This window comes from Dermochelys coriacea, chromosome 2 (assembly GCF_009764565.3).
Source record: "Dermochelys coriacea isolate rDerCor1 chromosome 2, rDerCor1.pri.v4, whole genome shotgun sequence".
In the NCBI taxonomy this organism is placed as follows: domain Eukaryota; kingdom Metazoa; phylum Chordata; order Testudines; family Dermochelyidae; genus Dermochelys; species Dermochelys coriacea.
The window spans coordinates 135,654,403-135,726,491 of NC_050069.1; the positions used below are offsets into that span (position 1 = coordinate 135,654,403).

A 72,089-nucleotide genomic window follows, 5' to 3' on the forward strand; every position below is an offset into this window, starting at 1 on the left:
TAAGAAGTGTGGTGCCTTTTTATCCTGACAAACCTGCTTACTTAGCATTATAAATACATCCCCTCAAGTGATAATATTTAGAGCTAAATTGTGGCATTTAATCACTGGCCTGAATGAGGGGAGAATTGGTGCTACTTTAGCCAAATGAAGAGCTTGGGGAAGGATTCTCTCCAGGGAGGATATGAACCATCCTCTCTCCCCATCAGTCCCTGCCCCCTCACACACACATATGTTGTCCCTCCCTGCATTCCCCTTAGAACAGTGAGTTCAACTGTGAGAGGGCCATGTGCGGGAAGTACAAAAGAGGGAAGCTTCCTTGCATGCTATCTTCCCTCTCGGCACCATGTTATGGCCAGGCATGAAGAAGCCCTTGGTTCAGTAAAGATATGTTTAATTTTTCTCTCTTTTTCTCTGGTGGTATACAAACACTCTTCTCTCTATTCTTTGTGAATATAGAAGGACTTACTGGCAAGATCAGGTCTAGAGTTTCTGGTAAGTCATGGAGAAAGCTGGATAATGGTTTAAAAATACTCTGAAAACTCCTAATAAGAGAGAGCATAAGAATGGTCATACTGGGTTGGAACAATGGTCCATCTAGTGCAGTAGCATACTTTAGAGGGAATGACCAGAACAGGGCAATTATCTGAGTGATCCATTCCCTGTCATCCAGTCCTAGCATCTGGTAAGTAGAAAAGAGAAACATTAGTGATTTGTTTTATTTTTTTTTTACTGGCTGTAATTCAAAGAGTTGCACAATACAAGAAGCCAGTAGGTAGGTAGTACCAAAATGAGCACTTTAGGAGCTGCAGATGCTATTTCTCTTGGGTTAAAAATGCCAAATGCCAGAAGACAGTATGCTGGGAAAGAACCCTATAAAAAGATATGAACATAGACCTTATAAGTAAACTGTAATCAGCAAGCCAGAGAAAAAGAGAATGCTAGTGACACACAATAAGGGGCCAGATTTTCAAAGGGTCTAGCTCCTATTTAGGAATATCAGTGAAATGGCCAGGATTTCAAGGGTGCTGAGACCACTTCATTTAGATGCCTAAATGGGAGCTGAGCTCTTGAAAATCTGGCTCTAATTTTCTAATCCCAGTCTAAGAGGATTTAAGACACTTGGTCTGAAATATTAAAGGATTATTAATAGCAAAATAATTGCTTTTGCTGGTCAAAGTTGCTTATGTCTCTTTTTTTGCTTATTTTATGTTTGAAAATCAAGGTGGGAGAACAGCAGGTGAATATGCACATTGGGAGAAACTGGAAGGGTATGAGGTCTAAAGTTTAGAACAGAGGGGGCTAAGAGTCAGGACTCCTGGATTATATTCCTGGCTCTGACAGGGATGTGGGTTCTACTCATTTGAGATGGGGCTGTGGGATTTTGGATTGCTTTGTTCTATACTAGCTTTGAAAAGGAAATGAGGGCTAGTGGGCTAAACATAGGGAGCTGATAGAACCCAGGATTCCTGGGTTCTATTTCCAGTTCTCAGAGGGAAATGGGGTCTAGTGGATGAAAACGAAGGGGGTGAGGGCGAGTACAGGGTATGAGTGGGAAGTACAGGATATGTGGGGGTCTGTGTGGAAGGGTAGGTGTTGAGGGCAGGGTGTGTGCAGGGGTAGTGAAGGAGTACAGGGTTTATAGAAGGGAGTTGGAGAGTGCAGGGTGTGCCATCTGAAGAGGCAGGGGGTGAATATGGTGGCATGAGTGCAGGGTGGAAGTACAGTGGGGTAGGAAAGGGGAACAAGGATTAGTGTGGGCGGCTATGAGGGAGGATGAGTACAAGGGGATTGGGGCAGTGTGCAGGCATGTGAGGGAATGGGTGTTTGGGGTATGTGTGAGGGGAGATGGAGGGGCAAATGTGAGGGGAGATAAAGGGTGGGTACAACATGTGTTAGGGTGTGGAGGTGGTGAATGGTTCAGATGGGGAAGAAGCTGCACAAGCTGCAGGTTGCCCACCAGTCCTGCAGGGACTGAGTGCATGGAGTCATTTTGCAGGTGTCTGGGGTGTGAGTGCCAGGGGTCAGTGTGCTGGGGTGGGTGCAGGGTATGAATGGGGTTAGGGATCTCTGTAGGGTATGTGAGGAGGAGGTGTGAGTGGGCAATAAGTGTGGAGCGGTTGGGGTCAAGTGTAAGGCTGAGTGGTGGAGTGGGGTCCAAGGAGTTAGCATGATGGGGGATGAGTATACGGAGGGGAACGGGAATAAGGGTGACTGTGGTGTGGGTGGGATTGCAGAGTGTGAGGGCATGAGTGCAAGTAAAGGGTGCGTAGGGGTGAATGTGAGGGGCATTTGTGTAGGTGCAGGGTGTGAAGGGGGCAGAGGATGAACTAGAGGTTGAGTGGGAGGGTTAGGAAGATGAGTGAAGTGTGTGAGACAGGGCAGATTTTCATAGATCTCAGCACCCACTAATTTCCATTGGTCTAATTTCCCCATTAGGAGCTGTTCTGTGCTGAATCAATGTCACAAATTTCCCAGCACTCTGAGTTCTCAATCATTTATTTTCTCAGAATTTACCCCTAAAGATGAAACTTTTTTGCAAAACACAAGTCCGCCATCCATTAAGAAAAGCCATTCTCCAGTCTGACAAAGGGACACACAGTAAAATTAAAAGGTGGAAAATTCAAAACCAGTAAAAGGAAATATCTTTTCATGCAATGCACAATTAGCCTGTGGAATTCACTGCCAGAGAATGGAATGAACACCAAGAACTAAACAAGATTAAAAAGAGATTGAACATTTTTATGGATATACAGAATGATGATAGCTAATGATAGTGATAACAAAAATGCTGTGGAAGGATTATCAAACCACCTGCTTCAGGGTTTAAATCAATCTCTAGATATCAGAGATCAGGATAAAAACTAAATTGCGGGGGAAGGAAGGCGCAGATTATCTCACATTAATCCTGCCTACTATGGTCTGAGATATCTGGTACTGGCTACTGTAGGGAGATGGGATACTAAACTAGATAGACTCAGATCTTTTCCAATCTGGCAATTTCTATGATCCTAAATAAACACAGAGCTTTAACTCCTACTTCCTATGTTTAATTGAACATTACATTATAGAGGTGTTGGTCGTGACTCTGTAGATGAGGTTGAGTTACATTGTCCACTTACAGCAAGGATTTAACCTCATTGTCATGTCTGAAAAATAGTGTATTCTCCCCAAAACTACATCCCTTTGAGAATTTACAAGCAAATCTTAATGAGTTTAGGAGCCACAATTATTTTTAAAGGGGTCTATTAAAAATATCATTTTTCTTTGCTCTGAATTATCTTAATGGAATAATGCAGACACTATAGACTTTCCATATAGTCAAAGTTAATTAAAATCTTGCATAGACTATGTTTAAAGAAATTCAGTTATAATTAATCTGAAAGTATTGATTGTTGAATTTAATTATTATTATAAATGTTACGGAAAGTTCAGATCAGCAGCTCAGGTAAAGTTTGAGTTTTGCTCTTACATCACCAATATTAATTGCCCCCAAACTTCATTAATGTGGAGTTAAGGTTGTCCTGTGCAGCCTCATGTCCTTCCAGAATGTGAAGAAGGGCTAATCTTAAACCTCAAAGTCAGGAAATACAAATTTAAAGTACATACCACCTTCACAATGCAACCTGTACACTGCCCCAGTCCCCCTGTACTCATCCTCCCTCATAGCCACCCACACTAATCCTTGTTCCCCTTTCCTACCCCACTGTCTCCTGGAGCTCACATGGGAATGATTCAATAAGGGGGCTACTATAATAAGAACCAGGAATGTGTTGCTGTTTGTTGTGTTCCACAGATTTGAATCCCAGCATTTATCTGTGTGCACTCCATACTATACTAGGTACACTAGGTATGGCTGTACCAAATGGAGGAGAGATGAGTTGGTTCACAGAGCTGTCACTGTGCTATGATGAGATGTGCATGTGTACCGTGAAAGATCAAGTATGCCTGATTTCAGCACTGAGCTCTGTAGACTGTGTCAGCAGAGGTGCACAAAGGTGTCTTCTTCTCATGGGGATTGTCAGCTGTCTGGTGTCTAGGGTTTAGCAAAGAATAATGTGCTGAGTATGCAAATGCATATAAACAGGAAGGGTCAACAAACCCAGGAAGCAGTAGTCAGACATTTTGCAGAGATGAAGAGTAAGACAGGACCAGCACACAGTGCAGGATCAACAACACAGCTACCACTAACAGTAAAGTTATAATTGTTTAATAAAATCCTTTGTATAAAACTGTGTATACCTCATGAGTGGCAAAACAACACATGGTACCAGGAGTTGCCAGATGGGAGAGTGTTGTCTGGTGAACATTTAAAGGCAGCATGTAACGAAGAGTGGGACAGTTTCAAGCAGCCATTACACCAGAGAGCAGACCAGAGGAGCTTCCCTCCCTGCTCCAGAAACACATACAGTTAAAAAAAAAGGATAGCATAAAGCCACCACTGGAACTGAAGTTAGTGGGGAATGTAGAGGAATCCTGGAAGAGGTTTAAACAGTAGTGTTTTTGGTATACATGGTGACAACAGATGAAGGCACCTTGAGGAGAGACTACAAAGTAGCCTTTACTGCTGTCTGTAGCTGGTGGGAAGCTCAAGATATTTTAAGAGCTTCCAGCTCTCCCCAACAACAGTGAAGATTTTGATAAAATCTTAGCACAGTTTGAGACTCATGCATCCCTAGAAAGAAAGAAACTTATGAAAGATTTCTTTTCCACACAAGAGTGGAAAAGGACCACAGAGGTGTTGAGGATTACATCACAGATTTGAAGCACAGGACCCACTCTCGCAACTTTGTGCCCATAAGATATTTCTTGATTAGAGAAAGACTGGTGGTAGGCTGTAATGATGAAAAGGTAAAGGAGCATCTACTGAGGGACTGACTTAACTTTGGGAAAGGCCATAAACATCTGAAAATCAGCAAAATAGGCAAAACTGCAAATGCAGGCTTTAAGCAAAGAGGATGACAGGGACACTGCGCAGGAAGTCACTGCACAGCAAGACAAGAAGGAAATACACAAAAGAAAGCAATACATGGACAACAGTCTATATAAGGAAGGGGAAAAATTATAGAAAGCCAAGCCCAGACAACTGTGGGAAGTGTGAACCCAAACTTGCTTGCAGACAATGCCCAGCATTTGGACAAAAGTACAGAGTGTGTCACAAGTACAACCATTTTGCTAACCAATGCAGACAACAGAACCAGACAACAGAACCGTGGATGCAATCCAGAAATATGGTGATAGCTTCAATGAGGAGGCGGTATATATTGATGACACAGAGCAACTGCTGCCAGTAGACAAGCACTGTTCATTACTCTGCACACTAATGGCTCACAAATCACATAACAAAGATATATGTTCTGACTTCAATATAATTATCAGCATGAGTGTGGCAAAGATTAAAATACAAGCCCCCGGTGGAGAAACAGGCAAGTGTCCTGACAGCTTACAATGGACTCTCTATTTCTGTGGTGAGCAGATGCCAGGTCAGACTGACACATAAGAAAAGACTAAGCTTTGTTATTGTTATAGGAGAGAGAACATCTATATTGGACCCGAAATCAAGTCAACAATTGGGACTGACATGGAAGCTGTTTAACATAGAAAACAACTTGTTGCAAGTATCAAAACTTTAGTAGTGAAACATACAAACTTCAGAAAAATAATCTGACATAGGTATTCACATCATCATGGTAAAATATTCAGGACCCATTTCACCTTGCATGTGGGCACAGTTAAAAAGAGCTACAGTGAAGGATGAGATGCTGTAGTCCATGATTTTTGCTTTATATTCGGGATGGAAAAATAATTCATGACTAAACAGTATCTTTCTTTCAGTGTCTATGGTTGATGGTGTCCTTCACAAGCATAAGCACATAATGATCCAGCTGAACTCAGAAACAAACATGCTAAAGGCCATTCATGAAGGGCACATGGGTATAGAGAAGTTCTAAAGAAGGGCACAGAAAACAATCTATTTGCCAGGCATGAACAAATGTTGATATGTTAAATTCCTGTACCACATGCCAAATCTATAGGCCAACCATACCCAAAGAATCACGAATAAATAAGGATGTGATAGCTGAAATTTGGGACACACTGGGAGAAGATATTTTTACCATAGAAGACAGAGATTATTTGTATATGTTTGCATATATCAAACTACTCAGAGGTAGAAATATTGACAGAGGCCACATGAAACTAGGTCATCAGGAAACTCAAAGCTAATTTTTGGTAGATTTGGGATTCCAGAAGTAGTGAGGACCAAGAATGGACTTCACTTTGCTAGTAGAGACTTCAAGACTTTTGCAGATGAATATGGATTTAAATATATTACTTCTAGACCTAGGTATCTAGAGGGTAATGGGCTTGCAGATTGTGGTGTAAAACTGTTGAGACTTTAAAAAACAACAACAATATATGTGATGGAGAATTCTGTTACTGCATTGCTGAATATAGAGAATCACCATTAGAAGGTGGGAAGTCACCTCTGGAATTTCTTCTAGGGCATCAGATATGAACTAAACATCATCAGTTGGAGATCAGACAGGGTGTAGCTCAGGCTCAAATGGGCTCAGAAGGAAAGGGAAAGATATAAAGACAAAGTCCCACTATGCAAAACTCCAGTGCATTTGAGGGAACCACGCACTGGAGAATCTGTTAAAATTTGGAATAATGGTTCTCGAGGAAGTAAGACCGAGGTGATTCATCTGGGTGCTCCAAAATCATATGAGATCAAAACAAAATTAGAATTTTTGTTGAGACGGAACTGTAAACATCTCTTACTGGTACCAATAAAAAATGTCCCAAATGAGCTACCTCCACAGGTAGTGCAGTAAGACCACCTACACATCAAATTAGGGACATTCCAGTAATAACACGAGCACATACTGATATGATACAGCCTGTTGAGACTACAAGGGATGTGGATCTATCAGACACCAGATCATCAGATACCCAGGTTGATTATCTGGGAATCACACCACCCCAACCATAAGAAACTGATGTGGTCTCAAAACGTCCAGTCGAGGAGACTGTCTCAATGGAGATGAGAACATGCTGTGGCAGAATCATCAAAAACCAAAGAGACTAACTGAAAGCTACTGAGCAGCAGCGGAATCATGTTTCATCTCTTCATGATTGAATAGGTTTTTGTTTTGTTCTTTGGTTGTTAAAAGAAGGATGTGGTGAGTATGCTAATATACTAATTCATATGAATAAGAAGGGTTATGAACCCAAGAAGCAGTAGTCAGACATGCCATTGTCTACACCTGACTTAAATCCAAGTTTTGCCTTGGAAAAGAGTAGTAGTGAGACTTTCTTCAGCTATGCTCATGTGTTCTGTTCCTGAAGCGTTCTGTAGTATCTGTAAGGATAGAATGCTAGTATGTACGTTATTGATATATTGGGCATCACTGAAAGACGGCAGCATCTCTTGAAATTGACTTTACAATTTCAAACAAAATTCAGACTGGGGAATCTTGTAATAGGACTAGAGACACAAGCATCTTTAGCCTGATATCCATTTTGGCAGAGGAATCACATGTGAGGAGCTGATTCTCTCTTCAGCAGCCTGGTGTAACTTTCTGCTATGGATATCATCAAGCTGTTACCTAGGCTTTAGAAACCACCAAGAAGCAGGCATGATAACCTAAACTACCCTGACACATGAAATGTTAAAGTCCACTAAAAAGGCAGTGAGGCATAAACTCCAGATTTTTCAACTTTTAATTCATTCTTTTTTCTTGGAAAGGAAGGAGCAAAAGGAGATTAAATTGAGATGGGGAAGAGGAAGGACACATCTTTGCTTGATTATAAATCAAGCTCTCAGGAAGTTCATAATGTTAAGATTCCTCCCACACCATTATCTTGGCCACACTGCATAGCATCTTATACATTCTATTCCTGTTTCCTTGTTAAATTTAAAATATAATGCACTGAATTATTGTTTGTTATTAATGAGTACCATAAGACAGAGATGATATGGAATGTGGTTGAGCTGGTTTTGCAGGAGAAATTCTAATGTTTATAATTTCCTGAGTTCTCAATATTAATGATGCATTAGTGCTATGGTATTTTTGTTCTCTTTTTGCACTTGAAATAATATATTGTAGTGAATGTACCTGCAATCCAAGAGCTAGATAGCATAAGCAGTATTGTGTAATAGCTAAAATAGGGGACTGGGAATCAGACGTCCTGTATTCTAGTTCTGGACTTGCCACTGACTCATTTTATAACTCTTGGCCGCTTGCTTATTCTCTCTGTGCCTAAGGTTCCTTGTATTCAAAATGGGGATAATACCCACCTTAATAAAAAGCAGTGAGCCCCTGATATAAGGTTTAATATAGTATGGTGATATACTGATTGGTTGAAAGACATCTTGACTGGGGTCAGAACAGAGACAAGGGAATTCAAACAAACCACTCCAGACATGATTCACCAGAGCCCTGCACTTTGTATATAAAATGCTACCATTCTGAATGTATAGCCTTTCACAGGATGCAGGCTAACTGGACCATCAGTGCCTAGGTAACCACCAGGAAGAGAAGATATTAAACCTCAGGTGGAAAATATCAAGGCCTTACAAATTACTTTTTCCAATTTATTTGTAATCCCAGAGTGAAAAAGTGTTACCTATTTGATTCACATGTAATAAGATGTCTACCATGGGTGACGATTTTATTAAGTGGTCACCTAGATATAGGTACACATACATCCCTGCCTTCTTAGGTATGCTGCCACTACAGACAGGCATTTTGTAAACACCCTGAATGCTATAGACAACCCAAAAGGTAAGACCTTGTACTGAAAGTGGTTCTCTCCTACCATGAAATACAGATACACAGAGAGGGAAGTTCCTCGTGTGGATCAGTAACTGGTTGAAAGACAGAAAACAAAGGGTAGGAAAAAAATGGTCAGTTTTCAGAAAGGAGAGAGGTGTAAATAGTGATGTCCCCCAGGGTTCTGAACTGGGACCAGTGCTGTTCAAAATGTTCATAAATGATCTGGAAAAAGGGGTAAGCAGTGAGGTGGCAAAATTTGCAGATGATAAAGAATTACTCAAGATATGATAGGAACCATTAGGAAGGGATAGATAGATAGATAATAAGACTGTAAATATAATAATGTCTCTATAAATCCATGGTATGCCCACACCTTGAATACTGCATACAGTTTGAGTCACACCATTTCAAAAAAGATATATTAGAATTGGAACAGATACAGAGAAGGGCAACAAAAATGAATGGGGTATGGAACAGCTTCTGTATGAAGAGAGATTTAAAAGATTGGGATTTTTCATCTTGGGAAAGAGACTATTAAGAAAGGTTATGATAGAGGTCTATAAAATCTTGACTGGTGTGGAGAAAGTCCATAAGGAAGCGTTCTTTACTCTTTCACATAACACGAGAACCAAGGGCCACCCAATGAAATTAATAGGCAGAAGGTTTAAAACAAACAAAAGGAAGCATTTCTTCATACAATGTATTGTCAACCTGTGCAACACATTGCCAAAGGATGATGTGAAGACCAAAACTAAAATAGGATTAAAAAAAGAACTAGCTAAATTCATGGAGGATAGGTCCACCAATGGCTGTTAGCCAAGATGGTCAGGGATTCAAACCCATGCTCTGAGTGTCCTTAGGTTCTCTTAGCCAGAAACTGAGAGTGGACAACAGGGGATGGATCACTTGAGTGCCTGTTCTGTTCATTCCCTCTAAAGCAACTGGCATTGGGCTCTGTTGGAAGACAGGATACTGGGCTAAATGGACCTTTAGTCTGACCCAGTATGGTCATTCTTATATCCATCTGATCATCCACTGCTCAGAAGTGTCTGGCTCAGTTATCGAAGGAACATAATAAAAGTTGAGCAAATAGAACATTTAGAGGGAGAATGCCCCTCCCCTAAACATCTAACATCCTATAACTATAACTGAACTAAATAACACTATGCAAACACTAGTAACTAAAGCCTACCTAAACTCTCTAACTAACATGTATCCAGTGGGATCTTGAAGTAAATTGGCTAACCATTCAGCTGGTGACATTTGAAGGAACATGCTAGGTTACTGAACCATTCTTAATCAGTCCTCAAATCAACATCATTTAATACAATGTGAATATCATTTCCCCCTTGCTATGCTTCCCTCTGTGTGTGTGTGGGTGTGTGTGTGTGTGTGTGAGAGAGAGAGAGACATGTTGAGAATCAGCATTGTTTGGAGATGACACAAATTGGTACACAAAGAAGACAGACAGCTGCAAAAGAATCTGGGATCTGAACAGACCCAAGGTTTGAGGAGATTTGGATTCATATTCTGATCCACATTTTTGTCTCCTTTCTATATGACGGACTAAACTGAAACCCCAGAAACTTTGGGAATGTTCAATTCCTTTTCTATTATAATTATAATAGCTTGACCAGCTCAGTGATATCTGACTCACATTTCAAACCATCAAATCTGAGTCTCAGAGTCTTTTTATTTTATGCTATAAACATATTGCATTTTAAAATTATGTCTGAGCTTCTTCCTTACATTTAGCAAGGTACGCGCTAATGTTAGTGTGGAGCTGCTAAAAAGGAATGATGCACCTCTCTATCAATAAAACAGTCACTCCTCCACATTCACTCCTCATTGTTTGTCACAGCATTACAGCTTGTTTTGCATGAATGATTTCTGTAATATTGACTCAATTTGTGTCAATCTGCATTTTGACACATCCTTGAACAGCTTGTACATTTTTTCCTAAATACTGTCAGTCTCATTTACTTTCCACAGAAAGCACTAGTTCTGCACATAAACTTCAGAGACAATAGCATAGAAGCTTATTTAAAATGTTTTTGTGAAAATTACCAAAGAAGTATATTTGTTTGAAGTTTTGAATGATCAATCATGAGCAATATAATAGACAATCTCTTCCCAAATGACAGGAGTTTTAGTCACTTTTGGGAAAGCAACTGCGCATAACACAGTGGAGTGATATTGCCCTCACAGTAAATATTTTCTGTCACAAGACGTGCAGAGGTGAGGTGCTCATTAATTCATTCTGTTGCTCTTAAAAATTCCATTACCTTCTTCAAAGATTAAAGCAATTGGATACTCGGGGCTAAATTTTTCTAAGTATCTAAATTGGTTCTCAAAGGCAGCACTTCTGCTGGGAAGGGGGCAAGTGGTGGTGCAGGAAATTGGCATCAAGTTCCCCAACAATGGCAGGTCAAACCACATAAGTGGCCAGTGTAAGCTTGGAAGGGGCTCAGTGCATGCCCTTAGCATTCTCCCCAATAAAAGCTCCTATGGGACTCCAGGCACCTCCCCAAGGAGAAATCTCAAAGGGAGAGCAGTAGTGGAAATACCTTCTTTCCCTTAAGTGAAGCTCACCAAAGCACAGGGGGCCTAACTGGTGAAGATGTAACATATACTTCCATGCACCACATTTAGTGAATCAGGCCCTAGAAGTTTAAGACCTTGAAAAAGCCTCAGACATATCTCCAGCACAGATATGATTTATTTCTTCCATCATTCCACATTCTTTATTAAAGATTAAAACTATGAAAGTAGGTTTCTGGACCTTTAGAACGATGTTTGCAACAACAAAAGCTGTGCAGCTAATCAAAGACACATAATCTCTAAATCTTTGACGTAAGAGGATGTTTATGGCTAGGAGATTACAAAATGATTTAATAATGAGAGTCAGGGAGGCAAGATGGTTACCACTCAGAGGCAATAAAGTTAATTATGGCTTCCAAAAAATACACAAATTGCTGAGACTGGGAGCCAGTTAAGAGTTGCTTGGTCTCAGCTAGGTTTCAAACACAATACATGAAAATAACAATTATACAATGTTAAGTACCAACAGACAACTACAATGTGGAGATCAAAGATCAGTTCTACAGTTGCCTATAAACGCTGACAAAATTCCCAAGCATGGCATCTGTGCAATAGTGGGGGACTTCAACGCCAAGATTGGGGATGACAACAACAGAGTGGAGAAAGGAATGGGCAAATACGGCCTTTGTTCCCACAATCAGAATAGTAAAAGACTGATAGAACTGTGCCTGGTTTTCCCACACAAACTTATTTATAAAATAATTGGGAATTCTCCAGATGGAGTCACCAGGAACCAGACTGACTAAGTATTGGAAGGAAATGTAGGTCAACTGTTCAGGAAGTCACAGTACACAGAGTTGCTGATGTTGGAAGTGACCATAATTTATAAGTGGCAAGGCTGGAGGTCAGACTCAAGAAAAATAACCCCTCCACCCAAAAGATGGGGGAGAGAGCCATGAACAGAGGCAGCTAACAGGAGAGCTTCAGAGGGTGTAGTTGCAGACTTTGTGCTTGGAGATAGCTGGACTTGATGAGTGGCGTGTTTGGTCCATCTGTGGGTTGTTAGACTGTTTGTTTGGTCTCCATGTATGGGCTGTATTGCTGGACCATGGTCCCCTGAGTAAGCATCTGAGGCAGAAAGAAAAGGAGTACTTGTGGCACCTTAGAGACTAACAAATTTATTAGAGCATAAGCTTTCGTGAGCTACAGCTCACTTCATCGGATGCATTTGGTGGAAAAAACAGAGGAGAGATTTATATACACACACACGGCCATTGTTTCATGTTCTCTGTGTGTGTGTATATAAATCTCTCCTCTGTTTTTTCCACCAAATGCATCCGATGAAGTGAGCTGTAGCTCACGAAAGCTTATGCTCTAATAAATTTGTTAGTCTCTAAGGTGCCACAAGTACTCCTTTTCTTTTTGCGAATACAGACTAACACGGCTGCTACTCTGACATCTGAGGCAGGTCTGTTTATTGGTGCCTTGGAAAAGTCCACAAAGATCTGGTCCTTGGAGCTTTGATCTACCCTACCTTTTGAAGTCTGAGTGGTTAATCACTCCCTGGTTCCGAGGGGCAGAGCTGAGCTGAGCTAAGCTGAGCACAGAGATTTGGTATAAAAATCAGTTGTTAGGTGAACTTGAGAGCTGTGAACAGAGGCAGCTAACAGGAAAGTTATGGAGGGAACAGAGAGGGAGTGTGAGAGGCTTTTCTTTCTGGGTCAGCTCTACATGTAATTTCAAGGTGGCCAGCAATGGAACAATGGTGGTGATCTGCAACGGATGATGCCATGGTCTCCTTTCCAGCCTGAAGCCAGAATGCATTTCCTGTGCATGAATTTTGTTGTGTGTACCAATATTGAGGTAACATGTGGATGTGTGCCACTAGTAGAAACAAAAATAACCCTAGATAAAAATTTTTTAAAAACTACCAGAGGAATAATTGCCCCAGCAAGGATTGGTTAGGCATTTTAGAACTCACTACTCAAAGAATTAAATTTCAGCATAAGAAAAAAATGAATTTATGAAATGCATAGACCAGTCAAAAACTGAAATAAGAGCACTTTGACAGAATAAAATTACAGAGAATATATGTGCATTGCAGGAAGTACCAAGAAGTAACAATAAGAATAATACAAGTTTGTGTTGGGAGGTGAGTGTGAGAGAGAGAGAGAGAGAGAGAGAGAGACAGAGTGAGTGAGAGAGAGAGAGAGTGTGTGTGTGTGTGCTGGGGGAGTGTATGAGAGACAGGTGCTGCCCCTTTAAGTAGATCAGCACTCACCAGTCTGAAGGCTCCTTGTTCAGACACAGCAGCAGCCGCCAGCAGCAGCTCAGTCCCACGTCCCACTCCTGAACCCTCTCATGTTCCTACCTCTGCTCTGTAAAGATGGGGTACATGGGCAGGAAGGGGTGTAAGGATGGGAACACCCTGACATTACCCCCCACCCCACACACACACACATCACAACCACACACATACACTCTGCACAGCAAGCAGGAGGCTCCCGGGAGCAGCTGGCCAGGGTCTCCAAGGTAGAGAACAGGAACAGCACAGCAGTGAAGGGAGAGGCACCTGAATTGCCTGGCACTTGACTGACTGCTGAGTGGCCACGCAGGCGCAGCTTAGAGGGAACATTGATCAGTACCCCAGGTTCAAGGAAGAAAGGAGCTGGCCACCATGGAGTTGTAGACAAAGGAAGTCAGAGAGGAGGCCTGGCATTCTGTAACCATCAGAGTCAGGAGATCATGGTAGAATTCTGCAAGTCTGCAGACAAACAGGGATGGGTAGGCTGTGGCCACTAGAGAGGAAAGGACAAGGAGGAATTCCACACAAATAGAACTTTCCAACAAATATCACCTCCTCAACATTGAAACCGTGCAAGTTAACACTCAAGATCCATCTAGTTGAACGGAATGGAGAAATGTATGGGGCACACCTGTAGATGGCAGCTTGGCCTAACATGTAAGAAAATCAAGCTGACCCACAAAGTGTTCTCCAGCTGTCCAAGGAAGACAGGCTATCCTTGCTGGGGATTCAATAGTTGGAAGAATTGAAAGAACAATATTCAAGGGACAGGCAGACAACAGGACAGTATTTTGCCTTCCCAGAGCCAAGACATGAGACAAGATTGGATATTTTTCTGAAGCTGACAAGCAAGGATGCATTGGTGATGATTAGGGCCCTACCAAATTCATGGCCATGAAAAACACATCATGGACGGTGAAATCTGGTCTCCCCCCATGAAAATTTGTCTTTTGTATGCTTTTACCCTATACTATACAGATTTCATTGGCGACACCAATGTTTCTCAAATTGGAAGTCCTGACCCAAAGGGGAGCTGCAGAGGGGTCGTGGTATTGCCACCCTCACTTCTGCACTGCCTTCTGAGTTGGGTGACCAGAAAGCAGCAGATGTTGGCCAGGTGCCCAGGTCTGAAGGCAGCACTCAGCAAGAAGCAGCAAAAAGTAAGGGTAGCAATACCATTCCATGCCACCCTTACTTCTTCTCTGCTGCCTTCAGAGCTGGGTGGCCAGACAATGGCAGCTTCTGACTGAGGGCCCAGCTCTGCAGGCAGCAGCACAGAAGTAAGGGTGGCAATACCATACCATGCCATCCTTACTTCTGCGCTGCTGCCAGCAGCAGCTCTGCCTTCAGAGCTGGGCTCCTGGCCAGCAGCCACCACTCTCCAGCTGCCCATCTCTGAATTCAGCACCACTACTACCAGCAGCACAGAAGTAAGGGTAGCAGTACCACACAACCACTACAATAATCTTGCGACCCCCCCCCCAACTCCTTTTGGGTCGGGACCCCTACAGTTACAACACCATGAAATTTCAGATTTAAATAGCTGAAATAATGAAATTTACAATATTTAAAATCCTATGACTGTGAATTTGACCAAAATGGACCATGAATTTGGTAGGTCCCTAGTGATGATTCATATCGGCACTAATGATACTGCATTCACTGATCATTGAGGGATATGTCACAGATAATAGATGACTTCAAGGAAAGTGGAAGCATGCTGAACAAGAAGAATATTCAAACAATGTTTCCTGAGATCCTCCCTTAGCCACAAGCAAAGGAAGACAGAAGGCAGAAGATACTGGAAGTGAATTGCTAGTTAGGTAAGTGGAGTAGGGTTTTGGTTTTGTGGAGCATTGGTCCACTTTCTATGGGGAGAAGGAGCTGTATATTTTGGATGGCCTCTAACTCAGGAGATGGTGGATCAGTCTCCTCAAGGACAGTTGCTTTGAGTAGTCTAAAGGGCTTCAAACTGACAAAAAGGGGAGGGTAAAAAGAAGGAGATATGAGCACTCATTTAGCACAAAATTCAGATGTTGAGAACAAAATTAATCAAGGAACAAAGGACAGAAAGAGAAGAAATTACTCAATTGTCTATACACCAATGCTAGGAGTCAAGGTAACAAACGAGGAATTGGAATTGTTCATTTATGAGCTTTGTCATAAATATAAAGGGAAGGGTAAACACCTTTAAAATCCCTCCTGGCCAGAAAAAAAAATCCTTTCACCTGTAAAGGGTTAAGAAACTAGGATAACCTCGCTGGCACCTGACTACAATGACCAATGAGGAGACAAGATACTTTCAAAGCTGGAGGGAGGGAGAAACAAGGGGTCTGTCTGTGTGATGCTTTTCCTGGGGACAGATCAGGATTGGAGTCTTAGAACTCATTAAGTAATCTAGTTAGATATGCGTTAGGTTATGATTTCTTCAAATGGCTGAAAAAATAGACTGTGCTGAATAAAATGAATATTCTTGTTTTTGTGTCTTTCTTGTAACTTAAGGTTTTGCCTAGAGGGATTCTCTATGTTTTGAATCTAATTACCCTGTAAGGTATTTACCATTCTGATTTTACAGAGGTGATTCTTTTTACCTTTTCTTATATTAAAATTCTTCTTGTAAGAAATTGAATGCTTTTTTCATTGTTCTTAAGATCCAAGGGTTTGGGTCTGTGGTCACCTATGCAAATTGGTGAGGATTTTTATCAAGCCTTCCCCAGGCAGGGGGGTGCAAGGTTTTGGTGAGGATTTTGGAGGGAAAGATGTTTCCAAACAACTCTTTCTCAAAAAATAAACCCAGATGTTTGGTGGTGGCAGTGGAAGTCCAAGGGCAAAGGGCAAAATAGTTTGTACCTTGGGGAAGTTTTAACCCAAGCTGGTAAAAGTAAGCTTAGGAGGTTTTCATGCAGGTCCCCACATCTGTACCCTAGTGTTCAGAGTGGGGAAGGAACCTTGACAAGCTTAAATTCAATCTAGTTGGCATTACTGATACCTGGTGGGATGATTCACATGACAGGAATGTTAAAAGTCAATGGTATAACCTCTTTAGGAAGGATCAAGTGAGAAAAAGGGGTCAGGGAGTGGCACTCTATATAAAAATGTCATTAGCAGTTTCTGAGTCACTAATCATTCAGAAGAAGAGGATCTTGAGTGCTTATGGATCAATGTCCTAACAGATAAAGCACAAGATGAGATATTAGATGTGGTATGCTACAAACTACCAATTCACCATAGAGAACGTTCCTTTCGCTCCTATCTATAATGTGTAAGGGAAAAAAATTGTGAGATCCTGGGAGACTTCAATCTGAGTGACATATATTGGAGGTCTAATGCTGCGAGTACTAAATCATCCTTGAAATGTCTAAGTATTATAAACAATTTCCTAATTTAAAAAGTGTTGCATCCAACATGAGGAATTATATATTAGACTTTGTCTTGACAGATAAAGAGGAATTGAATACAGAACTAGAAAAATAGTGGTAACTTAGGTATAAGTGTTCTTGATGTGAGGACATTTGTAATGTGCAAACAGAATAAAGTCCAAACCAGTAATAAATATACTTGCTGCTTTTAAAGGGCCAATTTCAAAAAGCTGAAAACAATTATGAGACAAATCAGCTCAGATGAATTTAATCAGAAAAATGTGATTATTTAAGAACATTTTACTTGGTTTCCCAAAAGCCACAATACAGGAACAGGACTATTGGTATTGGAGTATTGGTTAAAAAAATGACACACACAAAAACAAATGGAAGAAAGGGGAAGTGATAGTAATACATGCAGATCAGAAACTAGGAACTGCAGAAAATTGGTAAGGGGAACAAAGAAGCTCAAGGAGAAATCTATGGTAAGAAAAGTTAAGGACAATGAGGAGGAGGTTTTTTAAGCAACAAAAAGAATCCTAATCATGGTATTGGTCCATTACTGGATGGAAATGTTGGCATTATCATTAAGAAGGTAGAAAAGGCAGAAGTGTTCAATAAATATATCTGTTTTGTCTTTGGGAAAAAGCAGATGATGTAGTCATCACATCATCATATAATACTCTTTCAATTTGACAAGTATCTCAGGAGGATGTTAAACAGCAGCTACTAAAGTTAGACATTTTTAAATCAGCAGTTCAGAGAACTTGTATCCAAGAGTTTTAAAAGAGTTGGCTAAGGAACTCACTGGACTGTTAATGCTGATTTTCAATAAGTCTTGGAACATTAGAGAAGTCCCAAGAGTCTTAAAAAAACTAATGGGAAATATACAAAAAGGATAAATGGGATGTCTTGGGTATTATAAGTCACTCTGACATCTATTGGCACAAAATAATGGAGCAGGCTGACAAGGAACTCAATTAATAAAGAATTAAGTGAGGGTAATATAGTTAATGACACTCAAAATTGGTTTATGGAAAATAGATCCTGTCAAACTAATTTGATATCTTTTTTTATGAGCTTACAAATTTGGTTGATAAAGGTAATAGTGCTGATGAAATATGCTTAGACTTCTGTAAGGCACTTGCCTTAGTACCACATGACATTTTGATTAAAAAAATAGAATTATACAAAATTAACATGGCACACAAATGGATTAAAAGCTGCCTAGCTGATAGGTCTCAAAATATAATTGTAAATGGGGAAGCATCATCAAATGCATTTCTAGTGCGTCCTACAGGAATCAGTTCCTGGCCATGCACGATTTAATATTTTTATCAGTGACCTGGAAAAGAACTTAAATAATCATTCATAAAGTTTGCAGGTGACATAAAAATTGGGGGAATGGTAAATAATGAAGAGGACAGGTCATTGATACAGAGTGATCTGGATTGCTTGGTAATCTGGGCGAATAAACAAACAATATCTGTTTTAATACAGATAAATGTAACTGGATACATCTAGGAACACAGAATGTAGGCCACAGATACAAGATGGGGAACTCTATCATGCAAATCTGGAACTCTGGAGAAGATTTGGGGTGATGGTGGATAATCAGCTCAACATGAACTCCCAGTGCAACACTATGCGCAGAAGAGTTGATGTGATCATGAGATGCATAAACAGGGGAATCTTGAGTAGAAAAAGTGAGGTTATTTTACTTCTATATTTGGCCTGGGTGCAACCATTGCTGGAATACTGTGTCCAGTTCTGGTGCCCACAATTCAAGGAGGATGTTGATAAATTGGAAAGAGTTTAGAGAAGAGTCATGAAAATAAATAAATGATTAAAAAAACATGCCTTATACTGATAGACTCAAGGTATTCAAACTATTCAGCTTTAAAAAGAAAAGTTTAAGGGGTAATTTGATTGCAATCTGTAAATACCTACATGGGGAATATTTGATAATGGACTCTTCAGTCTAGCAGAGAAAGATAAGACATGATCCAAAGGCTGTAAATTGAAGCTAGAAAATTCAGACTGGAAATAAGGCATGCATTTTAATAGTGATGGTAATTAACTATTGGAATAAATTACCAAGGGTTAGGATTTGGGTTTTAAATCAACAATGGATTAATTCATGCACACTTTAGATCATCTCTTTCCAGAAAGGAAATGCCAATCTCCTGCCAGTGTTGCAACCTACTCTATATTAAGGGTGAAGTGTACAACGTTGGAAGCCACATCATCTCTCCAGCATGTGCAGGGACATCTGCATGGTGTTCTCCATCCAGCTTTTGTTGGATCAAACTGATAAAGTTGGCATGCTGGTATAGACCCGAACATACAGAGCAGATGGCCAAGTCACCAGAGCCTGCACTGAGTCACTTGGGAAGACACCAGAGGCCAGCTGGTCCAAAGCATGACCTTCTCATTCATAACATGATGAAATCACCATGTGCCTTCAAAAAGTCATTACTGTTTCCTGCTGAAAGTGTCCAGCTGGCACAGTTGCATCTCTATGCTGGCCAAGGTTTAATAGCCATATAAAGGGACAGAAGCCACTGCTTCCATTGGAATGTTTCCACTCCAATTCTGTTCCAAGCAAACTCTTCATGCTGGTGTTTCTTGAGCTTATTAAGACCACCACAAGGAATTTACGCTGCCTATAGCAAGCTGGATTTTTTTCTTGACTTTGAACCAGATTTTTAGCATTAGACAAATTATTGAAAAAGCCAAGAGTTTGGGTGCATGAAAGATGAAGTCTATGTAGCCTTTACTGATTTAAAAGCTGCCTTAGACTCTGTTGATCACTGTTCCTTTTGGTTCTGCCTGCAAGCTTCTGGCATGCCTGGCAAGCTCCTGAACATTTACAGAGAAATGCATTGCCAAAGTGAGAGCTGTGTCTTCTTAGGTACTAGGATGTCCAATGGGTTGTGTACAACTGTGGCATCTGTCACAGGTGCATGGCTGCCCCTGATCTGTTCAACACCATTATTGACCAAATGATGGAAGCCATGACAAGCCACATACCAGGGGTGCTACTGCATGACTTCTGCATAACAGACATGGAATATGTGGATGACACAGCTATATCTGTATCCTCACAAACTAATCTCATCAATGGACTGAATATATTTAAGGAAGAAGTAAGCTAGCTTAGTCTTTAAGTCAACTGGAAGAAGACCAAACTGATGAAAGTGGCTGATGGATATTTACCCCTACCCATTGTAACTAATGGACAAGAAGTTGGATTAGTCATCTCGTTGTCCCCAAGAAAAGATATTACCTTGCTGACATGAAACACAATCATCAAGGCTACAGGTGTTATGCATGTTATTTGGAAATCTCTTTGGCATCAATGCCACATATCAATTCAGACTAACGTGTATTTATCAAAATTGAATTGTTTTTTTTAAAATATATGTTCTAGAAATTAATTTGGGGAAGTTATATGGCCTGTGTTATACAGCTGGTCAGGCTAGAGATCACAATTGGCCCTTCTGGCCTTGGAATCTATAAAAATGTTTTAAGAAAATGGACAGTAAAAGGCTAATAAGCAAGATGTTACAACAGCAATTTCAAACTGAAGAACAGACTTCAGATGCTATAAGACTTAGACACAGTACAAGAAGTTATATTGATATATCATGGTCTTTTCTGCTTGACAATATCACATAACTGTAGCTGGTTTCCAGACAAGTGAACCTAAAGCCTGGATAAGTGAGGATACATGGAAATATGTGAAACAAGGAAACAAGTCAAAGCAAACAACTCCTCTTCAAAAACAAGAAAACTGAAAAACGGAAAAAGAAACAGCAAAACAATCTGTATAAAACAGACATCGGAACAATAAAAAGCAGTGTGTGAAGAGACAAGAGGAAGTACTTGGATTCCATTGCCAAAGAAACTGAAGCAACTGCTAAAAGATGCAACAGTGAAACACCATCAGTTCATCAAGCTCCTATCTGGAACATTTACACCAGGTACAGGTCCTGTCAGGGATAAACTAGGACAAACTTATCAACAGAAAAACAACAAAGAGTGATGTCCATAGCACTTCCAAAAAGTGCTACACGGATTAACACCAGAAGAAAATATTGACTTTTGACAAAGAAATTAAAGACCCAAAATTAGACATCTTATTGTGTTACATAAAATCACCCAAAAGTGAAAAAGGCAATAAAAACTTGGGAAATCTGCAGGTAAAGAGCTACTCAGTGGGGAAATGCTGAAAGTTTGTGATGAGACTTTTGATAAAATCACAGAACTCTTCAACAAACTATGGGAGCAGGAAAAGCTTCCAGAAGAATGGAAAATGGTATTATATTCAAAACACAACAAAAAAAGATCTAAATGATTGCAACAATTGGAAAGGTGTTGCATTCCTTTCAGTGATAAGTAAAGTCTTGTGCAGTATCATCTTAAGGGACGCAGTCAAGGTGTACCTAACTGACTAGCAGGATGGATTTTGACCCAGAGAATCATATGTCTACCAAATTTTCACTGTAAGAGTAAACACTGACGAGAGTATTGAATGGTAAAACCCACTCATTATAATCTTCATAGATTTCAAGAATGCATTTGACAGCCTCCATTGTAATTCACTTGGGATAATCTTGAAGTGTTATGGTGTGCCTACAAAAATGATTAACATAATGCAGGCTTTATATCGAAGTGCAGCATACACAGTTAAAATAAATGAAGGTTAGACTGAGTGGTTCAACATAGATTCCAGCGTCAAACAAGAATGCATTCTGTTTTTTATCAGAGAAAACACAGATGGTACAATGCAGGCATTGCCTGGCTCAAACAAGAAAGTAGAAAATCTTAATTTTATTGACAACATATTCTTAAGTGACAGCCCAACCAACATTCAAAGAAAGACAAAATAAAAAAAAGAAACTCCAACCGCATCCAGCATTTAAAAAAAAAATAGGGTCAATAAGCATTTATGGAAAAACAAATCTGATGAGAATCCCAGCAACTCCCAACTCAAACATTACTTTAGAAGGCAAAGGAATAGAGAAAGTCAGTCAATTCATATAATTTGGCAGTAACATGCAAGCCAATGGGGAAGCCCAGGAGAAAATAATATCACAAATTGGCAAAGCAGCAGCTGCATTTATCACCTTAAACAAGGCTTGGTCATAGAAAATCTACAATTTAAAGATCAAACTGCAAATCTTCAACTCAAATGTTATTTCTATCTTAACATATGGATGTGAAAGTTGGAAATCCATGAAAAGTATAAAGAGATGTTTAAATGTCTTTGAAAACAAATGCCTCAGGAAAAATACTAGGTATTAAATGGAATGAATTTATAAAATAATAAGATTTGTCAGAGAATTCAACAACCTCTTATCTCTAAAGATATCCAGAAAAGGAGATTGAACTATTTGGGACATGCACTAATAATGAAGCCAGAGCATGTGCCATTGGGCAGCTAGAGGAAAATGCAAAGGGGAAAAACAAAAGAATTCCTCCATCAAATACCACTTAGAGAGGGTAAACTTGTGGGACTTAACCACATAACTGACATGCAAAGAGTGGCCCAGGCGGGAGAGGATGGTGAGCCTTGTTCATGCCTTAAGCAACGTTTGATGGCACGAAAACAATTCAAATGTGATGTAATATAGCCAGCAGGAAGAAGTTATATTCATGGTTCTCCTAAAAGGCCAATCCCTCTAATGGTAAGATCATTACACCCTGAGACAAATAAGGTATCTTAACAAATGAATTCAGGGTACACTTCAAGGTGTAGACTTCAACTTATGGACCTTATTTGCTCTTGAAAGCCATCTTGCCTTTTTGTGTCACTCTGACTGCTTGAGAGGCTGGAAATTGGTTAGCGCTTTCCAGCTGAGAATCTCCCCAGCATAAGGGAGTTGTCAGAAACCATAGAGCCCTGGCTGAGAAGAGAGAAAAGACATACCCCAAGTCCTGATGTTCTTTGGCTAGTCACAGCTGGCAAAGGCCCTATGTGGGCTGTTGCTAGCTGGCACAGGCTAGAGTGGGGCCAAATAAAACAGATTAGAGTAGTCTAAACTGAAGCCATTGCCATAGACCCAGCCTGTGAACCTGGAAATAACCACTGGCCCTGTACCCTGCAGCAGCATATCTGGCCTTATCTCTCTCTACCTAAGAGATGGTATAAACACTATACTTACCATATAACTACAGTTTATTTGATGTGTCTAACTATTACTAAAATCAGATGGAGTGTTCACCATAATAGTGTCACATCAAGATTCAGGATTCACTGAAAAAAATATTAGTCAATGGTATCATTACAGATGGCCTAGTATTGAAATTCCCAGTCCATTTCGGTACATACAAAATGCCTGTGGATTGTCAGGTAACCTGAACCTCCTAGAAACTGAAAATGTAGAACATCTCTCCAGTGATCTGTATCTGCAATGCACAGGAGAGTGACCTCATTCTTGCCACTGTGGATATTACATTAAAAACAATGGCATCTAGACCTGGTATCTCAATTTATCTCCTCATAAGTCTGCCGACAATATGTATAAGCATTAACTATACAAAGCTGATTTAAGCTTTTTGCCTGAGATTCAAACAGCCTCTATTCCTACAACCTCAGTCCTCATTAACCATCATGCCACTGCTTTTCTCAACTTAATTTTTACTCAGATTTGGAGACGGATTTGTGATTCCAGAATGTCATTCCTCATACATAGACTATTTATCCTTACATTTTCCATCCCTGACTAAATAGTCATGAACCACTCTAAGCATTAGAGGCATATTTCAAAATACATTTGTCTATTGCATCTTTGCCTACCACTATACATTTTTAATAGCTGGAACCAGTGTCCTGCACAATAAGAGACACTCCTATGATAGTGCCAAAAAAAAATGAGACTCAGATTCTGGAACAAAATACCTAGATACCTGCGTATGCCCTGTTCTGAATCAGGACCCTAGAATGCTACCATTTCCCCACAACGTCCAGTCCTCGTAGCTCAACAATGCTGCTCGTTCCTGCACATTTTCATCTTGTTACATTTGTTTTTTGGTGAAAGACCCAATCACCATATTTCATCCAGAAACACCTCCTCCCTAAGGGGAAATAACAGGGCTCTATTAATTGTACTAATAAGCTACATAGGCTGATACAATTAACCTATAGGTTTTCTTTGCTCAGAACCACAGTAGTTTAGTACAGGATAATTGCTGTAAGAAAGCACACACACACATTAGATTTTTACAGAAGTGTCATTCCCCTGTAAAGACTTTAGCATAACTAGTGTATTAAGGACACATAACGCTTCTTTAATTACAGATTGGATTACTTATCAATTACAACCTATATAGCAGCTTACTGCTTTAGCGCGGTTTGGCCTCTATGCTCAGCACCCTATGCACCCTTCTCTCAGCTAGAACTCACTGTAGATTTTACGTCATTTTCGTTTCCTTCCTCTGGAGTCCTATTATTTCACCATAAAATGTAACAGAAGTAAAAAGCAAGAGGAAAACAGGGTAGCAGTCTATGCTTCAGGTTTTAAACTGATCTCTAGTATTGAACAATAATACCCATCATAGCACAATATTATACAATTTGCTGCATTGTGCAAACTGAATCATCTGTAAGGGGCTGCTGTAGGAGACAGGATACTGGACTGGATGGCCAATTAATTCCAAATTAGCATTGACAGGATAATAGTACTGTACCTAGAAATAGAAAAGACAAATTGGATCCCATCTCCATGCAATGGCAAGACATATTGGTGGTCCTCTAATTTTGACCTCTTAAAATGAACCTTCACCAAAAGATCAAGATGTTTTCAATGGAAAAATACAAGGAAAAGCTATTAGCTTCACATTGCTTCAAATACAAATGTTTTACAAAATTATTTTAACAGGAAAAAATCTGCAAATTAAAAGGAGAGCAAAAACAAGTGACAGGAACCCACATAGTAAAAAGTAAAATACTTCCAGGACATTTGCTTTTTGTTGAAAAACTGCCTGAATCAAATGTCTGTATACAGACAGCTCCAAGCTTCCTGGAAACTGGGTTATGACTTCAGATTCACATCCAAACTTCACAGATAACCCCTGTCTCTGGAATAGGCTGTAGCAAAATCTCATTTCCACCACTGATTTATTAAGGATTTTGGATCTGGATCCAGTTCTAGTCTTTGTGGCTTGTGTTCCTCTCCTCTTTGTATACACAGTTGGCATAGCTCTGTGTGTTCCAAGAGCAGAAAGAAAGTGTGACTGAAACAAGTTCTTCATTAACGGTTTAGTCGAGCAGCTAAGAAAATTCAGTGGCTGTGCATTTTTTAGTTGCCATGTCTGCTCTTATATTCTCAATTTCATTTCAACAAAGACATGTTTAAAATGATAGTGATAAATACCAAATGATTTTTATAAAAAAACAGATGCTTTCCAAGACCTTTCCCTAAAATTTTCATACATGCAGTATTACAAAAGATATGTAGATTTTCAGTTAACAGTTTGATTGACTCAAAGCATGTATCTATTGGAGATAGGACTGAGTGTATTTGTTACTTTAATGAAATGAGAAAATTGAGAAGCTATTAAAACTTTTACCTTGTTCCAAACTTTTCCAGAGTTTGGAGGTTTGAATCCAGGATTTTGGATCCGGACTATAAATCATCCCAATGTTGACCACAGTACATGAACTAAATAAAGTCTTAATGTTTCCTGTTCTGAAACAAGATTAAACATGTTTCTATATCACAATCAAAGCAGCTGGTGTTGGTTTTTATTTTTAAATCAATATGGCCCTGGTGCAGAAGATTAATGTTCTGAGTTATGTAGTTAGAAGATGAGTGCCTGTTAAGAATGACTAAATCTGCTAGCCACTGTTCTTTTTATATGTTGGTTTATAATGCCAGAGTGAATTTATATCAGTTTTTCAATTTCATGGGTCACATCATGTTATGTGCTTTTTAATTTAATAATATTTTTGTTTAATATCCGTTAGTTTATTGTCGTGTGTGCAGATTTCCCTGATTGGAAGACAGTGAGATATGACACTCAGAATTTCATATTAAGCTAGAAAGCACTTATTATAGTGCTAGGTGTTATAGGAAACCCTAAGACAGACTTACATACATACAATTCTGAAGAGTCCAGGAACTGTTTCTTTTCTACTGTCCTGGGCACCCTGCTCTGCAGACAGGACAGGGAGAAGGAAGAACTGTGACCAATCTGAGGCAGGGCCAGCAGGAAGGAGACCATACAAAAAGTGCACAGCATTGCTTCTGTATTAAATTACAAAACTATTGTCAACCAAAAATATCTAGCAGTTGCTAAATACAGTAACTCTTAATATTTCCAAATGTACAATATATTTTAAAATAAAATATTTACATATTGAAATCCAGACTGAATAACCATTTTTAAATTAATCCATGGGACAGAGTTAAAGTTTTCTGTGATGTGATGTACTATGAGTTCCTTTGAAATCACGTGCTTAGCTATGCAAGCAGTGTGCGGGCAGTATGATGCTGTGACTGAATGCACCCCAGTATTCACACCCAACATACTATTGTAATAAATTTTGTACCAAATATGCCTTGTGAGGTATCAATTAAAACTAAACTCAATGGTCAATAATATCATTGTGAAATGTATGAAGCAACATTATATGTAAAGTTATAAATTCCCCCTGAATTATGTTTGTAGCACATGTTCAAACTCAAGTAGCTCCAATTAGGCAGAACTGGTCAAGCACATAAGCTGAGCACCCACCGGCAGCCTCCCATCAGAACCTCCTCTTCCTCCCAGTGCCTCCTGCCCACCAGCAGGCCCCATGGATCAGCACCTCCTCCTCCCTGCCCGCACCTCCTGCCCACTGCAAACAGCTTTTTCACAGCATACAGGAGGCTGGGAGGGAGAGGGGAGGAGCAAGGACATGGCATGCTCGGGAGGAGCAGGAGGGGGGCAGAACTGGGCAGGGGTGGGGCATGGGGTAGAGCTGGGGGTTGAGCACTTCCCAGTACTTTTAAAAGTCAGCGCCTGTGGTCAAGCAGGTCTTAAAGGAGTATGTGTTTACCTGAATTTACAGATAAGTTGTAAACAGGGTCCTCAGCAAGAAGAGGAAGACAAGAAATAAGGATAAGCTTTTCAGGATAGTGAGATGAGAAGAAACAACATGCAACCTCTTTCACTACCAGACCTCATAGCTCCATCCTCACAGATGAAAGGAACTTTATCTAGGGGTAAGCCTCAGGAAAATGCATTTCAAAGGGTAACTGAACTATAAGAGTGAGAGGCAAAAAACATACCAAGTCGTTTTTGCCTACCCATCTCTTTCTTTTAGCATAAGACAACAAAAGAAACAGCCATTGGAGCAAATCCTGATCTGACATTTGGTCAGCATGTGATAAGAACTTTACCTTGAACTCAGTCTAGTTTGCTAAGTTTAGGAAGTGTTTCATCTTTAACCATTTCTGACTTTACTGCCTTATACTTGTGCTCATGTAAAACCTATCTCTTTGTATTGTGACGGGGCAAGGCCAGATGGCTATGGAAAAGTAGTGGGAGATAGATAGATATATTAGCTCCAGGCTAAACAAAGCCCTAGTACCAGGATAAGTGAAATGGCAGCTGCTCCAGGTCAATTAAGACACCTGGGGCCAATTAAGAACTTTCCAGAAGGCAGGGAGAAGGCTAGGTTGATTGGGACACCTGAAGCCAATCAGGGGCTGGCTGAAACTAGTTAAAAGCCTCCCAGCCACTCAGGTGGGTGTGCATGCCAGGAGCTGTGGGAAGAAGTTGCGTGGTTGGAGAGGCTGAGTAGTACATACCATATCAGGCACAAGGAAGGAGGCCATGAGCTAAGGGTGAAGTGGAGCTTGAGGAAGTGAGGGCTGCTGTGGGGGAAGTAGCCCAGGGAATTGTACATGTCCTGTTTCTAAAAGATCAGCTACCATAGCTGATACTTGTGGCACCTTAGAGACTAACAAATTTATTAGAGCATAAGCTTTCGTGAGCTACAGCTCACTTCATCGGATGCATTTGGTGGAAAAAACAGAGGAGAGATTTAAATTTAAATCTTAGATTTAAATCTCTCCTCTGTTTTTTCCACCAAATGCATCCGATGAAGTGAGCTGTAGCTCACGAAAGCTTATGCTCTAATAAATTTGTTAGTTTCTAAGGTGCCACAAGTACTCCTTTTCTTTTTGCGAATACAGACTAACACGGCTGCTACTCTGAAACATAGCTGATACTATTAGGGTCCCTGGGCTGGAGCCTGGAATAGAGGGTGGGCCCGGGCTCCCCCCCGCACCTTTGCCCCTGATTAATCACTGAGACTGGGAGACAACAGAGACTGTGCAAGGAAGGATAACTTCTCTTCACCACCCTCGCTGGCTTATGATGAAAATGGCTCAGTAGACTGTGACCCTTGTCCCTAGAGAAAGAAGGGTTATGTGGAGGGTCACAGTGAGCCTCTGAGGCTAGCGAAATCCGCCAGGAAACGCGGGACCCACGGAGGCAAGGACAGAGCTTTGTCACAGTATGTAAATAAACTTGTTTTATTCTTGAATTAAAACTAATCCAGTGTTGTGAATTGTTTGAGTAACTTCATTTAAGGAAGCAGACAGTTATATACTAGTCCCCTTAGAGGAGCAACGGACCTGATATATCTAGACTGTCCAGGAAAGGGCTGGGCAGTACAGAACACACATTTTGGGGGTGGGAAATCCAGGACTCGTACTATATTGGGGTCTTCCTGCAAGTAGTAACCAAGGCTGCTGGAAGCTAACGTGTGACTGGTGTGTTGCTGACAGGCTGCTGGGATCAGAGCTGCTGGACCAGGGGTGTGGCTATACACAGACACTCAGGGTGTGACCTTCATGCTGTTTGGTTGTTTGTGAGAAGCCCATGTTAGGAACTACAACAACAAAGCATTGTGAGGCACTCCAGGTTATAGGGCAAGTGATGATAGCCCCTCACTGCTCTTGATTGCACCCTGAATGTCATAGATGCCCTAAACTATTCCTTTATTTGTAACGGCTTGAGCTTTTTTAATAATGTGATAGGTTACTATATTGTTTTCACTTAGCAACCTGAACTTATTTTTTGAAATAAAGTTCTATTTTTTTGTTTTATATAAGTTGCAGTACATTATGATTTTGACCTGATAACATTTATATCAAAATATAGATAGATCCAAACATCTATATCCAATATAATTGCAATGTTTATTTCCTTTTAATAAATGTACATTCCCTGATAATTTATTGTTACAGTGTGTATTAAACATTTTTAGACATTTTTGAAAGTTAGAAAAAATAAAATTAATGTTGTCCTCTAATATGAAAATCCAATATGGTTACAGTTTTTTGTGGAGTTTTTTTTTGTTTTGTTTTGTTTTGTTTTTACAGAAGTCTCTAGTGATATCAATTGTCTCCTACCTTTAAAAAAATCATTGGCACAATATGGCCTATGACTTTTAAAATCCACAAATTAAGTAAGGCTTTAAGTGTTTTAGTATGAGCAGTTAGTTGTAGCTGAAATGATAAAAGCTTTTACATTTCAGTGAGAATATAAAAAAGTGATATTTAATTCTGGTTTGCCTGCATGCCTTCATTCTGGAAAAAAGGGGCAATATTCCATTCTCAATTCTTATTTACATCATCAACCCAAAGTACATCTGCTGTAGTCACTAGAATTATTCTGGTGTTACATTACCCTCACAAAGACCAGAATCTGATCAACTATCTGTAACTCTTGAATACTGCAGCAACCTGGTACAGATGTATCAATTATAGATCTGTTGGTATCACAAAATCATCTGTAAACATCAGAGATTTAATGATTCATCAAGCAAAGAAAATTCATTTTAAAAACCAATGTGCACTACTTGCGGTCATCTTCCACTCTGTTTAAAAGAGTATGAAGCTTTTTTTTTCCCCGAGTATGACATTTTCCTTTCATTTATTATTTGCATCATGTAATGTAGTGCATATTTTCAATAGTTTAATAAATAATATGTTATATTCACTTAATGAGGATAATCTTGACAAATAAACCACGGTTAGTATAACAGAAGATGATAGATTTCTGAAACATTAGCTGCAAGTGTTATTTTTTCCTATAATACAGTTAGATTTTATTGCTACTGTGGATTTACTGCGGGTACTATAATCTTTAATTTGGAGTTGATGACAGCACAAAGCAGAAGCATTCTCCAAGTCCTTTCCATCTTTCTGCAACCTTGTTTGATCATTAATTCACAGACTCATCCAATATGTGATACCACTCCACAAACATTTTATTAGTTCATCTGCTGATTGCTTTCCTGACACTTTGCCCTCTAGTAACACTTCCTTGGGATTGTCAGCAGATCTTCCCACTAGAATAGAATAAGAGTTCCTAAGTTTCAACTCTTGGCTCTGTCTGAAGAATGCCTACTGCACACCAGCTGTTGAAGTATCTACTCACTAGCAGTTCCATATTCTGTATATTACAAAAAGAAAATATACACCAAAGATGATGATTTTGTTCCATTACTATAGTTAATTTCTCTCTGTTATGTGAATCATGGACCAAGCCAATGCCCACAGCTATTTCAGTATTGTTCATGTAGCTACTTTTGAAATGTAGTATTGTTTCCACACTAATCACATAAAATCCCAAGTAATTTTGAGGGGTACATTTTCAAAGCAATACAAAGGAAGTTACATCTTCTCCCCTCACTATTAGAGCTAGGTGAATTCTTCAAACCATTTTTCTGCAGATATTCATATAAATTAAGTTGATTCATGTTTTCACGGCTTTTGTTCCCTTTCAGCAACTGTTAATGTCAATAAAAAGCAATTTTACAAATGTTTGAAAAAAGAAGATTTGCAAGTAATGTGCGTGAAGTCTCAGAAACAGAATATTAAATTTGCAAGCTCCAGTATTTGTGTTCAGCATGCTTCTGCACTCATGCAGTCAGGGAAGAAAATCAATACCATATGACCAATTAGAAATGAACAGCTTAAAGACTGAAATTCACCCCCAAGAAGGGCAGAAGGCAAAAGCCTATGAATTACTTAAACCTCAAAATGTGAATCCTATTGACTTTCACCACAGTGAACATTTAATAATCTCTAAGTAGTAAAAAAAATGGCAAAACAATTTTATTTGTATTACAGCAATGGCCCCTAAAGGCCCACAGTTAGGATTGGGGCCCCATGTGCTATGCACACTACATACACATTGTATGTAAGAGTTCCTGCCCAGAAGAATTTACAGTCTACATAGGCAAAACAAAGGGGCAAGAGGAGAAAGAGGCAGAGGTGAAGTTGCTGAATACTGTTGAATAAATACAGACTAAATCTGCTTGGAGAGACGCTGCCAGCAGACAAGCAAGCTAAATTCAATAGATAAATTATTTGTTGTGGATTACTAGCCAGCTTTAGAAAAAAGATTGCTATATGTTGTTTCCCTATCTTTCGTTTAAAATTAAATAAAACCCTTTAGTGACATCTGAAGTGCAGATTTACAATATTTACTTTTTGTCAATGAATATACAAAAGAAAATATATATGATGCTCTGTCTTGTTCCCAGTGAAGTAGATGGCAAAACTCCCACTGATTTTAATTATAACATGGTTGACACTGCAATCTACTGACTACATCATCTAATAACCAGACTACAAAATAAGGAAACACGTGGCGTTGCTATAGTGACCATGTACTACCAACAATTAACCATGCCTTGTTTGGTGTCCATAGTTTTTCATGTGAACCAAATCCAGTTCTCACATGGATGCAGAAGCTCCAGTCTGACTCACAGAGCAGAAAAGGCTGGATATGGGCACTATGAAGGGGGAACACAAGCCTTGTGTAACACAGAGCCCTGGTTCACACGAGTTCCCTGTGTGGCAGCACAGGTGGGTTGGCATTTCTGTGCTGAGGGAGAAGGGTGGGATTGGGTCAGAATTTGTAGCTGAATGGATCCTCTTGCCACACGTGGAGCTCCACTGGCCGCTGTGCTGGTTAGTTTCTGTGATGCTGTTCTGCCATCAATCTGCTGCTATAAAGGGAAGATTTCCTTCCCATTTCCAAAGGATCTGTCAAGCATTACATTCATAAATTATAAGGCCAGAAGGGACCACTGTGTCCATCTAGTCTGACCTCCTTCATGATACAGGCCATGGGACTTCCCTGAACTAATTCCTGATTAAACTAGACCATACCTGTTAGAAAAACATCAATCGTGATTGAAAAGTTTCCAGTGATGTAGAATCCACCTTAACCTTGATAAGTTGTTTCAATGGTTAATTACCATCACTGTTAATAATTTAGATCTTATTTTCATTCTGAATTTGTCTAACTACAGCTTCCAGCCACTGGATTTTGTTATACCTCTCGCTCCTAGATTGAAGAGACCATTATGAAATATTTATTCCCCATGTAGGTACTTCTAGACAGTGAGCAAGTCAGCACTTAAGCTTCTATTTGTTAAATTAACCAAACTGCGCTCCTTGAATCTATTGGTCTAATGGCATGTTTTCCAATCCTTTAATTATTCGTGTGTGTTCAGCTGATTATCCACCCGGTCCCTCAAGTCCTTTTCACTATTACTGCTTCCCAGATTAAAGGCCCCCCGGCCTACTATTCAGGCCAGACTGAGCCGAGGATTTGCCCCTTTGTTTTCTTAATTCCAGCTGGAAAAAATGCCATGCTACTTCGTACATAAGAAGTGATTACATTAGTAGCTTTCCCAAGCTGTCAGTAGGTTTACTTCCCTTCAGATGGAAACTGACATTTCAATATTCAACATAATTACTGAAAGAAACAGACACATGAAATGCAGGTATCTTACTGAAACATTTTATAAAGCCATGATTGACAGATACAGCTTGTTTACAAGGTACCATATCACAGGGAAAACAAACTGGTATGTTGTGAAGATGAAATAGTTAAGATTGTGAAAAGATTAAAGCAGGGATTAATTCTGTTTTAAGTATGGCTAACATTTCAACAAAGAGTGTTGCTGTAATGTTTCTGCTGCTTTTCTTCCTGTCCATGATGTGAAGCTTTTACATAAATGAGCTTTTGCCTTCCCAGGGTAACAAGCTTTATTGGCTCATAGAAAGATACTGTTGAAACAGTAGCAAATGTCTAAGTATCATCCTGCTTATTTAATAAAGTAACATTATTTAAACACTATTTGAGGCAATGCTTTCTGTTTGCATTGGGAGCCACAGCCTTTTATTTTTTAATCTTGTAAAAATAGTGTTATGCAGGGATCACCAGATGTGGTCGTTACACAGTTTTGTAAATTGAGCTGGTTGGGAATTTTCTATCAAAATGTTTTTGACAGAAATTGTGGTCTTTGCTCGATCTGTGTGTTACACAAGAAAATATTGCTTTTACCAGATTTTTTTAAAAACTTTCTATGCGGTTAATCTTATAATAAACGTTTTGTTTTGGCTCACGTCAACATTAATCTCTGTAGCCATCTGAGATGAAGTTCAGGTGCCTCATTCGCCCATTGTCATGATGTACTGTGATCATAAGATGGCCACAATGCACTACAACAGCTCAAAAGATGACCCTACAATGCATCATGGGAGATGTAGTCCAGGGAGCCTGGGAGCCCAGCCTATATAGTAGAATGGGGACAAGAGAGAACATTACAACTTCCCATGTGGCAAACATGGCAGCTCAGGCAGACACAGAAACAATCTTTCAGGATTCCAAATTCATTTTTTTCAGAACTTTTCACTCTATAAAAAGTGTTAATATATTAACTTTATCCTGTTTTAGGATAAAAATAAATGTTGAAATACTAGAATTTCCCAGCAGATTGGAAATTCCATTATTTGATCAATTCTATGAACAATTTCTTTCTCTTAATCTATTACAAAACTGTGAAAATCTCAACCATATAGTTAGAATTATAGTTGTCATGACTTAATAATTTAACGTTGGAAAGTAGGAAGTATTGCAGTGTGATTTTCAGGGCTTTGTGTGGCCTAAGGGAGAAGAGATTTCCCCCCCTCTCCCCCCATGTGAATAAAAACAATACCTTGTCGCTTTGTATTGTTATGCTGTGATTGCAAGCATGTTCTCTGACATAGTGTAAGGAAAATGATAGTACTCTCCATTAAAAATAGTACACCTGACTTCCAGGTCTGCATCAGCAATGAAAAAAAACCACAACTGGAGCAAACCTGACTCATCATACGTGAATAGCCCACACTGTCTGACTTTCTTAGAGTTTTATACTGCCACCTATCAGCTTAGTATCTGAGCACCTTCCACATATAACCAATAACAATCCCTAGTGGATTTCATGGAGTCTCCAACACCTCAAGGCAAGGTGGAGACAACACCCCTGCCAATTCTTTCATAGAATCATAGAATCATAGAATATCAGGGTTGGAAGGGACCCCAGAAGGTCATCTAGTCCAACCCCCTGCTCAAAGCAGGACCAAGTCCCAGTTAAATCATCCCAGCCAGGGCTTTGTCAAGCCTGACCTTAAAAACCTCTAAGGAAGGAGATTCTACCACCTCCCTAGGTAACGCATTCCAGTGTTTCACCACCCTCTTAGTGAAAAAGTTTTTCCTAATATCCAATCTAAACCTCCCCCATTGCAACTTGAGACCATTACTCCTCGTTCTGTCATCTGCTACCATTGAGAACAGTCTAGAGCCATCCTCTTTGAAACCCCCTTTCAGGTAGTTGAAAGCAGCTATCAAATCCCCCCTCATTCTTCTCTTCTGCAGACTAAACAATCCCAGCTCCCTCAGCCTCTCCTCATAAGTCATGTGCTCTAGACCCCTAATCATTTTCGTTGCCCTTCGTTGTACTCTTTCCAATTTATCCACATCCTTCCTGTAGTGTGGGGCCCAAAACTGGACACAGTACTCCAGATGAGGCCTCACCAGTGTCGAATAGAGGGGAACGATCACGTCCCTCGATCTGCTCGCTATGCCCCTACTTATACATCCCAAAATGCCATTGGCCTTCTTGGCAACAAGGGCACACTGCTGACTCATATCCAGCTTCTCGTCCACTGTCACCCCTAGGTCCTTTTCCGCAGAACTGCTGCCGAGCCATTCGGTCCCTAGTCTGTAGCGGTGCATTGGATTCTTCCATCCTAAGTGCAGGACCCTGCACTTATCCTTATTGAACCTCATTAGATTTCTTTTGGCCCAATCCTCCAATTTGTCTAGGTCCTTCTGTATCCTATCCCTCCCCTCCAGCGTATCTACCACTCCTCCCAGTTTAGTATCATCCGCAAATTTGCTGAGAGTGCAATCCACACCATCCTCCAGATCATTTATGAAGATATTGAACAAAACGGGCCCCAGGACCGACCCCTGGGGCACTCCACTTGACACCGGCTGCCAACTAGACATGGAGCCATTGATCACTACCCGTTGAGCCCGACAATCTAGCCAGCTTTCTACCCACCTTATAGTGCATTCATCCAGCCCATACTTCCTTAACTTGCTGACAAGAATGCTGTGGGAGACCGTGTCAAAAGCTTTGCTAAAGTCAAGAAACAATACATCCACTGCTTTCCCTTCATCCACAGAACCAGTAATCTCATCATAAAAGGCGATTAGATTAGTCAGGCATGACCTTCCCTTGGTGAATCCATGCTGACTGTTCCTGATCACTTTCCTCTCCTCTAAGTGCTTCAGGATTGATTCTTTGAGGACCTGCTCCATGATTTTTCCAGGGACTGAGGTGAGGCTGACCGGCCTGTAGTTCCCAGGATCCTCCTTCTTCCCTTTTTTAAAGATGGGCACTACATTAGCCTTTTTCCAGTCATCCGGGACTTCCCCCGTTCGCCACGAGTTTTCAAAGATAAGAGTTTGTTTTTTGAAGAGTTTGTTTTTACAGCTAGCATCTCTTTGGTTTTATCTTGATCCAACTTCAGCCAGCTGTCTCTTCAACCAAGAGCTGATTTCTTGTAGGCACTCTGGTATTTCAGTAGGGGCTGTGGCTGCGTGAGTTTATAATGCAATATATATATTTGAGTATGCAGAGTTACTGTAGCCGTCTCAGTCCGTGGAGTGACTTTGAGCAGACTGAACTGCTGTTCCTCCTATGGGACTTGTATATCTGGTCTGGGAGTCACCTGACCAGCACCTGGCTTGTTGATTGGCTGGAGCTTATCACAGAAGTAGCTCATCACCCCACATGAAAAAGGCAATAGTTTGCCCTTTTCAAGAAGTTTGATATGTGTGCTTCTCTGAATGATCTATGACAATTTCAATTAGTTGTGGACAATTGTTCTTTACTGGATTTTACCAGCTAGGTGGTGCATGGTCTATTTCACATGTTGTAGCTCAAATATTTTTCAGAGCTTCTTGATTTTTGGCATGTGTGATAGGGCCAAATTCAGTCAGAGGTGGTGAGATAGATAATTCAATCTGGTCACAGTGGAATTTTCTTTCAGTTAGGTGCCATATGTATTTGGTTAATCATATCACCAAGTATGCTGGCAACTCTTCACAGTGGTCAATGCTTGGGTGTGATGTCTGGGCTACACGCTGATGTTTGGAATCCATTTTTTTTTAAAACAGACATCAAGCACCTTAACCATGTTTGTTTTGTGACATTCCAAAAATAAAAGATTAGAATTTAGAAACTAGAAAACTCAGAAGTTATATTCAGAATCAACAATTATTAATTGAAATTGTATACATGTTTTCCTCTTGTATGTCACATGTTCTAACTTGTTCTCTTTATGATGTTCTCAGTGGGTATTTCATCTTTCTCTGCTTTAACCTTACCTCTGCTCCTAACACCTACTGCAAATAAATAAAAATGTAACAATGAAAAAATGTATTACCAAAGTACTATTCAGTTGGTTATTCTGAAGTGTTTTGTCATCATGGGTGTAGATCCTGCAAACTCTCACTCATTCAAGTAGTCCTATAGTGTCCATGGATAAAATCTTGAGCACCAGTGAGACTTAAGCTTTTCATCACTAAAAATTTTTACTCATTGGCTCTAATAGAACTATTTGCAAGAGTGAAGGTTGGCAGAACCAGGCACAGAATTAAAGAAGCCTTGGGACACCCTGGTGGCATAGATGTTATTTTTCTTATTTTTCCTGTTTTGGGTGTTAAATAAATAGTGTGACTCAGTTTGATATCATCCAAAAGCATGCTAAGTGCTTCACAAAAACCAATAAAACCCAATTCCTGGCTCAAATAGCTTCCAATATGAGAGGCCATTGCTGTAAACAATTATAAATGTGATTAACTTTACTCAGGTTAGTAGTTCAACAAAAGCTAATAGGCCTTTACTCACATGTCTAAAATGATGGCAGGATTGGATCCTAAAGCCAGACATGACAAGTAAGGATCACCAGGCACAAACACTCACACATGGGACAACAGAACATTTTGGCAATAGAACTCAGTTGCTCAAATATTCACATAACAGAAAAGGGGGCAAACAGAATGAAAGCAAATTTATTTTTAATTCAAATCAATATTCATAGAAAAAATATTTGTGCTCACTCAGCTCCCATTCTACTTTTAATTAAAATCAACTTGTAGAAACAAAGAAAATAGGAGGAAAAAGAAAAGGAAGGGATTTTTAAATGAAAGCACAATTTAAACTTTATAGCCTATTCAAGGAAAACAGAGTAAAGAATATGAAAATATTCAGTGAAGAAGACTGCAAAGGTAGTTATAAATAAATGATCAAATCAGTTTTCCAAGACTGAGGAAATGTTTCTCTATCCTAGAATGAAATGCATTTCACTTAACCCATAGAGATAGAAAAACCAGTCTTTAGAAATATCCAGGAGATGATCAAAATGCTGTCTGGGATGATGATGGATTTCCCAAGACTGAGTGGCCTGAGAGACAAATATATATGTTCATGACTCTTCTGAAATAAAGACCCAAACCTTTATCACCACATTTTCCACGCTTGAATTCTCAAATGTAATTTTTGGCCCCACATCTATAGCTGGTGAAACCCAATTTCTAGACTGATGTTGATTTAGGAAACACAAAGAAACAGTGCCATTCTCACCCATTCTTATGCTGATCAACAACTCTTTCAGGCTGAGATCAGAACTTTATCTCCAGACAAGAAAGAGCAATCAAACCGTCTGCTTTTGAAAGTTCATAGATCCAGCAAATTCCAAGACTTCCATAGGTAACTCCATTCCAATAAAACACCATGAAACAGAAGACCTAGTGACTCATTAGGACTACTCATTAACTTCAGCCAGTGATGTACTGGCACAGAAGTGTCTACTCTCTCCCTGTTGCACCCACAGATCTCTGCAAACGGCTGACAATCTATGACAGGAGCAGCAGAAAGGAAAGAAAATTAGTGTCACTCTCACTTCTAGGAGCAAAGCCACATGCAAGAAATGGCTGTAACTGCTATAAAATACACTAGCCTGTCATAAGTCACCATGAACACAAATCTACCTGAAAGATTGCATATCCCTTTGCAACTATGACCTCCCACAAGAATTATGATAATAGGACATGGAATAGCAGGAGCATGAGAGATTCAATTTAGGAGCTGGACATGGATTGTGGAACTCACTCCCAGGTGAAAAAAGAATGGTTACAGGCCTCAGCACATTCAGAAATAAATCCAAAATTTATCTCTTTGACCTAGCCCTAATCTCTTTGACCTATCTTTCTCATGATAAATATTTCTCTCATATAATGAAAAAAACAGATTCTTTTTTAAACTCCTGGGAAGATACATCACTTTATGGAGGCAAGTATAAGTACAGAGAGATTTTAGACTGCAAAACTGGGAGGTTAGGGTATGTGAGCATATATGAGCAACAGTGCATGAGCAGGGAGGGTGCACTTTAGTAGGAAGTTATGTTCCCCATGTTCCTAGATGGATAATGTAAGCCAGTATATTACAGTAAATTGTAAAAAGATGAAAGACAGTTGCTACACATATTTAATGTGTCAATCATTATTTCTGGGTGCTATTATATACATTTAGATATAAATGTCCTCAACTAAGGAAATAAAAGCTCTCATATCCACTTGTATAGATTGAGGTCACATACTTAAGAGGAATCAAATCGACATGCTTTATTTCTTAGAGCATGTAGACAGCGCCATAACAATAATGCCTCCTTCTACCATTTTATACTTTACTTTCACAAACTTCACACTGAAATTAGCCAGATATCTTTTCCGCAGACATTAATAAAGGAATGGTGTCAAAACAAGACTTTTTACCAATGACAAGAAAGCCAAAAATGTTTACATACTGTTTATTTTTACGTCATTGCTATGAAATACGTGGCCACATGGCACTCCCTCAGCTACCCGGTGTGCTGCACTGCCTGGCTCATTTGCAGGGTCTCTTATTCGCAACATACACACAGCCCATTTCTTTTCCTGGGGTGTTCCTTTTATCTTCAGATGTCAAGCACTGCAGAACACAGCACAGGCGTGAGTCGGAAGGAACCTTCTATACCGCTTTCTCCATCACACCCAACTCACTCTCTGATCTCTCCCTTTACTTCCGATTCCTGCCAATTATATATCTTCCCTTTATTGAACTAATTACCTCATTAAGACAACCATCGTCCCCAGGAGTCAACACTCCCCACCATAACAAGATTAACTGATTCCAATTAAGACTGTAATCTTCTCTGTTACGCAATTACCTAAGTGGTTAGGGTGCCTCCACTAGGACAGGTTTCAGAGTAGCAGCCGTGTTAGTCTGTATTTGCAAAAAGAAAAGGAGTACTTGTGGCACCTTAGAGACTAACAAATTTATTAGCTTATGCTCTAATAAAATTTGAAAGCTTATGCTCTAATAAATTTGTTAGTCTCTAAGGTGCCACAAGTACTCCTTTTCTTTTTCCACTAGGACACTGTCATATGCACCTAGTGCATGTTTACACAGCAATATCACCTTTTTATAATATGCAGATAATGGACTTTTTTAGTTGCAAACAGAAAGCAAGTTGCATAACACCTTCAATTTCAAGCCATTTTTTATTGCTGAAGGAGTAGCCTGAATTACATTTTTTTTCAGTGCCTGAATCATATTCAGTTATTTTTTTTCTTTCAAACACAAGTCACAATTTTGAAATGTAGGTACTTAAGTAGATGAGTTGTGCCTAATATGGATTTAGGTGCCTAAACATAGAATTCAGTGTGCAACTTTAGGCTCAAAATTTGAAAAGCTGGGCATCATTGGGGTTAAAAAAGCTATATTTCCCTTTTATAGTGATGGATCCTTACATTAGTGATACAAACAAAAAAAATTAGCCCTTTGCCATCTGAAACAGCAAAGATGCCAGAATCTAGGTACCAGAGGGGAAAGAACTTGTATGACCACATTTCTATGGCACTACATTTGAAAATTCTTGAGCTAATAAAAGTTTTTTCCTTGACTAGGAAATGATTGACTATTATAGCTTTAATTTAAGAACTAAAACAGAAACAAAACATGGAATAAATTCAGAGACCACATGGTCTGACACTCGTTAGACAAGACAGTGACATATCTTCTGTGGTTTTAAAGAGTTCTATGGCCACCTACATTTTTATTATTGTTTTGCAATTAATTTTTAACTGACATTTCAGTCATCTGAGATTGTCAGTGGAAGTACATATTTCACATTAGTACAATGCATATAAATCAATTCATTTTACACCCTTCAGGTATACTATTGCCCATGGCACAATTTCGTTATTTTCCACTCAACATGACATCATACCTTTCAAGCCACATCTCTTTTTGAACACTCCAGCTGTCACTTAGCATTTAGAATTTCAACTGAAACCATTTCATGTGCCAGCATTGTACCCACATTTTCTAATTTAAACTTGCAGCTGTTTTAAGCAAATTAGAAGAAACCTCACTCATATGGGAAAAAAAAGCAAAATGGAGGAATGTGAGGGTAGCATGAATGTTTATTTTATTTGCTACAATGTTTTTTTTGCTTATTTGTTAATAGGGTGCTCATTAATTCTGGAAATAATGGACTGTATTCCTTAAAGGTGCCTTTTGGTGTATTCTCTCTCTAAAAAAAATATGTATATACACGGAGAGGGAACAGTATAAACCTGCACTTATAAAACAGATTTTAAATTGATTTGAAGAAAAAACTAAATTTTGCCCTTAAATATACCTGTGTATCTTCATTACCTTCAAGTATTACAGAGGGGAATTAGGACCAGATAATATTGTGTGTGTGTGTACGCACACACATGCATGCAAGTGTGTACACATTTGTTTGGGGTGCGGGGAGGGATAAAGATGTGTTTTTCTATTTTTCAGTTGTCACTTTGCCTTACAGCATGACATCAAGTGCATACAAGCAATTGTTCATGCCACTATGCTTGTACTTGGAGTCCTCTGTTTAAACAGAAAAAAAAGAGAAAGCCTTTCCATCCTCTCATATTTATGGCCATAAATACTTCATCATGCTATCTTGTATTGCATATACCTAATACATATTCAGTCTTAGAAAACTGTCAAAAATGTACTAGCACTGGCACAAAATCTACTCTCCTGCCTTTTACCATATAATGGCTAAGCATAATACAAAAATAACCTACCTATCTGAAACATATACTTATAAAATAATTATCTTATTAAGAAAATGGGGAAGTAGAATTATGTCTGTCTCATATAAGCAGCCTATATTTACACACATTTTATAGTTTCAAATGTCATGTCTAATTTCAGTTTGTAGAGTGTGATGGGTGTACCTGGATGCATAGATAATGTTGCCCCTTTTACCCCGAGCAGCTAGTCCAAGTTTGGAGTCCTGGGGGCATTCCAGTTGGAAGCAGAAATTGGTGATAGGTATTTTGTTTCGGCAGTTTTGCTTATGTACAAAGAATGTTTAACATCCTGTATCTCCAAATGTGGGAGGAACCAAGAACAAAACAAGCAGTTTCTCAGCTTACAACCACCAAACCTTCTTACCCAACACCAAATCAAGAAGCTCTCTCTCTAGCTTTTTCCACAGTCACACTGTGCTCACAGGTGACTGCTTGGCTTTTCTTGCCTTGTTTCCTTTACTTCTCTCCCTGTTCTTGTTTATGATCTCAGTAGCCCTATGTTTTCTCAGCCACCTACATTCACCTAACCAAAACAATACTCAGCCTGAAAGCTCCTTCATGGCTTCACACACACAGCTTTTGCCTTAGTAGAGCTTATGCAGAGCCATCCCTTGGGTAGGGCGAATCAGGATGACCGCCCTGGGCCCAGCACTTTGTGGGACCCTGCACTTTGATAAAATTGGGACTGTCCCAATATTTAGCCCTTTGTCCTGACTGATACACAATTGGGAGGTGGGCGGGGAAGTGAGGTGGGATGCATATGGGTGAGCGGGGTGAGGAGGCAAACAGGAAGGCGAGTGGCGGGTGGGAGGAGGGTGAGGAGGCAGGCAGTTGCGCAGACGGTGAGGAGGAGAGCTGCAGTTGGGCAGACGCGGACAGACAGTGAGGAGACTAGTGGGCAGGTGAGGAGGAGAGTGGTGGGCAGGTGAGCGGCGAGGAGACTAGCAGGGAGGCTGATTTGTCCCGGGCCCTGCACCCCCTTAGGGAAGGCCCTGAGTTTATGTTTATAGCTATGTTAATTGAAAGGTATGTTCACACCTATTGACCTCAAGAAGGTTTTAACCCAGCCCATAACAAAGTTCCACCCAGCTCAGATAAAATAGATAAAATCAGTTCTTGGCCAAGTGTTTTTCCAAAAATAAGTTTATGTACACATACAGTACACATAGCCCATGTATTTATACAAATGCATTCTTGTTGAAATTAGACTTGTTACTTTAAAATGTTACTAGAGGCATAGCATTGAAATAGGTAATATAAATTCTTCAATGATACGAACAAAACCAGTAAAAGCTACATATAGAGGTCTCACCTTTTCATTGCTCTGAAATGAATGTAGTGCATGTTGGCATAAAAATGTCATCTTTTCAGTCATTTTTTTTTCAGTCTATGAAAGTGTCATGTCAGATGTTTTATCTGTGAAGCATATCTGTTCTTAAATGGGGGGAAGAAGCTCTATTTTTTTTCTTAGCATATAAATTTCAGTTAGTGATAATATAGAACCATAACCAGGTTAGTCAGCGAATGTCATCATTTGGAAAAGAGGGGGGAAATAACTCCTACCACCATCACATTCCCAAGAGCCTGTATTGGAAATCCTTGTCTTAGCAATAGGACTCTTTTTATATGATAAATTATTTTCCTTTTTTCACATTTGGAATTTACTGGAAATAAAATGAAAAGGTATAGATGATAAAAAATGTTTGAGTCTTTGTAAATCTGACCCCTGACCCTTTATGCTCATATTACAAAGATTTTTTTTGTTTTGTTTTTTTCCCCCGAAATAACTATTGGGATTACCATGGGACATGACTTCAAAAAGCAACTATACATCAGCCACGGTTGCACTATGCTGTATAAAGGATATACTTTTTACATTAATAGAGTCATAAATTTTAAGGCCAGAAGAGACAATTGTGATGATCCAGACTGACCTCCTGCATATTACAAGCCACAGTGATTGCTGCGTATATGCATTTCCTGTTGAACTAAAAGCACGAGTGCCGGAACCTTTGTAGAAATGAGGGAGCAAGGCCAAAATGCCCCCTCCCGCTCCATGGTTGGCTGCTCCAGCAGTGAGCCAGCTGCCCTTTCTTCTGGTGCCACAGCATCCCCTGGTGGGTGAAAGGTGTAATTGCAGAAGTCCCCAATGATCCATTATTCGGAGGGGTGGAATCTGCAGGGCACATGAATTCTGCACTTATTTTTCCAGTTCTGGCAGAAGAGACTAAAAGCATGACTTTTCAAAAGACCTCCAACTTGATTTATAGACTCCAGTTTATTACATCTCTTGGTAATCTGCTCCACAGTTAAACGTTTTATTCTTATTTCCCTTCTACATTTTGCTGAGGTCAATTTTAAATCACTAACTTTTCCTACTAGATTAGATGTTGTTCATATCAGATACATCCTCCCTGTGTAGGGGATTATAAGACTGAGATCAAGTCAGATCAATCTTCTCCTTGATGAACTATTTTGGTCTCATTTTAAGGCATTCTTTCCAGACCCTGAATCATTCTTGTAGCTCTTCTCTGAACTCTCAACACTTTTTAAATATCCTTTTTAAAGTATGGACACTATTAATTGCATTTTAGTAATGGTCTTGCCAATGCCATATATAGCACTCATATCACTTTCCTATTTCGAATCAATATTCCCCTATTAATACTTCCAAGTATTGTGTTAACCTTTTTTGCCACAGCATCATACTTCATTATAAATCTAATACATTCAGTACAATAGCAGAAATATGATGTGCAGTAAAAATGATTTTCATATTGAGCATCAAAAGAGGTCAGAATTAGGAAAATGAATCCATGAAGGCTAAAAGTGAGCAGCACCAGACGAGAAAGAATTCATCTAATCACTAGTCAGGAGATCACTATAATAAGTACTTCAAACACCATCCTGCCTCTACCACACATTCATTTTTTTATTATTATTATTTGACTGGCCTAGATTTTGATTCAGACTTGCACCGGCAAACTGACTAAAACACTTAATGGTCTTTCTGGGTGAGGTTACATAGATTGACACTCAAGTAATCAGAATTTTCCAAAAATCAGGCACAAAATAGCTCATGCAACCAATACCTTTGTCAAAATGAGATACATATGGACAGCAGAAAACAAGCAGTATCAACATCAAATCTCTGTTGGTGCGAGAGACAAGCTACACAGAGCTCTTCTTCAGGTCACAGAACTCTATGCAACTCAGAAGCTTGCCATCCATTTGGCCAAAGAACATATATATCATCCCCATGCCCTGTTCCCTATCTTCCCCTCTCCTTGTTATTTAGCTACACTGCAGACATTTGTTCTATGTTCTGTTGTCAGGACATGATGAAAGCATCTACGAGCCAGAAATCTGCTGCTTCTGGAGCAACCTCCTTGCTGCTCCTGTCTTCCATTGCTTCCTCACTGTGGCCAATGCTAACTCTAATTACTGTGACTAGTGATCTGTCTGTTGGTTTGTGTTGTAATCTCTAGTCTTCTTAGGGCTTGTCTTCACTACAGAGCTAAATTGGTGTTGCTGAAATCGATATAGCGGCATAGATTTAGCAGGTCTAGTGAAGACTGCTCAATTGATGAGATACTGCTCTCCCATCAATTTCTGTATTCCATCTCAACAAGAGGCGGAAGCAATGTGGGGGGAGTCTCTCCCATTGACATAGCATAGTATGGACCCCACGGTAAGTAGATCTAAGCTACGTCGACTTGAGTTATGCTAGTAACGTAACTAAAATTGCATTGCCTAGATCGACGAGCAGCGGTAGTGTAGACCTGCCCTTAGTCTTGATACTCTCATCCAGAAAGCCATCATGTGGTGGACAAAGCATGATATCACTTTTTTGGTACAAATAACAGTAACTGAATACATATAGCCCTAATCACACAACAACATGATCACTCAGAGATCAATAACCTCCTTTTCATTGGAATAAAAACTCCTCCCCAAAAAGTTTGATGATCATAAAAAGGTCACTACCCTGGGCAAATAGTAGGACAAGGTGGATTTAACAAATATGTTCATACATATTATTTGACCAGCTTTATGATAGGTGAACACTAAAAATGTTCACTGCTGCAAGTACATGGGTTTTAGTTTTGAAAGTAAATGTTTTAAAATGTTTACAATGGTAACTAGAAAATTCATAAAATAATGGGTTTGTGGTCATATTGTGTCAATGATTTTTAAGCAGAACTCTTTATTGAACTCAGTGGAGAATTCCACTTTAAAAAACAATGGCACAATGGAGATAGAATAATAAAAATTATATGACTGTAATCCTTCATTATCAAAACAACAAAAAAATCAAGAAAACAAAGGAAGCTGTATATTTTAGTTTTGTTATGAAAAACAAAAATCATTTGTTTGTTCAGTTCTAAATAATTGCCCCTGTTGTATTAAACTTATTTATGTGCACAGTTTGAGAAAGTTATGAACTATTGTAAGTATTGCCTGCTGTTGCTTAAGGGCTAAATTCTACTGTCATTGGACTTGCTCTGGATTTATACTAGTGTAACTATGAAAAGAATTTTGTTCTGTGTAATGAGACAGATTTTTGTTTTGGATTTGAATAGGAATGAAACTAGCTAATGATTTACAATTCCTTTGATTAAATTATTTATGTGCCATCTTCTGACTATTGCAGTCAAAACTGTAGATCTTATGTCCCTGTTCACTGAGAATATTATAAGATATTGATTGTAAAACTAACATAACATATAATACAATATTGTGAAATATAATCTATCATGTAATTCAGGCACTGACGACAAAATTATACAAAAGGTGAAAGATTCATGATTTAGCTGCTGAAGTAGGATTTCTTGGGTATAGTAAATATATCAGACAACTCGATCTATTTTCATGTCACTTGTCATATTACCCTTCCTATTCTTCATAAATACAACCTACCATCATAAAGAAGAATAAGACATAAAATCAACTAAAAGCAACATAAAAAAAATTCTCCTAAAATACATGGCTCTTCTCCGTATTCATCGGGAGTGGGGTAGAGGGTGTAAGAAAGACTTTAACCTGGTGGCTAGCGTACTCACCTGGGAGACGGAATACCCAGGTTCCAGTCCCTGCTCCAATGTATAGTTAAGTACTTATACAGAGTGTAACAGTTTCAACAGGAGAGAGAGTCAGAAAAACCCACTCCAGAATACTTTATATCCTGGTGGTTAGGGCACTCACCTGTAATACAGAAATCCCATGTTCAAATCCCTACTTTGAATCAGGCAGTGTGGGGATTTGAACCTGGGTTTTCCACATCCAATGTGAATGTTCTAAACACAAGAGTGTGGGGTGGGGGAACCACCATCCCCAATGGTTTTGTGAAGGATGCCTAAGTAAGTCCCCTTGTGAATCTCTTTCCACACTCTCTCATAGATAGATAGATAGAGTGACTGGTCTCTAAGGAGAGATTCCAGGTAGGATATATCTCCCAAACTAGGCTCCATCTCCCAAACTAGGCTCCCTACCGGGAATCTCCCCTTAAAGACCATTCAGACTTTGACACTCCTCCTCCAGCCCTCCTCTACCCCACAACCTTGCCAGTCATGAGGAAAATTCTTCGTATCTACCAGATCCTTCGACTTCAAACAGTTTGCCTCTCTGCCCATAGTATCTTTAGTTCACCTTCTGATATCACTGATTAACTGAACTCTTTCTTGAAGGCCTGCAGCCTGGCTTCCTCCAACCCAGCAGATTCCTTCTGGCACCTATTGATTACTGCAACCTGGCCGACCATGTCTATCTCCCCCTTTTTGGGGGGGAGAGTTACTTGTGCCAACAGTTTTAGTATGCACTATGTTTTGGAATGTACTGTTCATGCAGAAACATAAAATTGCTTTCAAGTTCTAGAAGTTTAAGCGTGTTCCACTAGTTGGCAATACATTATAGAATGACTAAAACTGTAGGTAGAGATAGTAGGAGCTGATTATTACTATTTTATTTTAATGATACAACTTTAATGTTTAAAATAGGAAATAATTGGAGGTATTTCACTTACTACTTTGTGTCAACTGCTGGTAAATGTTAACTTTTTAATGGTGACCACTGTACATTTATTAGTTAATGATTTGTTGTTGTTTTTTTATAGTTTAATCTTTCCTGACACAAGAAGGTGAATAGAGCTCACAGTTAAGTTTCTTCCTAAATTGAATAACTGAAACTTACATTCCTTGATTTTTGATATTTTTGTACTTTATACATGGAAAATGTGCATAGAATGTGCTCAGTTAGAGCTATCTATGAATTTTTGTTTGCTGTCTTCTCTGTCCCAGCAGGATGAGCACTCCCTACAACCATATTAAATGTGAACAAAGATCCAGAGAGTATTTTGAATAGCCAAGCATGACGACATGTGTATCTATTTATTGTGCTAATTTATTTCAAGTTATTTCCATGGTAGAAGGTTATCTTCTCTTATCTGAATCATGCCAAAAACTGACATTATGCAGTGTTATAGCCATGTTGGTCCCAGAATATTAGAGAGACAAGACGGGTGAGATGATATCTCTTATTGGACAAACTTCTATTGGTGAGAGAGGCAAGCTTTCAGCTTACACACAGTTCTTCTTCAGTGCTGGAAAATATACTCAGAGAGAGACAGCTAAATACAAGGTGGAACAGATGGTTCAGCATAAGTAGCTAACACATATTTCAAGTGTCCATTCAAGGTTAAGTGGCCAATTAACACCTCCACCAATCATAGAGAGGAGGAAAGGAGGGGAAAAAAGCTGTGGATGGGGGTTAATGATTGTTGTAATATGTCATAAATCCATTGTCTCTATTCAGTCCATGATTTTTAGTGTCTAGCAAAGTTATGAATTTAAGCTCCCAGGCTTGTATTTTGAAGATGTTATGCAGGTTTCCATTGAGGGTGAGAAGTGAGAGGTCAGATATAGTGATCACGTTGTGAAAAGTGCTCACTCACAGGTGATATGGTGTTTTGGCCTTTTATAAAACTTTTCTGTGAGAGTTCATTGAGAGCACAGTGATAGCTCATTTCAGCCACATAATTGTTATTTGGGCATTTCATACAGTGGTTCTCAACCAGGGATGCACATACACCTGGGGGTACACAGAAGTCTTCCAGGGGGTATATCAACTCATCTAGATATTTTCCTTGTTTTATAACAGGCAACATAAAAAGCACTAGCGAAGTCAGTATAAGCTAAAATTTCATACAGATGATTCATTTATACTACTCTGTATACTATACACTGAACTGTAAGTATAATCTTTATATTCCAGTTGATTTATTTTATGGTAAAAATGAGAAAGTAAGCAATTTTTCAGTAATAACATGCTGTGCTGTGTGAGACACTTTCGTGTGCTGTGACTTTTGCATTTTTATGTCTGATTTTGTAAGCAAGAAGCTTTTAAGTGAGGTGAAATTTGGGAGTACACAAGACAAATCGGAATCCTGAAAAGTTGAGAGCCATTGATTTAGTGCAGTGGATGAGGTACTCCAGATGTTGCAATAGGCATGGGTTAAGACACATTTCTCTTGAAAGGTGTACTGGGGAGTGGGAGGAGTTGAGCAACATAGCAATGGAGATATTTTAGACATGCACAGGGTATCATATAGTGATAAGAGAACAGGGGGCATTAAAGTACATTTTGGCATATATTTAAGCTTAGAATTAAGCAGTGCCACTTCACACACTGCCATCAGCAAAATCTGGAAATTCCCTTTCCAGAGAAATAGCCTAAACATTTAACCTAGATGTTTCTTCATCATTCTCTTTCCCAAAATATTTTAATTTTTTTTAAAGTACATCTCTTTGGAAACTCTTCAGATTCCTATTTCAAGAAGTTAGTTGTATACTACCTTTTATCCTATGGTGGCTATTATTACAATGAAACATCCTTCTGCCTTTTCTGTACAATTCCCATAGATTTGAAGTTATCAGTTATATGAATTTTTTCCTTCTTCCTCTCTATCAAGTACAGTATGATAGCCATATCCATCAGGTACAATATATAACAATTCATTTTTCCTATTTCAGAGTGATGGAAGCAACAGTATAATCAGCTATACAAACATACAATTACATTCTATTAACTGGTTTCAGAGTAGCAGCCGTGTTAGTCTGTATTCGCAAAAAGAAAAGGAGTACTTGTGGCACCTTAGAGACTAACAAATTTATTAGAGCATAAGCTTTCGTGAGCTACAGCTCACTGCATCCGATGAAGTGAGCTGTAGCTCACGAAAGCTTATGCTCTAATAAATTTGTTAGTCTCTAAGGTGCCACAAGTACTCCTATTCTATTAACTGGTTTCAGAGTAGCAGCCGTGTTAGTCTGTATTCGCAAAAAGAAAAGGAGTACTTGTGGCACCTTAGAGACTAACAAATTTAAATTTGTTAGTCTCTAAGGTGCCACAAGTACTCCTTTTCTTTATTCTATTAACTGCAATTAGATAGCAGGCACATTCTAACAGCTCTATTTAAACTTGATTCAATTACAATTTTCAACTACTATTGACATAAAAAATGCTGCTTTACATACTATCAGTTCTTAAGCTTAATTGTTTAAAAAAATATTATTGGAGATTTGATTTTTAGACCGCACAAATAAGTGTATCAAAACTGTGACCTGAATCCTGCAATGAGCTCAGAAGATGTTCATAGGGTCTCTATCTACTTGCAGTTCATTGCTGGAACAGAGCCAACATTGTACTAGCAAGCTATTGCTGAGATATAGCTTTACAAAACAACATTTCAAGGCTTCAGCAGAAGGTGAAAATACTTCAATTTTTACAAATGTCATATCACAAAAAACATCTTGCTCATTTAACTTCCAACCTTGCATCAAATATTTCCTCTGGCAGGCAACCAAAGATGTATAATTCCAGCTGAAAGGCATTTTTAATAAAAGCATTTTGGTTTTGAAGGGATCTGCATCAGGCTTAAAATGGAAAACATGTCACAAACTTTATGATATGGTGCCCTAGCTCCACTAAAAGCAATTATAAGCAATGGCTGAGTTCAGGCTTTTTTTTTTTTTTTTTACTTTTGTAAATTTAAATTATTTTAGTCTGAATGTTAGAGAACAAGAACAGCCACTGAGCATTTTATATTTTTGAAGACATCTGAAAGAAAAATGTCTCGGTTCATAAAAAGGTGTGCCAAAATGTTTGTTACTCACAGGGCAAAAATAAATAACAAGCAAAGCACCCTTAAAACTATTTTCTTAATTAGGAGGCCTCTGTCGTTATTAAAAGAACATACCATAAACCGAATTTTTCATGGGAAATACATTGAGTAAAATGGATTGTATATTAATATTATCTAAAATGGGGAAGGCACTCAAACTTATACATTTACAGCAAACTTTGACAAGTTATTGGCTGAGCAAAGCAAGGCCCTACATTCAACTTGATAACGTTTCTATGTTTACCCTGTCTGTAAAAGAACACCTAGTACTTACTGACTAGAAGAGAGGAATCTGCAACAGATAGCTTCAAAGTAGCCATTGTAGGGTTGCAGTTGTGTGTCTCAGACAGATTTATAGGTTCAGCCCTTAGAAATGCATGATGGGTAGAAAAAATCCTCCTCTAAGGAAAGTCAATATCTGTGACACAGTTCTGAAAGTGCTTTGGTGGAGGGGGAGAAAGGATTATTTCTACATTCTTAGTATGTAAAGTAAGATCAAAGCCATTGTGCCGCTAATTACTGCTTACTAATTTCTTTCTCTTTAGCTATTCAGTTTCTATTATTTATGTTTGGCACTGTGTGAATAACTGTGTTTTGCTAGCTGGCAGATCTGAAAAATCAAATAAATGTGTTGGGGTTTACCCAGAACAAAAGATGTTGATTTTTTTTTTGGCAAGCTGGGGGAAAGGTCAGACAGATTTTGTTTCTAGCAAAGCAAGATGTTTTGTTTGTGTTAATGGCTTTGTAAAGAAAATTGAAACAGATTTAAAAAGTCATTTTGAATGGAAAAATGAAAAGCGTTCTGATTTACTTTGATCTGTCAAAAAAAATGGTGAATTTGACAGAAATTTGCAAAATATTTCAGTTCACCTGAATCTGCATTTTTGGACAATTTTTTTTTGTTTGAAAATTTCCCCCCCAGCTTTAAATATATTGTCTCAAACAGGAACATACATGAATTGCTCAAGGCAGCATCAAGGGTACCTAGAATACCTAGGTATTGCTAGGTACCTAGCAATAGGTAAGTGGCTAAATATGGATATAGTGAAATCTGAGTGCTGCTTTAACTTAAAGCTATTGGAACAAAATTAGGGAACTGTTCTGAATGGTTCTTAAAATAGGTATACATAAGAATACTGTCTGGGAACATGTGACTGTTTAAGGATCAGAACAGAGTTGCTTCTAACAGTAAATATCAACACTTATAAGAATAAAGATTACAATACTGTCCCTATTCCCACTCTTGCTCTTTGCTTAACAGTAGAAAGAAAAGGCGTACTTGTGGCACCTTAGAGACTAACAAATTTATTAGAGCATAAGCTTTCGTGAGCTGTAGCTGTAGCTCACGAAAGCTTATGCTCTAATAAATTTGTTAGTCTCTAAGGTGCCACAAGTACTCCTTTTCTTTTTGCGAATACAGACTAACACGGCTGCTACTCTGAAACTTAACAGTAGAGTTTTTCTCTGAAATCTTTCTTAGCTGTATCCTGCAAAGCTTCCCACTTTAAAAAATAATACATAGTCCTATACAATATTATTGATATTGCTGTAGTGCTTAAAATCTAAGTATGAGACAGCAGATGGATAAAGGGATGTTCTTTTGGCCTTCAGACCCCCACCACCTCCAAGCAGCACCAGACCCTGCTGGAACAGATGCAAAATCTGCAGATGTATCTCCACAGCTACAATGATCAACAACACCCCTCACAAGACACCTTTCAAGATCCATGGATCCTATACATCCCTATCACAACATGTGGTGTACCTCACCCAGAGCACTGAATGCCCTAGCTGTAACTATGTGTGTGAAACCAGACAATCACTATACACTCAAATAAACTCAGACAGGAAAATGATAAAAGACAAAAAAAAAAAAAATCAGGGGTGAGCAAGCATTTTTTCACAAACACTATATCTGACCTATCAGGCCTCATCCTCAAAGGAAAGCCACACAAAACCTTCAAATGATAACCCTGAGAGCCTGAATTCATAACTTTGCTCAACACTAAAAATCATGACTGAATAGAGATGTTGGATTTATGACTTATTACATCAATCTATAACACACTAAAACCACCCCTGAAGCTACCTTTTCCGCCCCACCACCTCCACTTTGCCCACTGTGACAGGAGGGATGGTAATAGGCCACATCACCTTGAATGGCCCCTTGCAATTTGTGTTAGCTACTTATGCTAAACAATCTGTTCCAACTTGTAGTTAGCTATGATGCTGAGTAAGTTTCCCAGAGCTGACAAAGAGCGCTGTGTAAGCTCAAAAGCTTGTTTCTCTCTCTCTCATCACAGAAGTTGGTCCAGTGAAAGATATTACTCACTCATCTTGCCAGAAAGTGGTCTATTGTAAATGTATGTGAGTTTAATAAATAAAGAAAAATGTTGTGATAAATGAAGGGGGGTAAGGGGTAGCTCCCTTTTATGGACACCCAGCCGTCCCTCTTGATGGCTGTTGGCTGCTTGCTTTACCTGTAAAGGGTTAACAAAGCCCCCCAAGTAAAGCAAAGGGAGTGGGCACCTGACCAAAAGAGCCAATGGGAAGGCTAGAACTTTTTAAAATTGGGAAAAAAACTTCCCCTTTGTCTCTGTTGTTGTTTCTCCTGGAAAGAGGGGAACAGGGAGCAATTATGCTATGAGACGCTTTAAGCCAAGTATGATCATAAATCATCAGATCATACATAGAACTACTTATTTGGAACTCCCAAATGTGTAAGTAGATTGGGAATGTTTAGAAAGATGCAATTAGATTTATTTCTGTTTATTTCTTATTGCATTACCCTGTGCTAACCCCAGATGCTTTTGTTTTGTAACCTTTAAGCTGAACCCCCAAGAAATTTTGGATGCTATTTTGGATGCTTAATTTTTGGAATTGCTCTTTTAAAATGTAGCAAAAGACTAAGTTCCAGATGTATTTTCTTTTTTGTTTTAAATAAATTTACTTTTTTTTTTAAGAACAGGATTGGATTTTTGGTGTCCTAAGAGGTTCGTGCATATGTTGTTTAATTAGCTAGTTGTCTTTATTTTCTTTCTCTGCTCTTCCCCGGGTGGAGTGAAAGGGCTTGAGGGTACCCCCACAGGAAGTAATTCCCAAGTGTGTCTTCCTGGGTTCCAGAAGGGGTTTTGCATTTGGGTGGTGGCAGCGTTTACCAGGTCAAGGTCAGAGAAAAACTGTAACCTTGGGAGTTTAATACAAGCCTGGAGTGGCAAGTATTAATTTTTTAAATCCTTGAGGGCCCCCACCTTCTGCACTCAAATTGCCAGAGTGGGGAATCAGTCTTGACACATCTAAACTACATTTTGACAGTCAAACAACTTGCAACATAAAAGTAACAGAGATCTCCAGTTCCTTATAGCCAAATTACTAATTGCACTTGGAAAAAAAGAGAATGGTATACGTTGGAGAATAATCCTGCTCATGTACAGCAATCTTACCATATCAGATTACTATTCAAATTGGTGAAGTCTGCCTGTTTCATATATCTGTCTTTGTGTAAACACCAGGCATCGCTTAAACATCTTAAATTCAAAACATGTCAATATCTCTCAGATTCTTACTTGTCCAGTTGCAACATCAGGATGTGTTAGCATCAGATTAAGTACAATATTGTTACATAGATTCAGAAGTAGATTGTGGGAGTTTTCCTTGTTTTTTAGCATACTGAACTGTAAGTTGTTTATGGTATTGTAGCATGTACACATGTTGTACTGGAACGTCTATAATTTGGAATTCTACCTTAAATGCAAATTGTATGCAAGTGTTACTTATACCCTTACTAGTAATGAAATGTGCATTGACACTTACCTCTTCCACTTGCAAAAGCTTCTCATTGCATGAGATTACCAGCATCTGCTTTTACTCCTACTCTGAAATGTGTGTGGCTGCATTGCAAGAGGTATACACCTCTCCCAAAACCTACTAATTACTATCTACTACAGTTTGGACTGAAATAATGTTCTTTCAAAATTTGACTGGAGCACTGGTATTCCAACAGTGACATGCCAAATACATCAGGACACTACTAAAGATGCAACTTGCCACGCCTCCCTCCCAACAAAGCTTGTTCTATGTCTGATATTAGTTTAGCTGCTTCATGGCTGTGCTTCATAGGCCTCGTCTACACAGGAAATTAGGTCAGCATAACTATGTCACTCAGAGGGGTGAAAAATTCACATAGCTATGTGATGCAGTTAAACCGACCTAGCCCCCAGTATTGACAATGTTAGGTCAATGGGAGACTTCTCCTCTTGCTATAGCTATTATTTCTTGAGGAGCTGGATTACTTATTCTTATGGGAGAACCCTTTCCATTGGCATAGGTAACGTTTATACTGAAGAGCTGTAGGAGCCCAGCTGCAGTGGTGCATTTGTGCTGCTTGCAGCATTTTAAGTGTAGACCAGACAATAGCAACATATCACTCACTGTATGTGGGGTATAAATTGCAGGCAACTACAGTTAAATTAGATACATCTCAGTTCCTCTATTTAACCATACCAATAGCAGATGCACAACTAGGATGAAATTCATCCTAGTTGTGTAACACTACTGGCTGCTCAGACAAACTAGGGATTGGAATAATTGGAGCCCATATTTTTTATTGCCATAGTAAAGCCTGTCTTGCATTCTAGCAAGCAGAAAGGCAGATGCAAAAAGGAGCCATGATGCAGATGCTTAGCAAAATGGTTGGTGGTGAATTGGTTTAAAGTGCTGTTGAGTGGAAATCTTTTTTTATTTGCTAAATCTTCTTTACAGCACCCAGCTGAGTAACTGGGGGAGAATCCTTCTCTACCCTGCCAATGGCAGCAACATGGCTGCTACTTCATCCTCTAGGTTGGAGTAGTTTTTGTGGCCCTTGCAATTCTGTTCAGCGGGGATGGATCTGTAGCAGCAACAAAAGTCCTGCCCTCCTTTTCTATTTCCAGAGTGCTGCTGCATGTAGTAGTGCCATATGCAGAGTATGTAATGTCTGTATCACCTGAACTCCTGCCCTGCTGCATCTGGGATCCTCCATGATTATGGGGGAGGAGGGAGGGTTCCCCTACTTAATGAAGTATTGGCACTATCAAACTGCTTATGCTGAGGGGAGGGAGAGGAGGAGAATATAAGCTATGGTACTGCAGGATTCAAGTATTCTGGGGAGTTCAGATATAGAGATTGTAGGTCATGCCCCTCTCTCTTTCCCTCCTGCACTGTCAATCGGTCAATGATAGTAAACTCAGTTGCAAAGACCTGATGTAGAAGCTGTCAATTTGCACAGGGATATGTAATTTTATTGAACCTATAATCTTATGATCAGTACTTCATATTCTGTCAGTAGAAAGGACTCTTTATATTAACTAACACACAGAGATGTATATCTTTCATACAGAACTCAGTAGCAGAAGGCACTGGCTGGCTTAGCGTCCACAGCACTTGCACTTTGTGTAGCGGCAGATTCTACAGCCTAAGGCCATGCCTACAAAGCCTTTTGCCAACTCTGTCCACATATCTATTCAGGGGACACCATCATAGGGCCTAATCACATCAGCCACACTATCAGAGGCTTGTTCACCTGCGCATCTACCAATGTGATATATGCCATCATGTGCCAGCAATGCCCCTCTGCCATGTACATTGGTCAAACTGGACAGTCTCTACGTAAAAGAATGAATGGACACAAATCAGATGTCAAGAATTATAACATTCAAAAACCAATTGGAGAACACTTCCATCTCTCTGGTCACTCGATTACAGACCTGAGGGTGGCTATCCTTCAAAAAAAAGCTTCAAAAACAGACTCCAAAGAGAGGCTGCTGAATTGGAATTAATTTGCAAACTGGATACAATTAACTTAGGCTTGAATAGAGACTGGGAATGGATGAGTCATTACACAAAGTAAAACTATTTCCCCATGTTATTTCTCCCCCCCACCCCATCCCCCACTGTTCCTCAGATGTTCTTGTTAACTGCTGGAAATAGCCTACCTTGCTTGTCACCATGAAAGGTTTTCCTCCCTCCCCCTCCTGCTGCTGGTGATGGCTCATCTTAAGTGATCACTCTCCTTACAGTGTGTATGATAAAACCCATTGTTTCATGTTCTCTGTGTGTGTATATAAATCTCCGCTCTGTATTTTCCACCAAATGCATCCGATGAAGTGAGCCGTAGCTCACGAAAGCTTATGCTCAAATAAATTTGTTAGTCTCTAAGGTGCCACAAGTACTCCTTTTCTTTTTGCGAATACAGACTAACACGGCTGCTACTCTGAAACCTACAAAATTATGTTGACCTAACTTAAAGTGGCATACTGCCACCACAGTTATTAAATCACTAGTGCATGCGCACACTTGGCTCCTTGTGTCAGCAGTGCATGTCCTTACCTGGAGCACTTTTATCAATTGTATTGTCAGTGTGGGGCGTTGTAGGACTGCTCCTGAAAGCAATTATGTTAACTGTGACTCTATACCACCCAGGGAGGTGGTGTTACTAAACAGGTGTAGAGAGAAGCACTTATGTCAGTAGGAACCAGATTTAAGTGAAGATACTTACATAACTAGGTTAACACAAGGCAGCTTATGTTGACCTAACTGTGTAGTGTAGGCAAAGCCTAAGTTTGTACAAGTTTTGCACAACCATCATTTCTAAATAATTTCTTCTAACTTTCCAACATTACACTGTAGGTTAGGCTTTATACAGGAGCACTGAATCATTGTGCGCTAAAGAAATAGATTGGCTATATGGAGCCCTCTTCCAGCAACTAATAAGCATTCTTGGTCATGGGTAAGGCTCGCTGGTGTTGGGGGATGGGGGTTGGTGGGGCTAGCAGGCTCCCTACCTGGCTCTGTGCGGCTCCCCAGAAGTGGTGACATGTCCCTCCCTCAGCCCCTAGGCAGAGGCGTGGCCAGCCAGCTGTGTGTGCTGCCTCTGCTCCAAGCACTGGTTCCTCAGTGCCCATTGGCCAGGAACCGCAGCCAATGGGAGCTGCAGGGACAGTGCCTGCAGGCGGAGGCAGCGCGTGGAGCCATCTGGCTACACCTCCACCTAGAAGCTGGGGGAAGGACATGTCACTGCTTCCAAGGAGCCCCCCAAAGGTAAGTGCAGCCCAAAGCCCTCACTCCTTCCCATGCCCCAACCCCCAGCCCTAAGCCCCCTCCCACACCCAAACTCCTCCTGCTGCTGGGGGATGGGGGGAGGCGGTGGCCCGAGACTGCCCCCAGCAGCGGCCAGTGCAGCTGGCTCAGATTCAGCCAGACCAGTCACTGCAGAAGTCATGAAGGTCCTTGAAAGTCCCAGAATCCATGACTTCTGTGACGAACTTACAGCCTTAATCATGTGTCCTTTTTGACTATACTGAAAATTATAGTTGTTTTAGAAGATAGATGTGATGCAGGTATACAGCTTGCAACCACATAGCCAGTTCCAATGGCCAAAGTTTGAGGATATTTGTCTGTGATCCTAGAAACTATAGTTTTTGAATGACATAAATGATTGTTGCTATTTTCTTACCTTAAAACCAAAATTAAAGTGAAACTTAATTTGATTTAAAGACATGGTGGGAATAGAACAGAACTCAGAGCCAGGAACTAGTTTTATAACAGACTTGTTCTGTGTGGCCTGGGAAAATTAACCCCCTGTCTTGGTAAGACATCTTTCTCTACTGGAAAACAGTAAAAGCAATTGATCTTTTTATTGTCTCATACTTAGACACAACATTAAGGCCAACTCGGCAGTAAGACAAAATGGATTGTCTTTTTTGGGATGATGCTTCAAACCATCTGAGATTACAAAACCTGCCATTTATATATTCTTATCATGGCTATAATTTTGGAAGATTTGTTTGTGGTCAAGTTTAGGTGTTGAACACACATCTCATGTGCCCATTATATTTCACAGAAGTTGTCTTTAATTTTTCCCATAATAACATGAACAAAGGTTTGAATATATTCAACCGATAAGCTTCTTATTTCCTTTTGGCAATCTTAATCTTCCTCCATGGTCTATCAAGCCTGCTCCTCATTCAATTTCTCATTTATACCTTCTGAAATCTCACTACAGTATTTCAGTTTAATTTCTTACAAGAGTGTTTCCAGTGAGGAAATACTTAACCAGCCCTGTGTACTTCCTGAGGCAACTTGTTCAAGACATTTTTAACATCTTTATTTAAAACTGCAATCCATTCTACCATTTGTTTTATGGTATTTGTTCCTCTAAAATGTTCTTTTGATGGAGTCTTTCTACAGATTTCCCAATGACCACCTGAGTTATTCACGCCGAGTGATGATGCAGAAAGCACTTGAGCATAAGACTTGATCCTGAAAAGACAACATGGATAGACCCCTGTAGATAATGGGTTCTTTTGATTATTTATTGATTGAGACATCAACTGGTCAAGCTCAAGTTTGGTTTCTATTAATCAAACCCTAGGCATCTAAAAAACAAACAGCACAAACATAAAATGTTCTCACTAATTCTGGGATACCAGGCCTGCCTTCCTCGCTGGTCTGCATTACAATAGTTTCAATGGACTTTTGTAGACATGATGTTTATCCCCATATTATAATTTGTGGCTATTGACATGATAGGTACCATTCCTTCACTGATAAATGACAATCTTAATAGAAATGGGTGATATGTTCCATTTGCTCTAAATTTCCAGGATAAAAGTAACTTGTGTGTACCCTTTTAACCCCAGAACTTAGCATGTATTTAAAACAAGAGTTTTAACCAATTAAACATTGGTTACCTTTATAATCAAAAATTCCTATGCACTTGTGAGATAAGCTACATTTCCCATATGCTCCTTTTTTGTCATTTTGGTTATAATCAGAGTTAAGCACAAACATGTTTGTTGCAAAGCACAGCCAATCGTAAAGCACAAAACAATTTTAAACAGCTTCAAGAAATAGTCTGTAACCCCTTGATACATTTTCTGTTCTATAAAAGTATAAAATCTGCTTGATAACCATTCTTTTTCTGTTAGCCTAACTTTGCAAAGCTTCTTGGTGAGCCTTGCTTTACAATTCTTTAGTATAGCCATGAGAAAAGCCTGAACCTATGGTAGTATTGCCACTCTCGAATGTTCAAAGATGATTGAGTTTCATGAAAGGGCAAGGAATCTGCCTATTTGGTTCTTTTCCCAGGATTGGAGCCCAAGTTCTAATGAAATGATTCAATAAAATGCTGAACTTCACCCACTTCTCTCAAAATATTAGTTTATCTGAATTACATTCTCCTAAACAGAGCTAAAAAAATATAATGTTAAATGTAGATTGAATCTGAAATAACCAAATCCTTCTGGGTACCTCGAATATCTCCTAGTTGAAAAAGGCTACATTGCGATGTTTATCCTAGAAATATAATTGTTTGTCCATTGAAACAAACTACCTCACACAAAAAATGTTCTGTTCAGCAGCAAATGCATAGCTCAGAAATGGTTCAAGTGATTTTATTTTCTAAAGTTGTCTTGGTTGTGACCAAGCATGGTAATTTCCAACCCAAAGGATTACTTCTGAGGTATGAGGGCCTAAAAAAACAAGGATATAAAGAGTGGCTTTATTAATTGTAGCAAAGAAATCAGTATTTCAGCTGCTCAGATCTCATTTTTATGAGGGGTTTCTCAAATTAATGTGCAGCACCAATTATATTTTAACCAACAAACACTGTACTTTTTCCTTTTCAAGTATTTTTACAAACAAGTTTCCAATGTTAAGCAAGAACTTTGTAGTTGACCTTTGTAGGATCATTGGGACCACCCCTGAAATATTGTGAACTACAAAAAGGCATATTTCAAACAAAACTTAATCATAGCATGACAACAAATCAGCATGAGATCTTTTAGGGGAATCTGATGATAAAACTCTGAATGTAATCTGCATAAAATATAAAAAAATCAACAATGACAAAGTACATAATGAAAATGGCCATGTAAAACTGTGTCCTTACATATATCACTGGGATACACATCAATGGAATAATTGATTCTTCTCTGAAACACATTTAAGCTATGAAAGAATAGTTTCTAAAATCTAACTGACAAGCACTAAATTTGATTTTAATACCCTTTATCCTCAAATCCCCAAACACTTTACAAATCACATGAGGTAGGTATTAGTAATTAAGTTATTGCATAGGAAAATGTAGCAGCCAATACAATAGCTCAAAACAGAACTTTGAACACTGCTGCTTATTTTCTTGTTGAATTGATATCAAGGTTTGTCCTGACTTTCTGAAAAATGCAAAAACACTTTTAAAGTGCATTTCTATTCTGAAAATTGTAAAATGGCTTTACGGGTTCCATGTTGTCTCACTGACTTTCAGATCAAATCTGCTCTATTTGTGAAGGGGTGGGGTTTGTTTTTTGTTTTTGTTTTTGTTTTGTTTTGTTTTGTTTTTGACAGCTCTCCAAGCTCATCTTGAATCTCAAAACAACATTAGGCTCTTTCTTTGAGAGGTATCTTCTTGAACTGCCAGGTTTTAAGTGACAATCTTGATCTAGCTAAACCAGCATTTAAGCATTTTAGTGCTAGGTTTATGGCCCTAGTTTCTCACCATTCTCTTTTCTAAGAGTAGCATCTGGGATTGTTTTGGGGCTAAATACTTCAGTCCTATTCTAAATAGTATTGATAATGCCTGAGCCCAAATAAAAAACCCTCCATGCATAACAGGCAAGATTCTGCAAGCAAATTATAGTAACATATTCTGTTAATGGTGCACAGCTTAAATAGGTTCTCTGAGCCACTGTGCCAGGAAGTCTAAAATGCAGTGAACATATTTTAGTCAGTAGGATATCTGATTGGAACTCCACTCCTAAAAAGACTACTGAGTAATGAGAAGATTATTTTTTATAGTTGCTTTTCAAAATAGAACTATACTTTAACACTCACCTGAAGAGCTACCAGAAATCAGTCGACTTAATGTTAGTCTTTCATATTTTACTTTATTGTCTTTTGCCTAATGTACTCTATCTGCTTTAGCAGACCTCTGCTGGAACCACTGAAACTGGACTGGTAGTCCCAGTTTCTCATATAAAATCAGTATATTAGGTTGTCACTCATTTCTGTGTCTCAGGAAAGAAATCAAGAGACTTTTCCCCAGACACCGACAGCCAGTAATCCTCAAATGCTAGTAATGGCAGTAACTTCACCGTTTAATAGCTATTTATTACATCATTTACACAATGGGAAAATATATAAATAAGACTCAAATTACATGACATAAATCCATGCAAAGTATTGGGAATCTTGCATATCTAAAATTGTTGATTAAACATAATCTGTAAAACTGTATGGCCAAATATGGTTTTCATTTATAACAATGAAAATTCAGATTTCAGTGGTGCTACCTCAGTGTAATGGAGAGACATTTTCTCCCCCTCACTAAAGATTCTCTGAACCCAATTTCTAGGTATATGTTTGTGGAGAGCAAGGCTCTTCTTGGTTGGAGCTACAGCAGAATGATAATGTTGATAATGTTATGGTTGCTCTGCAATTCAGTGTATATCATACTGAGCTCACAATAGTCAGGGTAGGTTTGGGAGAATTGGGTAGGGTAGTTTCAGTTCACACTCAACCCTTCCTTACCCTTACTGTAAACAAATTGGCTCAGACTGGCTTACATGGAACATTCCCAATGCCATTAACTGGAGATTATGGGGCAATTAGTCTTTAAAGTATTATATATTTAGAAAATTGGAAATTTTACAGAGCTTCATTTTTTCCCATTGGAAAAGGTAATGGCATAAAGACATAAAAATTACTTTAATTCTTATTGCATCCAGCCTACTCTCCTAGTCAAGAACATTGGGAAGACAGTAAAAAGTAACCAAGCATAAGGCAAAAGAGATCAGATTTTTTAATTGTCAGTCCTTTCATGACACTATATGTTAATAAAAAAAAGTTTTGAAGCTGAAAAAATCCCTTTCCCTCTTTTCATTTAATCTGACCTTTAGAGTTTAGGCTTCTTTTTTCATTTTGAAAGGGAAAAAATTAGCATTTGGGAGACTTCAAATTCTGTTTTCCCCTGTTTAACACTCAAACTCATATCTTCTCAAATACTCTGAACTCATTTAACTGTGTTGTATCTGAATTTGTTGGCAGATTTCAGAAAAGCAATTTTAGGTGCTGGAATAAGAACAGTTATTCCAGGTGGTAAATATTGAGCTTTTATAAAACTTGACCTTGGTGTGGACTAACAACTTCTTGTGTTATCCCTCAGAGTAAAAAATGCTTGGGGAGCTAACTAAAATGGATATAATTTAAGATCATAAGTGGTTCTTTTAATCATTTAAGAAAAAACACATGTATTCTCATACCTTTTGGAGCATGAGTGGTCTCACTGACTTCATTGGCACTACTCACATGCTTAAAATTATGCATATGTACAAGTACCTTACTGAGCAAGGGCTTGAGCAAACACAGAATGAACTACTCTACTGCAGTTGGTTCTTCCACACCATGGTTCAGTTTAATCTCCTGGTAGTTGGGGTAATCTAGTAAAATTTACAGGGTTAACACACCCATGCTTGATCTGTGGAGGGGATAAAACAGAAGATTTGAAGCCCCCATAGCTGTCAGTTTGGCATTCACAAGTCCCCAGAATTCAAACACTCTGGCATTCACAAGAACCATATGTTCTAAAGTAATATTTTAATCAATTAGAATGTTTGAAAAAGTATTCCAAGAAGCAAACTTTATAACTATCAACACAAAAAAATAATAACTAACATCTACTGATGTGTTAGTGCAGTTTCTCTCATTCCAGGCTAAGCTGTAGCCTCTTATAAATTATTTACCTCTCTGAATATTAAGGCTTAGTCCTTGATTTCCAGGTCCCCTTCCTCCCCACATTTGTCTTTTAATGTGATACCAGTAACAGGGTGTAGCAGTAGGACAGCACTAGAGTGCCATCTACAGTTCAGAAAAATAAAATCAGGGAAGGCCGAAATTGTAAGACTCTATCCTGCTTTAAAAAAGGAAACAATTGTCTGCTAATGAATTGATGGATTGCATGAAGCTATGAAAAAGGAAAGTACTGTTCTATTTTGTATTCAGAGTGCAAGCATCCAGCAAGCAGCATTACCATTTCTAATAGCTTTTAACCAACCTATCATCTCTCCTTTCACCCTTCCTCACTCCAGTAGCCCCTGGAGTGGGAGGGAAAGAGAACTCAATCATGCAGTGGAAAGATGAGTGGGTCTCGGAGTAGTCAGACCAATGAGGGGGAGGTATCAGCTGAAATTCTGTGAAAGGGGAGAAGGAAGTTGGGGGAAATCTATTTATATTGGGCTGGTCACACACTATCATCTATTTTGCTAGGGGAGGTGGTAGGGAGTAAGGGGAAGAGCGTGGACATGGATCTGGTTGATTTTCAAATAATACAAGGATATTGAATCAGACTTTGAATTACTGATGCAGCTATAATTCCATCAAAGTTCTGGTGACTGTACAAACAACAATATTTCCATTGTGATTGATAGCACTAGAATTGTATGATAGAATTATCGCCCCATAATGCAGAATTCTCTTTGTATTCTAAATGAGCTATACTGCCTGAATACTTTAAGGATACTTATATTTCAGGGTGAGTTCTCAATTTTCAACACAGAATGAAGGTATGAACATGAAACCTAAAAGTTAGCAAACATTCCTGAAAAAGAGAGAACATTTAATTCTTATATAAATTATTTTTACTTGCTTTCTGGGTTTTGAGCCTTTAATTTAGCGTTCATGCTGTCAAACTGTCCTCTGCACTCATAAGGGCTAACCTATTTTTTTTAAATGAAAACTGAGAATCTCATGTAAATCACGACTCCAGAAGGTGGGGAAATATGAAAAATGAAATACCCTGAGACTTGTTAGCATTGGTAACACTGTTATACCTCTGTGTCAAAGAGGTGGAAGGCCACCCAGAACTCTTCAGTTGTAATAATTTGTGCTCCCTTATCGGTGTATTTCTAAGGCACACATATTCTCCCTGCCCCAGCACAGCCAGCCAGCTCTGTATGGCTCTGCCTACTTGCCTCTTGCCACTTTTCTGTTAGTCCTTGCACTTCCCTAAGCATTTCTCTGTGTTTTACTATAGGCCATGTGGACAGGGGAGAAGACACTTTAATTACTTTCTCCCTGGCCATAGACAGGGAAGGAGGTGTTTACAATATAGCCCTTTGTAATCTGGCATAAGTGGCTAAAGGGTTGCCGGTCTATATTTTTTATATAGGATCGCTGTATGTTACAAAGTTCTTTCAAAGGGGTATTCCATTAGCAGTCTTAAAGTAAAAAGGCATCACTCACTTGCCATCACTCACTTGCCACATCTAAGTTCTGTTGTAGTGACATTTGACTATTTGCTTTAAAAAAGGAAGCAACACCAGAATATTTCAATTGGTATTTTCAATAATCATCTAGATTAGGAGTATTCCATGAGGCGCTACTTCTAGGAATGGCATGGAACAATGTCTTCACAAACAGGTACAAATACTAAGCAAAAGTGTTCCAACCAAAATAAGTGGCTAATGCTTTGAAAAATGCTGAACACTTGTAGCCCCTGTTGATTTCAATGGGATATGTGACTCCTCAACACCAGAGTTCATAAATTTTGTTTATGGTGTATATTACTCAGCAGCATTCCCACAAGGCTCCCATCCAACACCAACTCTCTATCCAGGGAAAGTTGAATGTGTTACAGAGAATCATAAGGCTGAAATCTACTTTATATAGCAAATCCAATGGAGAAAAATGCCTCCTCAAAATACAGAGAGCCCTGCATGGCTGAATAACTGAAGAGGTTTGTTATGACTCCATTGAGGTCATTCTGAGCTCAGACATAACTGAATTTACTTTGAAATCTTACAAGCCAGAGGCAGCTTTACATTTTGGTAATGGTGAAGAAAGATAGCATATGTACCATAACCACCACACTGTTGGTTATTCTGGGTTCTTTTTCTCAGATTTTTCATGGACTCCCCCCCCCCCCCCCAAAAAAAAGGCCACATTTTTGTTCTAGTGAGGAATGAAAACAAATTTTGAAACTTCAATCTTTCACAAAATAGAATTCTTATTTTCTGGGCAGCCCTATACCTGACCCCTTTTCTTCCCTCCAATGTTAACCTACCCTTTGTCTTAGAGAGGTAGGTGGGCCAAAAGCTAAAACAGAATAATGGTAAAGTTGGCTGTTGCAAGTGAAGCTAAAATTCTCTATGGGAGGTTCATGAAACATGAAAACAAATGTTCTTCAGATAAATTGATGATAGAGACATTAAAATCTTCATTTTGGGAATGGCTATGAAGATAGGGTTGCCATTCTGAACTGTGGCTTCTAGTTGAGTGCTTTGTCTTTAGAATGCTTGGGCTCTAGGAAGAAGATGGAGTAGAGTCCTTAGCTACCTTGTTTCCTAGGAGATCTATTATCCAAGTTGGAACCAAGTTGAATCTATTATCCAATTGGCGTATTCATACTCTGCTGTTTCAATTGATTAGAGAAAGAAGAGGTTATCAACAGCCTTGGTTTTGGAGTTGCACTTAATTCCAAGGTGTAAGCTAGGCTCAATAGCTCTCCCAAAGGTGTGTGTGTGTGTGTGTGTGTGTGTGTGTGTGTTTAAATGTAGCATTGATCCAGCACTTCAAAATTTCGTCCCACTTGCCTTCCATTTAGGGACCCACAAAATACAGGGTCAGCCTATAGCCAAGCTTGGTTGAAGAATGCAGATGGTTTTCTGATAGTATCTCCTCTGTCTCTCATGCCACTTGATATATTCAACCAACCAGTTGTATGTCCCTCCTACTATTATTTGCTGGATCAACTGCCAAGGCCTCTAAGTAGGGTCTACATTTCCGTTTGAGTTAAGGTGTCTTTAGATTTTATTTTATTTTCATTTAAAGGTGATTTTCATGGTACCCCATGTGTAGTCAAATGAGCCTTTTCCAGTGGATAGCTAGTGGTAAATACTACTGACTTTTCCTGCAGACTTGCTTTCCATGGTCCCAGGCAAAGCTGGTGTTGTGACTAGAACTGATTTTTTTTATTTCAGTAGGCAAACCAAACATTGGGGGGAAAAATCATTTTGGATAAAACCAATAAAGTTTTCAGTTTTTGTCAGTGAAACAAAAATACATCACTAATTATAAAGCGTAGTCTAGGAATTCATAGCTAACTAGCACAGCCTTCAGTGGAGCCAGAGAAGACTTCACAAGAACTATTTAAAGTAATCTAGAAAATTCCCTGATAGAGGGTACACAGCTAGGGCCCCCTCGTGAGCTCTATACTTCAGATGTTCCGCACAATGGTTTTAGGTGCATGACTTGAGATACCAGAGAAACATGGAGAGAAGAGTTCAGAATTCCCTCACGTTTGCCTTTGGCATTTTCAGTAAGAGCAATTTTTCCTTTGTACAACATAAAAGATAAAATGGCAAGGAAGAAATATAAATTGAGAAGGCTTCCTCTGCTTTAGTATTTCCAGTGTTCATGTTCATTCACCTTAATGCCAAGAACTAGCACCCATCCTCCTGTTTCCCTTACTTTAAAATGCATTCTTAACCATTCTAAAGCACAAAGAGTTGAATGATTAAACCATTCAGAAGGCAAACCCTTCACCGGTCTACAGCTGATTTTGTTGAGTGAGTTCACGGTCCTTTCAATTTGTTTTTCACAATTATATGCACAAGTGCACTTTGGTACTAATGTTCTCAAAGTGAATTTTGAGTTCCTGAAAAAAAAAGTAGTTACTACAATATGCACTGATCCTGCAAGGTTCTGAACACCTCCTGTGATGTGCTGTGAACACCTTACAGGCTCATGCCTCTGGTGTCCAAACAAATGTGTTATGTGTATCAAGAGCTTATAAAAAATTAAGTTATGCAGTCAGGAAACCATTATATGATGTAACTGACTGAGTATTTTGATATATTAGGCCAGTACTATTAAAGAAATGTGTCCAGTGAATAGTATGACACTAATCTATAGGCTGAATTTTGTTTGTATGAAATAAGAATAATTTCAAATAAAATAGACTTGTCAACTGCACTCTGTGGAAACACCAATTATATTCAATTGCAACCCCTACCCTTCATCTGTCTCTCTCTTTAGAACGTAAAACTTTTGTCAGGGATTGTATTTTCTCTGTTCAGCTAGCCCAGCATGATGAGACCGCAACTCTGAAGGAGGCCTTTGGGTGACACTATACTATAAATACACACTGCTACTCATGCAACTAGTCAATCAGTGAATTTAACACACAATTGTGTTTTGCACTTGTGAAAATTGGGCACAAAAGGCCAACATTTATGAACATGCAATTTCAGCATCTCTCTACTTGAAAGTAACTATATTTATCCATTTCTCCAGAGACAAAATAACTTTATGATAATAAGGAAGACAATAGGTTTGAAATGAGATGCAGATGTTATGGCTTGGGAACAAAAGATCCTCAACATTGGGACTGTTTAAAATCTGGGCCTGGGGCTCAGGCATGCATACCTAGAAAGCCAGCGCCAAACTTTGCCTTTACTAAGGCCTACTATACCTCCTCACTTCAAATAGGAGTTTGAGTTGGCATTATAGAATAAAAACAACTCTTATAAACTTGTCCCATCCAAGGAGCTCTGAGTAATTTATAATTAAATCATAACATGATTTAACTATTACCAAAGGAAGTGGATATATTGGCAATTGTATACAGAAAGGGAAGGATTCTAAATATTGGTCTACCATTGTCCTACAAAAACAGTTCAGGGGAAACTTTCCAAATTTAAATAGGGAGGGATGGGATGTACCGAGATGCAGGGTGCTGAGTCTTATTTTGTAGGGGGTCACCAAAGCACAGGTACGATCTCCTGCCACTTGCAGTTTAATAGAATTCCTAAAAGGTGGGGGTATGAGTATAGACACCCATTAAAGTAAACATCAAGGAGTTCTTGAGCTGCCAATCCCTTGGTTGAAATAGCATTGGTTCAGGCTATTGGTATGGCTATGTTCAAATGCCTTTGTTAGTCACAAATGCCCTTGTATCATCCATGGAGAAGAGTGATCCTCTTTTGCTGCAAGATGATCATGGGATAGATAAAGGAGCAGCCTGACCAAACATGCAACTGTGGGGGGAAATGCTTTTTATCATGTCAGACTAGCACTTCCACTGAAGAACAAGTTCAGAACTGATAACAGTTATCACCTGGTTCACGACCTCCAACCAAGTCCCCACTGGAAGTAATGAGTCAGACAAGGAAAAATTAGAACCTCCAATAACTGAAGGCAGCTTCTTTCCAAGGCTTCTTCAGGATATCCTATCTCATAATTAACCAACCCCTTTGTGCTGGTGCACAGAAAGCTGCTACACAGCTGAGTTATGCAACACACCTGTCTTGCCTCTCATCCCTTTGCACAACTGAACCTCACCATGGAAACCCACTAGAGGCAATGACTTGCCCAGCAATGACATTAATTCTACTATGAGATACAGCTAAAAAGCCAAACCCTACTGCTATACGTGTGCACTTCAGAGGAATGGCAGTCCTGTGATTAAGTTGCTAGCCTGGGACTTGGCAATCAGAGTTCAATCCCTGGTGCTGCCACAGACATTGTGTGATCTTGGGCAAGTCACTTAATATGGCCCCAAATTCCCATCTGTGTAAAAGGGAATAACCCCTGAAAAGAAAGAACAGGTAAAGAGTATAAGTTCTTCAGGGACAGGACTCCCTCGCTATGTTTTTACGATAACTCGTGCAATGGGGTCCTGATCTTGGTTGTGACATCTAGTTGCTCCCATGATATAACAGAGTAACTAAAGACATAGTGGATTTTACAAGATACCTGTGCTCAGTGGTGCATGATTGCTGTTATTTGCTGTGCCACCTATATACATAGAGTGAAATCCAACAGACCTTATTTAATTCTTATGCAAAATATCCATTTATCTGAAAGGGAGAGTCTTGCCTAAATAAACACTGGTGTGATTAACACTAACTGGAAGCAGAACTGAGCAATTTAAAGAGAGCAGGCATAAGTTCCTTTGTGTCTTTTGCTAATATACCCGATTTCAGATAGCAGTTGTGCATGATGGCCACAAGATGGTAGACTTGCTTTAAAAGTCACAAGAAAATGCTAATGAAAATATCATAACCCATTTTTAAAACATAGTGGTTTGGGGATTGGCTGGCTTTTCTGCATCATCACTGCCTGTCAGCTCCCACCCCATTTCTCATACTCTTCTGTGCTCTAATTCACTTGTTTTGCTTTCTTTAATTATAGCTTTGTTCCCCTCACTTTTAGCATTAAAGCATTACATACTTCTAGAAAACTGAGGAAAATGCATTATATGCTGGTAGTAACTTTAAAAATTCCGGAACGTAGATAGCTCATAAAATGCCAGTATTTATATTTTTAAAGGTCTCAATCCTGCTCTCTTAAAATAAAGTGATTTTAACTTAAGTCTATTTAAAAAAAAATCAGAAGAAATAATGAACTATTGAGGCTTCTAGACTTTATAAAGACCAAAAACATATTGGCCATTAACCAATACTTAAGAATCCAGGTTGAAACTTTGTAATTTCTGTGTACCTTTGGTTACCAACTCTACTATGTGTGACAAAGCTCTGTCCTTGCCTCCCTGGGTCCCATGTTTCCTGGCAGATTTCACCAGCCTCAGAGGCTCACTGTGACCCTCCATGTAACCCTTCTTTCTCTAGAGACAAGAGTCACAGTCTACTGAGCCATTTTCATCATAAGCCAGCAAGGGAGGAGAAGAGAAGTTATACTTCCTTGCACAGTCTCTGTTGTCTCCCAGTCTCAGTGATTTAAACAGGGGGCAAAGGTTGGCGGTGGGAGGAGCCTGGGCCCACCCTCTACTCCGGGCTCCAATCCAGGGACACTAATAGTATCAGCTATGGTAGCTGACCTTTTAGAAACATGACATGTACAATTCCCTGGGCTACTTCCCCCATAGCAGCCCTCACTTCCTCAAGCTCCACTTCACCCTTACCTCAGGGCCTCCTTCCTTGTGCCTGATATGGTGTGTACTACTCAGCCTCTCCAACCACGCAACTTCTTCCCACAGCTCCTGCCATGCACACCCACCTGACTAACTGGGAGGTTTTTAACTAGTTTCAGCCAGCCCCTGATTGGCTTCAGGTGTCCCAATCAACCTAGCCTTCTCCCTGCCTTCTGGAAAGTTCTTAATTGGCCCCAGGTGTCTTAATTGACCTGGAGCAGCTGCCATTTCACTTATCCTGGTACCAGGGATTTGTTTAGCCTGGAGCGAATCTCTCTCTCTCCCCCCCCCACTGCTCTCCCATAGCCGTCTAGCTTAGAGGGAGGTGGGAAGCTGCTACTCCTGCTGCTGCTAGGCCCTAAGCTCTCCCTGCTGCTCCAGTTGCTCCCCTGGTTGGGCCAGACACCCCCCATTCTCTGCTACTTGGCTGCTGGACCCCCCACTCTTGGGTGCTGCTACTGCTGCAACTGCAACCCTGGGGTGGGGAGGGGGCTGCTAGCCCACTCCCCAGAGAGGAGGAGTGAGGGACCCCAGCAACTGCTGTTGTGGATACCACCACCACCAGCACCACCACCTGAGAGGGGTCCATTCTGCCTGCCTGGACGACCACTTGGAGTTCCTGGAGCTGCTGCTGCTGCAGAGGCCGCTGCCTGGAGCTGCTGAAGCCCGAGGAGGAGAAGAAGAGGATCATCTGCCAGTGGGGCAGCACCTAGAGACTTTGCAGACCACCGTGGAGGGGACCTAAGACTGAGTAATTTCAAACTGTGCTCTTGTGGTGGGGGTTTTGACTGTGTTTGTAGGGACACGGGGGGTGTGGCGCAGAGCTGCCCCCCGATCCATCTGTGTGTCCCCCCCAACCCCTACCACTATTACCACCACCGCTGCCCCCTCCACCACCCCCACTGGCTGTATACCATCTGCCTCAGCTCCTGCCTCTGGACTCAGCTGCTTGCTTGGCTTGCCACGCCCTATTTCCACCATTTGGGCCAGAAGCAGCAGCAAGCGAAAAAAGACTTGTGCAAGTGCACATGGGCACATGTGCCCCCCCCCCGGACTGCCTAACCCCCAGCTTTGCCTTTTACTACCTGCCCCATTTGCCACTTGCTTTGCCTCCTCTTTTGCTCCAGCCCCCCTTACAAGCTTCAGTTTGTTTGCCTGCCCCGCCCATTTCCTTCTGCAGCCTTTGTTTGTTTGCCCCGCCCCAGCCTCTGAAGCTAGCCCCTTGGTTTCCCTGTTCTACCCCCAGACCGCTTAGCCCCTCGCTCCGTGTGCCCATGCCCCCTCCCATGCGCTTGTGCAACTCCCCATTTCAGTTGCAACCCTCTTCACTGCACCTTCAATGTTGTTGAATCCCCCCGCCCCATAGTGCACCAAGAGGAGCCGGAATTTCCACCTTGTGTCGGTGACTGACCCTTAGCCCCTGATT

General features: G+C 39.6%; 1 long non-coding RNA gene across 1 annotated transcript; it reads right to left on the bottom strand.

The window, feature by feature from the left end:
* Nucleotides 1–24,548: 24,548 nt before the first annotated feature.
* On the bottom strand, nt 24,549–51,013 carry LOC122458507. The gene is made up of 3 exons (XR_006278548.1): nt 50,975–51,013; nt 26,092–26,144; nt 24,549–24,677 (listed from the first exon to the last, which is right to left on the bottom strand). It is a non-coding gene; the product is annotated as an uncharacterized LOC122458507 (long non-coding RNA).
* Between the last annotated feature and the right edge of the window lie 21,076 nt (nt 51,014–72,089).